General features: G+C 41.0%; 1 protein-coding gene across 1 annotated transcript; it reads left to right on the top strand.

The window, feature by feature from the left end:
- The first annotated feature begins 14,685 nt into the window (after positions 1-14,685).
- Positions 14,686-48,184, top strand: FDXR (ferredoxin reductase). Its single transcript, XM_053696637.1, has 12 exons — positions 14,686-14,817; positions 22,544-22,641; positions 22,756-22,851; positions 29,206-29,328; positions 29,396-29,509; positions 32,509-32,610; positions 32,721-32,828; positions 44,818-44,902; positions 45,401-45,600; positions 45,683-45,854; positions 45,944-46,117; positions 47,833-48,184. The coding sequence occupies exons 1-12, from the start codon at positions 14,742-14,744 to the stop codon at positions 47,961-47,963; spliced, it is 1,479 nt and encodes a 492-aa protein (XP_053552612.1). The 5' UTR covers positions 14,686-14,741; the 3' UTR covers positions 47,964-48,184.
- Positions 48,185-72,089: the final 23,905 nt, after the last annotated feature.

Raw genomic sequence — 72,089 nt, 5'->3', positions numbered from 1 at the left:
ACCGCCGCAACCATAATATATGTATTAACCCCTAAACCGCCGCTCCCAGACCCCGCCGCCACCTACATCATACCTATTAACCCCTATCCTGCCCCCCACTACACCGCCGCCACCTATATTCCAGTTATTTACCCCTATCCTGCGGATCCCTGACCCCGCCGCACATAAATAATTGTTTAACCCCTAAACCACCGCACCTGGAGCCCACCACCACCTATATTAAAGTTATTAACCCCTATCCTGCCCCCACTACACCGCCGCAATCTACATTAAACTCATTAACCCCTAAACTGCCGTCCCCAGACCCCGCCGCCACCTATATTAAACTTATTAACCCCTAAACCTAAGTCTAACACTAACACCCCCCTAACTTTAATATTATTTTAATAAATCTAAATAAAACTTACTATTATTAACTAAATTATTCCTATTGAAAACTAAATACTTACCTGTAAAATAAACCCTAAGATAGCTACAATATAACTAATAATTATATTGTAGCTATTTTAGGATTTATATTTATTTTACAGGCAACTTTGTATTTATTTTAACTAGGTACAATAGTTATTAAATAGTTATTAACTATTTAATAGCTACCTAGTTAAAATACTTACAAAATTACCTGTAAAATAAATCCTAACCTAAGTTACAATTAAACCTAACACTACACTATCATTTTAATAAATTAAATAAATTACCTACAATGACCTAAAATTAAATACCATTAAATAAACTAAACTATAGTACAAAAGAAACAAACACTAAATTACAGAAAATAAAAAAATATTACAAGAAGTTTAAACTAATTACACCTAATCTAAGCCCCCTAATAAAATAATAAAGCCCCCCAAAATAAAAAAATGCCCTACCCTATTCTAAATTACCAAGTAACCAGCTCTTTTACCAGCCCTTAAAAGGGCTTTTTGCAGGGCATTGCCCCAAAGTAATCAGCTCTTTTACCTGTAAAAAAAAATACAACCCCTCCCAACATTAAAACCCACCACCCACATACCCCTACTCTAACCCACCCAAATCCCCTTAAATAAACCTAACACTAACCCCCTGAAGATCATCCTACCTTGAGCCGTGTTCACCCAGCCAGGCCGAAGTCTTCATCCGATGGGGCAGAAGAGGACATCCAGACCGGCAGAAGTCTTCATCCTATCCGGGCAGAAGAGGACATCCGGACCGGCAGACATCTTCATCCAAGCGGCATCTTCTATCTTCATCCATCCGACGAGGAGCGGCTCCATCTTCAAGACCTCCGGCGCGGAGCATCCTTCCTGGCCGACGGACTAACGACGAATGCCTGGTCCTTTAAATGATGTCATCCAAGATGGCGTCCCTCGAATTCCGATTGGCTGATAGGATTCTATCAGCCAATCGGAATTAAGGTAGGAAAAATCTGATTGGCTGATGCAATCAGCCAAACGGATTGAACGTCGGCCAGGAAGGATGCTCCGCGCCGGAGGTCTTGAAGATGGAGCCGCTCCTTGTCGGATGGATGAAGATAGAAGATGCCGCTTGGATGAAGATGTCTGCCGGTCCGGATGTCCTCTTCTGCCCGGATAGGGTGAAGACTTCTGCCGGTCTGGATGTTCTCTTCTGCCCCATCGGATGAAGACTTCGGCCCGACTGGGTGAACACGGCTCAAGGTAGGATGATCTTCAGGGGGTTAGTGTTAGGTTTATTTAAGGGGGGTTTGGGTGGGTTAGAGTAGGGGTATGTAGGTGGTGGGTTTTAATGTTGGGGGCAATGCCCAGCAAAAAGCCCTTTTAAGGGCTGGTAAAAGAGCTGGTTACTTGGTAATTTAGAATAGGGTAGGGCATTTTTTATTTTGGGGGGCTTTATTATTTTATTAGGGGGCTTAGATTAGGTGTAATTAGTTTAAACTTCTTGTAATTCTTTTTTATTTTCTGTAATTTAGTGGGGGGGTTTTGTATTATAGTTTAGTTTATTTAATTTAATTGTAGGTAATTGTAGGTAATTTATTTAATTAATTTAATGATAGTGTAGTGTTAGGTTTAATTGTAACTTAGGTTAGGATTTATTTTACAGGTAATTTTGTAATTATTTTAACTAGGTAGCTATTAAATAGTTAATAACTATTTACTAGCTATTGTACCTAGTTAAAATAAATACAAAGTTGCCTGTAAAATAAAAATAAATCCTAAAATAGCTACAATATAATTATTAGTTATATTGTAGCTATATTAGGTTTTATTTTATAGGTAAGTATTTAGTTTTAAATAGGAATAATTTAGTTAATAATAGTAATTTTTATTTAGATTTATTAAAATAATATTTAAGTTGGGGGGGGTTAGGGTTAGTGTTAGACTTAGGTTTAGGGGTTAATAATTTTAATATAGGTGGCAGCGGTATAGGGGGGCAGGATAGGGGTTAATAAGTTTAATATAGGTGGTGGCGGTATAGGGGGGGCAGGATAGGGGTTAATAAGTTTAATAAGGTGGCGGCGGGGTCCGGGAGTGGCGGTTTAGGGGTTAAACAATTTATTTAGTTGTGGCGGGGTCCGGGATCCGCAGGATAGGGGTTAATTAGTTTATGTAGGTGGCGGCGGTATAGGGGGTGGCAGATTAGGGGTTAATATGTATAAAGTAGGTGGCGGCGTAGTCCGGGAGCGGCGGGTTAGGGGGTAATAAATTTATTTAGTTGCGGCGGTGTAGGGGGGGCAGATTAGGGGTGTTTAGACTCGGGGTACATGTTAGGGTGTTAGGTGCAGACGTTTCCCATAGGAATCAATGGGATATATGGCGCAGCAGCGAAAGCTTTCGCTATGGTCAGACTCCCATTGATTCCTATGGGATCCGCCGCCTCCAGGGCGGTGGATTGAAATCCAGGTACGCTGGCCCGGAATAGAGACGAGCGTACCTGCTAGTAGTTTGATAACTACCAAAATAATCAGATTGTGCCGAACTTGCGTTCAGCCATCTGTAGTGACGTAAGCATCGATCTGTGTTTGACTGAGTCCGGCGGATCAAAGTTTACGTCACTAGATTTTACTTTTGCCGGGCAGTAGGGGTTGATAACTAAGGCGAATCAGCCTCGCCACAAATACGCATGCGAAATTCCAGCATATTTGCGGTTGACGGCTTGATAACTAGAGGCCATTGCCTGCTTATTTTTACTTCCAAAATGTAGAACCTTGCATTTTCCCATATTAAATCTTATTTTTCATTTACCTGCACATACTTCTAATTTTTGCAGATCCCTTTGTAATGAAAGTTCATCCTGCTCTGACCTAATGACCTTACTTAACTTAGTATCATCTGCAAAAATAGAGATATGGCTATTTAATCCTTGCTCCAAGTCATTTATAAAAATATTAAAAAGAACAGGGCCCGGTACTGATCCCTGGGGGACTCCACTGATTACCTTTGTCCAATCTGAGTATGATTAATTTACTAAAACTCGTTGTTCCCTATCTTTTATCCAGTTATTTATCCATGAGCTAACATTTTCAGCTATTCCCAGTCCCTTAATTTTGTGCATTAATCTCTCATGTGGAACTGTATCAAATGCCTTTGCAAAATCTAAGTAGATCACATCAACTGATTCCCCTTTATCTATATTTTTACTTACTTCCTCGTAGAATCTAATTAGATTAGTTTGACATGATCTATTTCTCCTAAAACCATGCTGACTAGAACTCCTAATCTTGTTTACACGAATATGCTCATCAATACACTGTGTGCAGAATTATTAGGCAAATGAGTATTTTGACCACATCATCCTCTTTATGCATGTTGTCTTACTCCAAGCTGTATAGGCTCGAAAGCCTACTACCAATTAAGCATATTAGGTGATGTGCATCTCTGTAATGAGAAGGGGTGTGGTCTAATGACATCAACACCCTATATCAGGTGTGCATAATTATTAGGCAACTTCCTTTCCTTTGGCAAAATGGGTCAAAAGAAGGACTTGACAGGCTCAGAAAAGTCAAAAATAGTGAGATATCTTGCAGAGGGATGCAGCACTCTTAAAATTGCAAAGCTTCTGAAGCGTGATCATCGAACAATCAAGCGTTTCATTCAAAATAGTCAACAGGGTCGCAAGAAGCGTGTGGAAAAACCAAGGCGCAAAATAACTGCCCATGAACTGAGAAAAGTCAAGCGTGCAGCTGCCAAGATGCCACTTGCCACCAGTTTGGCCATATTTCAGAGCTGCAACATCACTGGAGTGCCCAAAAGCACAAGGTGTGCAATACTCAGAGACATGGCCAAGGTAAGAAAGGCTGAAAGACGACCACCACTGAACAAGACACACAAGCTGAAACGTCAAGACTGGGCCAAGAAATATCTCAAGACTGATTTTTCTAAGGTTTTATGGACTGATGAAATGAGAGTGAGTCTTGATGGGCCAGATGGATGGGCCCGTGGCTGGATTGGTAAAGGACAGAGAGCTCCAGTCCGACTCAGACGCCAGCAAGGTGGAGGTGGAGTACTGGTTTGGGCTGGTATCATCAAAGATGAGCTTGTGGGGCCTTTTCGGGTTGAGGATGGAGTCAAGCTCAACTCCCAGTCCTACTGCCAGTTTCTGGAAGGCACCTTCTTCAAGCAGTGGTACAGGAAGAAGTCTGCATCCTTCAAGAAAAACATGATTTTCATGCAGGACAATGCTCCATCACACGCGTCCAAGTACTCCACAGCGTGGCTGGCAAGAAAGGGTATAAAAGAAGAAAATCTAATGACATGGCCTCCTTGTTCACCTGATCTGAACCCCATTGAGAACCTGTGGTCCATCATCAAATGTAAGATTTACACGGAGGGAAAACAGTACACCTCTCTGAACAGTGTCTGGGAGGCTGTGGTTGCTGCTGCACGCAATGTTGATGGTGAACAGATCAAAACACTGACAGAATCCATGGATGGCAGGCTTTTGAGTGTCCTTGCAAAGAAAGGTGGCTATATTGGTCACTGATTTGTTTTTGTTTTGTTTTTGAATGTCAGAAATGTATATTTGTGAATGTTGAGATGTTATATTGGTTTCACTGGTAAAAATAAATAATTGAAATGGGTATATATTTGTTTTTTGTTAAGTTGCCTAATAATTATGCACAGTAATAGTCACCTGCACACACAGATATCCCCCTAAAATAGTTATAACTAAAAACAAACTAAAAACTACTTCCAAAACTATTCAGCTTTGATATTAATTAGTTTTTTGGGTTCATTGAGAACATGGTTGTTGTTCAATAATAAAATTAATCCTCAAAAATACAATTTGCATAATAATTCTGCACTCCCTGTATAATCCCTTATAATCCCTTCAAATATCTTCCCCACTATTGATGTCAGACTAACTGGTCTATAGCTTCCTGGATCATCCCTGCTTCCCTTTTTGAAGAGTGGGACCACATCAGCTTTACGCCAATCCTGGGGTACCATGCCTGAGGATAATGAATCTTGAAAAATTAAGAGTAGAGGTTTGTCTATAACAGTGCTAAATTCCCTTAACACCCTTGGGTGTATTTCATCTGGGCCTGGAGTTTTATTTACCTTAATATTATCCATTTTTTTGCTGATATCCTCTAAACATAACCCAGTTGATGGTATGGACTGGCATGTTCTATTTTGTTCCAAAGTATCATCCAATGGTTCCTCTCTTGTGTATACTGAAGAAAAAAACTGGTTTAGTACCTCAGCCTTCTCCCTGTCATTATTTATCATGCTACCCTCCACGCATTTTAATCTACCTATATTGTCCTTCTTAGATTTTTTGCTATTTATGTACTTAAAGAACCTTTTAGGGTTAGACTTAGAATCCTTTGCAATTAATTTTTTATTTTCAATTTTGGCTAATTTGATTGCTTTTTTGCATGCTTTGTCACATTCCTTATAAATATGGAATGTTGAGTCTGTACTATTTTCTTTGAATAATTTAAATGCCCTACGTTTTTTTCTAATTTCTCTTAACACGTTTATATTTAGCCACATTGTCTTTGATTTTTTATTTTTATTTTTATAACCATATGGTATTTGTTGATATGTATATTTATTTAACAAAGTTTTAAATATTATCCATTTATCTTCTGTATTTTTATTAGAGAATAGATTGTCCCAATTTATATTATTTAATGATTTCCTTAAATCGTTGAATTTTGTTTTCTTAAAGTTAAAAGTCTTAGTTAAACCTTTAAGACACTGAATATGAAAAGAGATTTCAAATGTGACCATGTTATAATTACTGTTACCCAAATGTTCTACTGCATTCAAATATCCTGTATCTTTTATTTAAATTCTAATAAAGAGACTGAGAAATACTACTATATAGCCATTAAACCATTGCTAAAACAACAAATCTAATTGCCTAAGACTTGTGTACAGTACTGTGTGTTTATGTAATATATATATATATATGGACTTGAAATTTGACTTTTTCCTATCTTTAACATTGAGTGGACTACTAACTTTTTCCCTCTGGTCTAGTAACTTTTAACCCATGATTAGTAAATAGGGTTGCCAGGTGTCTGGTATCTGACCGGACAGTCCGTTTTTTTCACCAGCTGTCCGTTAAAATCTGAAGAAAAAAAACGGACACTTTTTTTTATTGAGTAGACATTGCAGTTCCAAAAGCTGCCGCTAGGTGTCACTCATAGCAGAAGAGATGCTAGTTAGGTGAAGAACCCGAGTTCTGATTGCACTTTACACTGCCAGCCACTTGATCAGGTTGTGTAGCTCAGGTTGTGTAGATCAGGTTGTGTAGCAGAGAGGGGCTGTGTGAACAGCATGTAAAATATGTACATGGAGCAGCAAATTATCACTTTGATTTTTGTTAATTTTATATGGAAAAAAATAGAATCATATACAGGGGAACCATTCCAACATTACTGTAAAGGATGTTTAACAGTATGTCTAGCTGCATCTATGCTATTTGGTTCTAGTGACATAATCACATTAAGAAACTGCATCCCAGAACTAGTTTTAATTCTCAGTCCTTTCCTTTACAACTTTTAGAAGAATGCTGGGGAATTACATGAGTGTGAATAAAGTGTATTTAAAGAGACATACTTTAATTTTAGACTTTACAGTTCAAATGAATGGACTGTGAGTTAGCTGCAACTGACTGAACAGTGCAATATGATTTTTAATACATGGGTTAATAAAGTATTGCAAGACTCTTTAGGAGTACACTGCTATCAATCCTCTAAACAATAATCATCTTAAATGATCTAGTAAAAAGCTGCCAGCCTTCTATTTTCCATCAAACAATATATAAAGATATAAATTAAAGGGACAGTAAAGTAATAATTAGACATGATTTAGACAGAACATACAATTTTACACATCTTTACACTTTACTTTTATTTAATTTTCTTCCTTCTATTGTTATACTTTGCTGAAAGGTTTATCTAGGTAAGCTCAGGAGTAGCAAACAACCTAGGTTCTAGCTGCTGATTGGTGGCTGCATATATATATATATATATATATATATATATATATATATATATATATATATATATATATATAATGATTGTCATTGGCTCACCCATGTGTTCAGTCAGCAACCAGTAGTGCATTGCTGCTACTTCAACAAATGATACCAAGAGAATGAAGTAAATTAGATAATAGAAGCAAACTGGAAAGCTATTTAAAAGTGTATGTTCTACCTAAATCATGAAAGAAAAATTTTGTGTTTCATGTCCCTTTAAAAGCCATGTTCTAAAAGAAAAGTTAGCAGCTGCAAGTCACTGCTTTTTATCCCAGTGTTCTGTACACTTGATCACTCTATATAACAAATCCAAAGCCATAAAGGGAAATGTGTGTTGTATTTTTTTTAAAAAAAGGATATTCAGTTAAATGGTTACTCTCCTTGAAATGTGTAAACCTTTGGAATGTTCTTTTTTTATTTAATTTGACAGCTTTTCATGTAATTGAACTATTTTGCTTTCTCAATGACCCAGAGAGGCGGAAGGGTATCCTTCGGAATCTAGAACTCTCACCCCACAACATTCTACACAGTGATTATAATCTCTGTAGAAGCTCATTTATGTCTGTCAATAGTTGGTCACAGAAAAATATTTCGGTTAGAAGTGAGGGGCAATGGAGGGGGTCAAATAATTTCTGTTTGCATGTGTTCATGTCAGTCACAGGTAAAATTATGTATTTGTTACTGGTAGCCAAGGTGTAGAATGACTGCTCACTTTTGAAGAGCTATAGATGGCGGGATTAATAATAATAAAAAAAAAATTGGGGGGGTGTGCCCAGTCATTGTCAGAGTGTCCGGTATTTTTGTGGAAGACAGCTGGCAACCCTATTAGTAAACCATAGTGATATTTTCCAACCCTATATATGCTATGTTTAATTATTTTCCCTTGTAATTCACAGTTAATCAAACTAAAGGTTGGAAGATATATATGGCTCTAAGATTATAATTTGCTGAAAACCCTGTGGTTCAGGGTTCAAATCCAAGTATTCATTTGTAGTAGTCATTATTTTGATTTTAGATTTATGATTAAATTAAAATACCCTTTTAAACCCTTTAAGTTTTGTATGATTTTCTATATTTATTTTTATAATATTTTTTATGATTTTTTTTTGTTACTTCCAGTAATAATAATATATTGTGGAAATATTGTACAAATCATATCTATTATAAAGTGTGATAAATATCTGATGTACTGTATATAAGGACATGTACCTTCACACAGAACTCTCAGATACAAACCTGTGGAATACTGAAGGGCTATTTTGGGTTATTCTCTCTCTTCTCTCTCTCTTAAATTCACTTCTGTCTCTCTGCTCTCTTAAATTCACTTCTCTCTCTCTTCTATCTCTTAAATTCACTTCTCCCTCTCTTCTCTCTCTTAAATTCACTTCTCTCTCCTAAATTCACTTCTCTCTCTCTCTTAAATTCACTTCTCTCTCTCTTCTCTCTCTTAAATTCACTTCTCCCTCTCTTCTCTCTCTTAAATTCACTTCTCTCTCTTAAATTCACTTCTCTCTCTCTCTTAAATTCACTTCTCTCTCTTAAATTCACTTCTCTCTCTCTCTTAATTCACTTCTCTCTCTTAAATTCACTTCTCTCTCTCTCTTAAATTTACTTCTCTCTCTTAAATTCACTTCTCTCTCTTAAATTCACTTCTCTCTCTTAAATTCACTTCTCTCTCTTAAATTCACTTCTCTCTCTTAAATTCACTTCTCTCTATTAAATTCACTTCTCTCTCTTAAATTCACTTCTCTCTCTTTAATTCACTTCTCTCTCTTAAATTCACTTCTCTCTCTTAAATTCACTTCTCTCTCTCTCTCTTAAATTCACTTCTCTCTCTTAAATTCACTTCTCTCTCTTAAATTCCCTTCTCTCTCTTAAATTCACTTCTCTCTCTTAAATTCACTTCTCTCTCTCTTAAATTCACTTCTCTCTCTCTTAAATTCACTTCTCTCTATTAAATTCACTTCTCTCTCTTAAATTCACTTCTCTCTATTAAATTCACTTCTCTCTCTTAAATTCACTTCTCTCTTTTTTAAATTAACTTCTATTTTCAAATGTGCTTTGTTCTCTTGGTATCCATTGTTGAAAAGAATACACACATATCCTACACTAGTGGGAGCTAGTTGCTGATTGGTGCCTTTACAAATTTGTCTCTTGTGTTGAAAATAGAAGCAAATTGAAAAGTTGTTTAAAACTGTATGTTCTATTCAAATCGTTAATTTCTTTTTAGTTTCCTGTCCCTTTAATGCCCATGTTTTTGGATGGGATATCTAACAAGCTCATAGAGTTGTGCTGGTCAGGTTAGGGTTGCCACCTTCAATACAGAAAAATAAGGGACCCCTCGGGGTCACGATGACCACATGGCCGATGACGTGCCAGTGGTGGTAAATCACAACTTAAAACATATTTTCATAAAAATATTAAGATTGATACATGGACATTATAAAAAGATATCTGCTATTGAAACCAGTGTGAATAGATGCACTCTCTCTCTATTACAACTCAAGTGGTCATATTAATTGTAGTTACAAGTCAATAAAAATATATTCAAATAAACAAACCAAATTGAGTTAAAAATTATATATAGTTCCAAATAATAGTTTACCATTCAAAATCAAGAGATTTAAGTAGTCCCATGAATCTCAGACTACTCCGACCAGATAATGGAATACTGATCTTTAAATTTAAACAAACCATAGGGGTGCCACATAGCATTACTCTGTATGTACTGATGTAAAAAACTCACAAATTGATGGTGCACTATGAGGAAAGTGTTAAATGTGCAAGAGTCCCCAGATCTTCAACGTGAGTGCACACCAGCCGAACCAGGATGACCATCCAGCTAAAAATTTAAAGCAAATCACTTAAAATGTTAAATAAATACAATTTTAGGTATGAGGACCCTGAATCTAATTTGATATATAGTTTGAGTACAGAGATAGCCACATGCATTATTACTATTACTTTTACCATTATTACAATTAAATTATACACATGCTATTTCAATTTATAATATCAGTGAGCCTCAAAAATCAATTTATCATGATGATAGGATATTGTGTGTGAGTGTGGGGGGCAAAATATGTATTTTATTTGGTTAGAAAATATGCTACTCTGGCCAGTACCTATATTAGCATAGATTTGTTTTGGTGTTTGTTTTGCTACCTGCCTACCTACCCCCCAATTGTCCCGATTTTCGCGGGACAGTCCTGATTTTAGGGGTCTGTCCCGCTGTCCCGGGTTTGATAGCCATCTGTCCCGCATTTCCCCATGCATTTAAACAGATTTTTTTTTTTTTTAATTCTATTGGGCACATACTCAGAAGCAGCTGGCTTGATTTATTGTGGAAAAGTAATGGTGTGTGGGTTAAGCAGGAGTAGGAAGGCTGTATACCCTCTGACCTCAGGTAATGATGACCTCTAACCCCTGGTAGTGATGACGTCTACCCCTGGTGATAATACAGCATGCATTCAGTTTTATACGTTTAGCAGTGCTAACACCAGGGTAATGAACAGTGGCAACCTCAGACTGCCAGCTAATGTGCTTGCCAACCCCAGGACCCCATACAATGAATTACAGATAACCATATATGATGTAGTGTGTATGTGTGTCTATCTGTATATATAAGTGTGTATGTGTGTGTATCTGCATGTATAAGTTTATGCTATGTAGTGTGTGTGTGTGTATCTGCATGTATAAGTGTATGCTGTGTAGTGTGTGTGTGTGTGTGCGCGTATCTGCATGTATATGTGTATGCTATGTAGTGTGTGTGTGTGCGTATCTGCATGTATAAGTGTATGCTATGTAGTGTGTGTGTGTATCTGTATGTGTAAGTGTATGCTATGTAGTGTTTGTGTGTATCTGCATGTATAAGTGTATGCTATGTAATGTTTGTGTGTATCTGCATGTATAAGTGTAAGCTATATAGTGTGTATCTGTATGTGTAAGTGTATACTATGTAGTGTGTGTGCATGTATCTGCATTTATAAGTGTATGCTATGTAGTGTGTGTGTATCTGTATGTATAAGTGTAAGCTATGTAGTGTGTGTTTGTATCTGCATGTGTAATTGTATGCTATGTAGTGTGTGTGTATCTTCATGTGTAAGTGTATGCTATGTAGTGTGTGTGTGTATCTGCATGTGTAAGTGTATGCTATGTAGTGTGTGTGTGTGTATCTGCATGTGTAAGTGTATGCTATGTAGTGTGTGTGTATCTGTATGTGTAAGCTATATAGTGTGTGTGTGTATCTGTATGTGTAAGTGTATGCTATGTAGTGTGTGTGTATCTGCATGTATAAGTGTAAGCTATATAGTGTGTGTATCTGTATGTGTAAGTGTATACTATGTAGTGTGTGTGCGCGCGTATCTGCATGTATAAGTGTATGCTATGTAGTGTGTGTGTGTGTATAAGTGTAAGCTATGTAGTGTGTGTGTGTGTATCTGCATGTGTAAGTGTATGCTATGTAGTGTGTGTGTATCTGTATGTGTAAGTGTATGCTATGTAGTGTGTGTATCTGCATGTGTAAGTGTATGCTATGTAGTGTGTGTATCTGCATGTGTAAGTGTATGCTATGTAGTGTGTGTCTGTATCTGTATGTTTAAGTGTGTATCTGCATGTATAAGTGTAAGCTATATAGTGTGTGTGTGTATCTCTATGTGTAAGTGTATGCTATGTAGTGTGTGTGTATCTGCATGTATAAGTGTAAGCTATATAGTGTGTGTGTATCTCTATGTGTAAGTGTATGCTATGTAGTGTGTGTGTATCTGCATGTATAAGTGTAAGCTATATAGTGTGTGTATCTGTATGTGTAAGTGTATACTATGTAGTGTGTGTGTGTATCTGCATGTGTAAGTGTATGCTATGTAGTGTGTGTGTATCTGCATGTGTATGCTATGTAGTGTGTGTGTGTATCTGTATGTTTAAGTGTGTATCTGCATGTATAAGTGTAAGCTATATAGTGTGTGTATCTGTATGCGTAAGTGTATGCTATGTAGTGTGTGTGTGTATCTGTATGTATAAGTGTAAGCTATGTAGTGTGTATCTGTATGTATAAGTGTAAGCTATGTAGTGTGTATCTGTATGTATAAGTGTAAGCTATGTAGTGCATGTGTATCTGCCTATATAAGTGTATGATATGTAGTGTGTGTCTGCATGTGTAAGTGTATGCAATGTAGTGTGTATGTATCTGCTTGTGTAAGTGTATGCAATGTAGTGTGTGTGTGTGTGTATCTACATGTGTAAGTGTAGGCTATGTAGTGTGTTACTGTGCATTTTTGCTAACTTTAAAGGCCAGAATCTAGAATATTAATGAGGAAAACAGAGAGCAGTTTTAAAGAATCTATTATTAAATGTCCGATTAAGATAAAAATATTTAGCACTGTCTCTCTCTGCAAAGGTTAATTAAATACAGAGCTCACATAGCTATACCAGTGGTTTGAGCTTGTGTTTGATTTGCTGCCTAAGAGTATTAAAAGATATGATTTTATTTAGAATTTTATTTATATTACTTTGGTCTAATGATTTTTTAGGCCCCGCCCCCGCTCCTACCCACCACATTTCAATTTTTTGCCGTGGGGGGGGGGTCCCTCTTTTGAATTTTGAAATGGTGGGAGGTACCCTCCACATTTCTAATGGGATATTTCATTCCATATTATCAAGAAGCTGAGAAACTGAAACAGACATCTTTCTATGTATTTTTAACCCCTTCGATAATTGTAAGCACTGAAATCAAATAAGCCATCCATGGAAGCCAAATGGGTTAAATATTTCTATATGGAAGTGGCACCTCCTCCTCCTCCTCCTCTCTCGGCAAGCTATACATAAACACAGAAAAACACATTGGCATTTTGCATGGGCTTTGTAACAAGATTAGCAGGTTACAGAACAGACATTTAAAAAAGTTTTACTGAAAGACAACACTAAGCACGCTCTCTTCCAAGCTATCAAGCAAACGGAGTCTGAAACAAGCCAAATCAGGGAAAATAGGATCCTTGTGCGCTGCTTCAAGCAGCTGCTGTAAGCTCTTAAACTTTGTGACAGTCCTCTCTGACAATCAAAGCTGATATTATAGCACAGGTTGATTGACACCCCCTGCTAGCGGCCAATTGGCAGCGAATCTGCAGGGGGCAGTATTGCACTGCAGTTCACAAGAACTGCTGGTGCAATGATAAATGCCGACAACGTATTCTATTGGCATTTATCGATGTGCAGCGGACATGATACGCTACATCGTATCATGTCCACTCGCACATTAATAAATTGACCCAACTGACCAGGTGCAAATCCTCCCTCTTGTCTTCTCCCTTCTACTCTCTCTGATTCCCACACCGACACTACCAAACCCCGTCCACCAATCACTCCACGCCCACCACCTCTGCACCGCTTGTCACCGGGTTAGGGTTGCCACCCAGCCGGTATTTTACCGACACGACCAGTATTTTTAAGGTTCATGTCAATGTAGAAAATAAAGAATAAATATTGAAAGAAAGCCCCTGTCAAATTGAAACTTCTGTGTGTGATGAATACAAGTTATAAACAAATGAGCATTTAAAAACAGTCCTATCAGCTTTAGTTTTTGAGTTATGCTGTTTAATTATTTATGCAAATTTATGTTAATTAGCAAGGCCGGTATTTTCTTCCAAGAAAGGTGGCAACCCTACACCGGGTCCTCTGGACCCTACCAACATGGCCACGGTAGCTGGCTGCCAACCAGTAGAAAATAAAGGACAAAACCCGTCCCGTATTGATTCAAAATGGGACGCGCTATTTTATTCTGAAATACGGGACGATTCAGTATTTTAAGGGACGGGTGTCAAACCCTACGTCAGGTGTCTACATACTTTGGTATGTGTAGCTGGGTTAGGCTTGAGATGTCAGCAGGGTGCATTTCCAGTTCTGAGAATTAGAAAATTCACAATTTTCAGGGCTAAATAACATGAAAAATAAGTGCTTTGCAAGCTGTTTTAATGCACATAACGAAACGTTTTACATGTTTGCTGTCTATTTTACTCATCACTTTAGTATCTTCTGAGCCTCATTTACACATAAGGCACGCTTTTTGGGTAAAGTCCTGGACAGGAGTAGGACTTTATCTCTCTGTACCAAAAATGTAAAGGCAAGTTGTGACGTAATCACACAGCGCCATGCCTACATTCCTCGCAGAAATCTGGTTACCATAGTAACATGACGCGGTCTGGGGTCAGAGTGCTGCATGTGCCTGCTGAGGAGGGGCATGAGCTGGGCGGTACTTTCACTTCAGTCCCCGGCTCAGGCCGGAGATTTCACTAAGTAGTATGGCTCTGTGCAGCGGCTGGATGTGGGGGCTCAGCCGCCGTGTGATGCTTTTTGGGAGCCGACCGATCACTGCCAGTAAGTCGGATAAAGTGGTACACTGAGAGTTAGGCTCGTTAAGTAACTACGGTGCACAGGAATTGCAGAATGTGTAGAGGAATAATATTGTTCGTGAGCTGACAGGAGAGATACAAGTGAGATAATCTGCGGGGCTGACAGGACAGTTACTTCTCTGCATAAGATGATAGGTGAAGTATACTGCAAGGACTGCTAGAATGGTTACAAGTGGGATACTTTCCATGGCGTGACATAAGGTTTACAGGAGTGATGTTCTGCATTAGGTAATAGGAGTGTTTATAGAGTAATGCACTGCATGAAGTCAAATGAGGTTAAAGGAGTAAGTCCATGGAGGGATAGGGGGTTACAGGTGTAGTGCTTTGTATGGAATGACAATTGGGATGCAGGGATGATACTCATCTTGTAATGACAGAAGTGGTACAGCAGTGTTACTCTGCAGTAACCTGTGGTTTAGATGAGTGATGCTCTGCATGGATTCACAGGAGTAAATCTGTGCCTGGAGTGATTGGTGAGTTACAAGTGTACTACTTTGCATGGAGTGACTCAGCATGGGGTGAAAGGTGAGTTACAAGAGTGATACTGTGCACATTGGAGTTACAGAGTAATACTCTGCTTGGAGTGACAGGTGAGTTACAGAGTGATACTGTGCATGGAGTTACAGAGTAATACTCTGCTTGGAGTGACAGGTGAGTTACGGGAGTGATACTGTGCATGGAGTTACAGAGTAATACTCTGCTTGGAGTGACAGGTGAGTTACGGGAGTGATACTGTGCATGGAGTTACAGAGTAATACTCTGCTTGGAGTGACAGGTGAGTTACGGGAGTGATACTGTGCATGGAGTTACAGAGTAATACTCTGCTTGGAGTGACAGGTGAGTTACGGGAGTGATACTGTGCATGGAGTTACAGAGTAATACTCTGCTTGGAGTGACAGGTGAGTTACAGGAGTGATACTGTGCATGGAGTGACAGGAGCGGTATCTGCATGGAGTGACAGGTGGGTTACATGAGTGATAATCTGCATAAAGTGACAGGAGCAATACACTGCATGTGGTAACAGGTGAGTAACAGGAGTGATACTGTGCATGGAGTGACAGATGAGTGAGTGACAGGTAAGTCGCATGGAGTGACAGGAGTGATATCTGCATGGAGTGACAGGTGGGTTATATGAGTGATACTCTGCATGCAGTGACAGGTGGGTTACATGAGTGATACTTTGCATAGAGTGACAGGTGGGTTACGGGAGTAATACTCTGCATGCAGTCACAGGTGGGTTACTGGAGTGATACTCAGCATAGAGTGGCAGGTGGGTTACGGGAGTGATATTCTGCATAGAGGACAGGTGGGTTACGGGAGTAATACTCTGCATGGAGTGACTGATAAGTTACAGAAGTGATACTCTGCATAGAGTGACAGGTGGGTTACGGGAGTGATATTCTGCATAGAGTGACAGATGAGTTATAGGCGTAATACTCTGCATGGAGTGACAGGAGCGATACAGAGTGTTACTCTGAAGTAACTTGTGGGTTAGATAAGTGATACTCTTGTCACAGGAGTAATATTCTGTCTGAAGTGACAGGAGCGATACTCTGCATGGAGTGACCGGTGAGTTACAGGAGTGATACTCTGCATGGAGTGACAGATGAGTTACAGGTGTAATACTCTGTATGGAGTGACAGAAGCGATACTCTGCATGGAGTGACAGGCGGGTTACATGAGTGATACTTTACATAGAGTGACAGGTGGGTTACGGGAGTAATACTCTGCTTAGAGTGACAGGTGGGCTACAGGTGTGAGACTGCATGGAGTGACGGGGGTTACATGAGTGATACTCTGCATGGAGTGACAGGCAGATTACATGAGTGATACTCTGCATAGAGAGACAGGCGGGTTACATGAGTGATACTTTGCATAGAGTGACAGGCGGGTTACATGAGTGATACTCTGCATAGAGTGACAGATGGGCTACATGAGTGATACTCTGCATAAAGTGACAGGTGGGTTACGGGAGTGATACACTGCATGGAGTGACAGGTGTGTTACATGAGTGATACTCTGCATAGAGTGACAGGCAGGTTACATGAGTGATACTCTGCATAGAGTGATAGGTGTGTTATATGAGTGATACTCTGCATGCAGTGACAGGTGGGTTACGGGAGTAATACTCTGCATGCAGTCACAGGTGGGTTACTGGAGTGATACTCAGCATAGAGTGATATTCTGCATAGAGGGCAGGTGGGTTACGGGAGTAATACTCTGCATGGAGTGACTGATAAGTTACAGAAGTGATACTCTGCATAGAGTGACAGATGGGTTACGGGAGTGATACTCTGCATGGAGTGACAGATAAGTTACAGGAGTGATATTCTGCATAGAGTGACAGATGAGTTATAGGCGTAATACTCTGCATGGAGTGACTGGAGCGATACAGAGTGTTACTCTGCAGTAACCTGTGGGTTAGATAAGTGATACTCTTGTCACAGGAGTAATACTCTGCCTGAAGTGACAGGAGCGATACTCTGCATGGAGTGACAGATGAGTTACAGGTGTAATACTCTGTATGGAGTGACAGAAGCGATACTCTGCATGGAGTGACAGGCGGGTTACATGAGTGATACTTTACATAGAGTGACAGGTGGGTTACGGGAGTAATACTCTGCTTAGAGTGACAGGTGGGCTACAGGTGTGAGACTGCATGGAGTGACGGGGGTTACGGGAGTGATACTCTGCATGGAGTGACACGTGGGTTATGGGAGTGATACTCTGCATAGAGTGACAGGTGGGTTACATGAGTGATACTCTGCATGGAGTGACAGGCAGATTACATGAGTGATACTCTGCATAGAGAGACAGGCGGGTTACATGAGTGATACTCTGCAAAGAGTGACAGATAGGCTACATGAGTGATACTCTGCATAAAGTGATAAAGGTTAAAGGAGTAAGTCCATGGAGGGATAGGGGAGTTACAGGTGTAGTGCTTTGTATGGAATGACAATTAAGATGCAGGGATGATACTCATCTTGTAATGACAGAAGTGGTACAGCAGTGTTACTCTGCAGTAACCTGTGGTTTAGATGAGTGATACTCTCCATGGATTCACAGGAGTAAATCTGTGCCTGGAGTGATTGGTGAGTTACAAGTGTACTACTTTGCATGGAGTGACTCAGCATGGGGTGACAGGTGAGTTACAAGAGTGATACTGTGCACATTGGAGTTACAGAGTAATACTCTGCTTGGAGTGACAGGTGAGTTACAGAGTGATACTGTGCATGGAGTTACAGAGTAATACTCTGCTTGGAGTGACAGGTGAGTTACGGGAGTGATACTGTGCATGGAGTTACAGAGTAATACTCTGCTTGGAGTGACAGGTGAGTTACAGGAGTGATACTGTGCATGGAGTTACAGAGTAATACTCTGCTTGGAGTGACAGGTGAGTTACAGGAGTGATACTGTGCATGGAGTGACAGGAGCGGTATCTGCATGGAGTGACAGGTGGGTTACATGAGTGACAGGAGCAATACACTGCATGTGGTAACAGGTGAGTTACAGGAGTGATACTGTGCATGGAGTGACAGATGAGTGAGTGACAGGTGAGTCGCATGGAGTGACAGGAGTGATATCTGCATGGAGTGACAGGTGGGTTATATCAGTGATACTCTGCATGCAGTGACAGGTGGGTTACATGAGTGATACTTTGCATAGAGTGACATGTGGGTTACGGGAGTAATACTCTGCATGCAGTCACAGGTGGGTTACTGGAGTGATACTCAGCATAGAGTGGCAGGTGGGTTACGGGAGTGATATTCTGCATAGAGGACAGGTGGGTTACGGGAGTAATACTCTGCATGGAGTGACTGATAAGTTACAGAAGTGATACTCTGCATAGAGTGACAGGTGGGTTACGGGAGTGATACTCTGCATGGAGTGACAGATAAGTTACAGGAGTGATATTCTGCATAGAGTGACAGATGAGTTATAGGCGTAATACTCTGCATGGAGTGACAGGAGCGATACAGAGTGTTACTCTGCAGTAACCTGTGGGTTAGATAAGTGATACTCTTGTCACAGGAGTAATACTCTGCCTGAAGTGACAGGAGCGATACTCTGCATGGAGTGACCGGTGAGTTACAGGAGTGATACTCTGCATGGAGTGACAGATGAGTTACAGGTGTAATACTCTGTATGGAGTGACAGAAGCGATAGGCGGGTTACATGAGTGATACTTTACATAGAGTGACCGGTGGGTTACGGGAGTAATACTCTGCTTAGAGTGACAGGTGGGCTACAGGTGTGAGACTGCATGGAGTGACGGGGGTTACGGGAGTGATACTCTGCATGGAGTGACAGGTGGGTTACGGGAGTGATACTCTGAGTAGAGTGACACTTGGGTTATGGGAGTGATACTCTGCATGGAGTGACAGGTGGGTTACATGAGTGATACTCTGCATGGAGTGACAGGCAGATTACATGAGTGATACTCTGTATAGAGTGACAGGCTGGTTACATGAGTGATACTCTGCATAGAGTGACAGGCGGGTTACATGAGTGATACTCTGCATAGAGTGACAGGCGAGTTACATGAGTGATACTCTGCATAGAGTGACAGGCGGGTTACATGAGTGATACTCTGCATAGAGTGACAGATGGGCTACATGAGTGATACTCTGCATAAAGTGACAGGTGGGTTACGGGAGTGATACACTGCATGGAGTGACAGGCGGGTTACATGACTGATACTCTGCATAGAGTGACAGGCAGGTTACATGAGTGATACTCTGCATAGAGTGACAGGTGTGTTACATGAGTGATACTCTGCATAGAGTGACAGGCAGGTTACATGAGTGATACTCTGCATAGAGTGACAGGCAGGTTACATGAGTGATACTCTGCATAGAGTGATAGGTGTGTTATATGAGTGATACTCTGCATGCAGTGACAGGTGGGTTACATGAGTGATACTTTGCATAGAGTGACAGGTGGGTTACGGGAGTAATACTCTGCATGCAGTCACAGGTGGGTTACTGGAGTGATAGTCAGCATAGAGTGATATTCTGCATAGAGGGCAGGTGGGTTATGGGAGTAATACTCTGCATGGAGTGACTGATAAGTTACAGAAGTGATACTCTGCATAGAGTGACAGGTGGGTTACGGGAGTGATACTCTGCATGGAGTGACAGATGAGTTATAGGCGTAATACTCTGCATGGAGTGACAGGAGCAATACAGAGTGTTACTCTGCAGTAACCTGTGGGTTAGATAAGTGATACTCTTGTCACAGGAGTAATACTCTGCCTGAAGTGACAGGAGCGATACTCTGCATGGAGTGACCGGTGAGTTACAGGAGTGATACTCTGCATGGAGTGACAGATGAGTTACAGGTGTAATACTCTGTATGGAGTGACAGAAGCGATACTCTGCATGGAGTGACAGGTGGGTTACGGGAGTAATACTCTGCTTAGAGTGACAGGTGGGCTACAGGTGTGAGACTGCATGGAGTGACGGGGGTTACGGGAGTGATACTCTGCATGGAGTGACAGGGGTTATGGGAGTGATACTCTGCATGGAGTGACGGGGGTTACGGGAGTGATACTCTGCATGGAGTGACAGGTGGGTTACGGGAGTGATACTCTGCATGGAGTGACAGGTGGGTTACATGAGTGATACTCTGCATGGAGTGACAGGCAGATTACATGAGTGATACTCTGCATAGAGTGACAGATGGGCTACATGAGTGATACTCTGCATAAAGTGACAGGTGGGTTACGGGAGTGATACACTGCATGGAGTGACAGGCGGGTTACATGAGTGATACTCTGCATAGAGTGACAGGCAGGTTACATGAGTGATACTCTGCATAGAGTGACAGGTGTGTTACATGAGTGATACTCTGCATAGAGTGACAGGCAGGTTACATGAGTGATACTCTGCATAGAGTGACAGGCAGGTTACATGAGTGATACTCTAGATAGAGTGACAGGTGGGTTACGAGGTGATACTCTGCATTGAGTGACAGATGAGTTACAGGCGTAATACTCTGCATGGAGTGAGAGGAACTATACTCTGCATGGAGTGACAGGAGTGATACTCTGCACAGAGTGTTAGGTGGGTTATAGGAGTGATTCTCTGTATGGAGTGACAGGTAGGTTACATGATTGATACTCTGCATGCAGTGACAGGTGGGTTAGAGCAGTGATACTCTGCATGGAGTGACAGGAGTAATACTCTGCATGGAGTGACAGGAACTATACTCTGCATGGAGTGACAGGAGCGATACTCTGCACGGAGTGTTAGGTGGTTTATAGGAGTGATTCTCTGTATGGAATGATAGTCGGGTTACAGCAGTGATACTCTGCATGCAGTGATAGATGTGTGACATGATTGATGCTCTGCATAGAGTGACAGTCGGGTTACAGCAGTGATGCTCTGCATGGAGATCAGTTTGGTTACGGGAGTTTATACTCTACATGGAGTTAATGTGGGTTATGGGAGTGATACTCTGCCTAGAGTGACAAGCGGGTTACAGTGGTGATACTCTGCATGCAGTGATAGGCGGGTTACAGGAGTGATACTCTGCATGCAGTGACAGGTGGGTTACAGGAGCGATACTCTGCATAGAGTGGTGGGTCACGGGAGTAATACTCGGCATAGAGTGACAGATGTATTACATGAGTGATACTCTGCATAGAGTGACTGGCGGGTTACTGGAGTGATACTCTGCATGGAGTTCAGGTGGGTTACGGTAGTTTATACTCTGCATTGAGTGACGGGGGGATTATGGGAGTGATACTCTGCATAGAGTGAAGGCGGGTTACAGTAGTGATATTCTGCATGGAGTTCAGGTGGGTTATGGGAGTGATGTTCTGCATGTACTGACAAAATGGTTACAGAAGTGATCACAAGAGAGGAGTTATAAAATACTTACAAGAGCAATACTCTGTGTGGTGTGACAAGCTTTAGAGGAGCAGCACTCTGTGTGGGTGACAAGCTAGGAGACGCAATACTCTGCAAGAACATACAAGAGTGTTAGAAGAAACATACTCTGCGTGGACTAAAATCTCAGAGGAGTGATACTCTGCACCTACTGTCAGAAGTATTAGGTATGATACCATGCATAATGTTAGAGAAGGTTTAGAACAGGGATTGTCTTCCTATGTGACAATAACATTAGAGGAGTGATAGTCTGCAGATATGTTAACAGAGGATTAGGTGAATGGTACGGTGTAGATCAAACAGAAATGGTTAAAAGTGTGATGCTGTGCAGGGATGGAGGGGGCGGAAATGTTTTGCATAGTTTGTAGAGGTGACAAATGGTTATGGGGTTGATGGTCTGTATAGATATGATAGGAGACACTATGGGAGCAATACTCTGCATGGATTGTTGGGTTATAGAAGGTGATATTAGAGGAGATGGTTCAGGTAAAATGCGTAGGCTCCTGTTTGATTGAACAGTTACCCTCTAAGTTTAGGTTACGACCAGTGTTCCCTCAATGGCAAGTTATGGGAGCGGCCCAGCAGTGAAATAGTTAATTAGAGCAATTAGCAAACACTACGCAATTCAGACTTGAAGGTGGGGTTCCTTTATTAACTGTTTCACTGCTAGGCCGCTCACAAAACTGACCTTGGAGGTATAACATCAGGTTACGACTGTTTCCCCCTCTGCCTGTTATTTGATGTAGCAGCCCAGGTGCGTTACTAACACCATCATCTCACATCCCTCTGTACATGCAGGACTGTGCAGGCCCCTCTCTTCCTCCCCCCATGGCCCCCATATCTGCATTGTGGGCAGCGGCCCAGCCGGATTCTACACTGCCCAACACCTGCTAAAGGTGAGTGTATGCGGTAGCTATACCTGATGGTAGGAGCTGCAGCCATTTGTGTGGCTCTGTAATAGTTCACACCCAAGGCCTCGCACATAAACCTGTCTCACTTTGTCCCCTTAGCATCACCCTCAGGCTCGTGTAGATATTTATGAAAAGCTTCCTGTTCCCTTCGGATTGGTGCGGTTTGGTGTGGCACCTGATCACCCAGAAGTAAAGGTGAGTATGGGAATCACACATAGACATCATGCACAGCCGTTGTATCAAAGAAATCTTTGCTAATAGCAATGGTACTGTGTATGGGTTGAGCTGTCTGTCACACTGATCTGATTCCTTGTTAGTGTTGGTATCAGGGTAAAGGTTACAGCGTTTGAAGCAGATATGAAAGGCTGAGCCGTGCTGATAACAGCAGAGTCCTTGAACACTGCAGATAAAACGTCCTCGTAGATAAGGGTTAGAGCAAGGACTTGCAGAATAGTGGCCGTCCCAGGACCCCCCACAAAGCACATCTGTCAGGCACAAAAACTGAAGGTCGATACTATCTGCATTCATGCTCAAGGGACAGTCTGCTTGATTTTGTTTTATTGTTTCAAAAGATAGATAACTCCTTTACTATCCATCCGCCAGCTTTGCATAACCAGTATTGTTATATTTATATACTTTATAACGTCAAAACCTCTAAATCTCTGCCTGTTTAGTTTTTCACAGCCAGACAGTGCTAGTTCACATGTGCCATATAGAAAACATTGTGCGCACTTCCGCCGAGTTATGCAGGAAGCAGCACTATGTAGCTAAAATGCAAGTTTGTAAAAAGCACTGAGATAAGGGGGCAGTCTGCAGAGGCTTAGATGCAAAGGTAATCACATAGGTAAAAAGTGTATTAATATAACAGTGCTGGTTGTGCGAAACTGGGGAATGGTTAGTAAAGGATTATCTAGCTTTTTAAACAATAAACATTTTCAAGTAAACTGTCCCTTTAGGTCACTTTACAGAAGTAAATCATGATGAGACGATGGCCTGTGTGTTACTGCCAGTGAGAAAACACGAATTAAACAACTTGCTAGGAATCCATAGTACTTGTGGGGATATTAAAGTGAAGGTAAACTTTGGTGAATGAAAGCCTGTTTTTTAAAAATACTATTAAAAACAGGGGCTCTTTCATTCATCAAAGTTTACAAAGCAGCCGTTTTGATTCAAAACTTACCTTTTTTTCTTTTCACAGCCAGAGCAGCTTCCCCCTCCTGGAAATCCACTCTTCACACGTCAGCAATGACTAATCCGGCTTCCTCCAATCATGGCATGGCTTCAGGCAATGACTACCCTGGGGGAAAGCCGTGATTGGAGGAAGCCGGATTAGTCATTGCTGACGTGTGAAGAGAGGATTTCCAGGAGGGGGAAGTTGCTCTGGCTGTGAAAAGAAAAAAAGGTAAGTTTTTAATCAAAACGGCTTTTAATAGTATTTTTAAAAAACGGGCTTTCATTCACCAAAGTTGACCTTCACTTTAAAGAATAAATAAATTATAGCTATAAATATGGCTGTAGTCCAATAAGTAGTAATAATTATGCAGATTTATCAGCAGAAAAGGAATCTTGATAGTGATTTGTGCTTCTGACCTAAATGGGATATGAATGTCAAAATTATGCTTTTTTGTTTAGATAGAGCGTGCCGTTTTAAGGCATTTTTCAGGATTTAGATAGAATGTGCTGTTTTAGGAGACTATTCATGGTTTACATAGAGCGTGCCGTTTTAGGAGACTATTCATGGTTTACATAGAGCGTGCCGTTTTAGGAGACTATTCATGGTTTACATAGATTGTGCCGTTTTAAGAGACTGTTCATGGTTTACATAGAGCGTGCCGTTTTAGGAGACTATTCATGGTTTACATAGAGCGTGCCGTTTTAGGAGACTATTCATGGTTTACATAGAGCGTTCCGTTTTAGGAGACTATTCATGGTTTACATACAGCGTGCCGTTTTAGGAGACTATTCATGGTTTACATACAGCGTGCCGTTTTAGGAGACTATTCATGGTTTACATAGATTGTGCCGTTTTAAGAGACTGTTCATGGTTTACATAGAGCGTGCCGTTTTAGGAGACTATTCATGGTTTACATAGAGCGTGCCGTTTTAAGAGACTATTCATGGTTTACATAGAGCGTGCCGTTTTAAGAGACTATTCATGGTTTACATACAGCGTGCCATTTTAAGAGACTATTCATGGTTTACATAGAGCGTGCCGTTTTAGGAGACTATTCATGGTTTACATAGAGCGTGCCGTTTTAGGAGACTATTCATGGTTTACATACAGCGTGCCGTTTTAGGAGACTATTCATGGTTTACATACAGCGTGCCGTTTTAGGAGACTATTCATGGTTTACATACAGCGTGCCGTTTTAGGAGACTATTCATGGTTTACATACAGCGTGCCGTTTTAGGAGACTATTCATGGTTTACATAGAGCGTGCCGTTTTAGGAGACTATTCATGGTTTACATACAGCGTGCCGTTTTAGGAGACTATTCATGGTTTACATAGAGCGTTCCGTTTTAGGAGACTATTCATGGTTTACATACAGCGTGCCGTTTTAGGAGACTATTCATGGTTTACATACAGCGTGCCGTTTTAAGAGACTATTCATGGTTTACATAGAGCGTGCCGTTTTAAGAGACTATTCATGGTTTACATAGAGCGTGCCGTTTTAAGACACTTTTCAGGATTTAGATAGAACGTGCCGTTTTAAGACACTTTTCAGGGTTTAGATGTATTGTTTCCTCTTTTGGCTGGGTTGTGACATAGAGAGCAGTCCCACACACTCTCTACATAGACTTTCTAAGGGCTGGACTTCAAGAGAGTCCTGTCCCATTATTCATCCCAGTGGGATCACTTTAAGGGACTTTTCTTGGTTTTAGTTAGAGCGTACCATTTTAAGGGACTTTTTTTTTACTTCTGATATCAAATTTACTTTGTTCTGTTCATATCTGTTGGTGAAAAATACGTCTGTAGGCTCTGGGGCAACTGTGCACCACTGGGAACTAGCTGGTGATTGATGCCTACACACACATGCCTCTTGTCATTGGCTCACTAGATGTGCTCAGCTAGCTCCCAGTAGTGCATTGCTGCTCTGTGTTTAACCCCTTTTTATGTCTCTTAAAATAACACCTTTTTATTAAGAACATTTAAAATGATTTATTCAGCAAAACCAAAATTGGGCCAAAAACACATTACAAAATAGCTGACAAAATAATGCCATTCATATTTATCTTTCCTATTTTTTCCCCAGGATGTACGTTTCCCATTTAATAAAGAATAATTTTATTTTATGCACTGGTTAAATAGTGTAGTAATGAAACCTATTGCTTTTCACTATTCATTATTTATTTTGCCTCCTTTTCCTGTAATTTAACTCAGAAAATTGTGAATGTTATTATTCTACAGAGGTGAAGAAATTATACTGCAAAACAATTCATTTTGCTAACAAAATGACAAGGGATAGCTAAGTTTACCTCACTAACAAATCTGGATTTGGCCCCTCCTAATAAGGCAAGTGGGGAGGGTTTGGCTTTAAGAAAACAATTACAGCAAACATAGTGTTAATGTACTCAGAACATTTTCAAACTCAGCTGATATGTTATTGCAAGACGACCTTTAATCAGAAACTTGCATCTTGGGTAATAATGAAATAGCATTAAATAGTAAATTAGCTACTTTTAGCTACAGAATAAGAAGTATTCAGCCAGGAACGAACCATGGCTCAGTAGCCTTTTTTCGCCCAATTGTGCTTTTCACAGAGAACTATCGTGAAGTATATCAGTCTGATCCTATCTATAAACGACAGTTCCGCCCCAAAATACCAGGCAATCCTCCTCTGAACAAGGGACATGGCAACCCCAGATGATTGTTTCAGCATGGAGTCTATGTCTCGTTTCCCCATCAATAATCTTAATCTCTGTGTTCTGGTGAGGTGACCTAAACCGTCTTGTCAGTATGGCGAGATCCCTCAAATAATTTTATATAGGCAGCCAGGGAGCTGTTTATCTACTGTATATATACTTCTGGATGTGAAGGACACACACATTGCTATATAATGCTACAAACAATTCCCCCAAAGATTTTGTGCGATTTCTCTTCATGCAGGTGAGTTTTTAATCATCAGGACCCCTGGGGAGACTTTCTCAAGGGTCATAATAAATGTATATACTGAAAGGAGGGTGATATGGGACCCCAGATCAATGTGCCAAGAGTGAAATGGCTACACCTCACTGATGAGGCCCAAAGAAGGCCGAAACAATCTAAGTTTCAAAATGTATTTCAGTGTTTTTTTTTTTTTTTTTTTTTAATAGGTGATCCTGTGCTAGCCAATAAGCCGTACAGTCCCAGGGCTTTAATGTACACTTCATGGTAGTTTAACTTTACATTTAAAAAGGAAAAAAAAAAAAAAAACAACAACATTTTTTTGCATGTTTAACTGTTGCTCTTTCAGATCCACAATAGAAAGTGTTTGTGTACCTTTTCCTTTTTAATATAAAGGTTATTCAACAAAAAGGAGATCTTTAATTATTCATAGTAGCCATAATATTTATTTATTTTCTTGGGATTTAGGTAATCTTTTCTCACTTGGGTTCAAACAAATATGTACCTACAGCACTTACAAAGCAGTGTACAATATGGGTTAATACTTCCCTCTAGATATCAGAACCGCAGCCGTTCCACAGTGCTTGGTTTGTAAAGCACTTTATGCACTTTTACTGCTCTTGACAAAGATGGCTGGGTCCGTTGAAGCGCGTTGAGCTAAAATAAAATAGTTTTTTTTATCAGAAAACCTGTGGAATAGTTTTTTTCTTTGGGATAGAGCCGGTCATTCGTAATATATACTGTGAGTATATACACACCTTTATAAGGTGCCTCTATTTGATATTTCAGCACAATCCTTCTACTCTGAAATAGGAATACACCTCAGCACCCCTACTGATGAAAATCGAGGAGGAATAAGAAGTGTGATTAACAAAGTGAACCTGCGCCTCCATCTAGCACACCCAATGTACCTACAGCACTACATCTTATTTAGATTAGTGCAGGAACACACCTCTGATCCATTGTGAACATTTTACATGGGCTAATAAGTAATACCCACTGAAGCATAGTTATTTGTTTTTGAGTGCACATTTTTTTAACCCTTAAAAAAAACCTAACCCTAACCCCCGACGATCCAGGTAAAAGAGCTGATTTCTTTGGGGCAGTGCCCCGCAAAACACCCTTTTAAGGGCCATTGGCAGTTTAGTGTAGGCTAGGGTGCTTTTTTTATAGGACTATTAGATTAGGAGTAATATGCTTTTATTTTTGATCATTTCGTTTTTTATTTTTTGTAATTGAGTGTTTATTTTTTTTTGTAAATTAGTCAATTGTATTTTATTAATTTAATTTATTTCATTTTATTGTAATGTTAATTTTTAGTGTAAGGCAGGTTAGGTTTTATTTTACAGGTAACTTTTTATTTATTTTAACTAGGTAGTTAGCAAAATAGTTAATAACTATTAACTAACTAGTCTACCTAGTTAAAATAAATACAAACTTACCTGTGAAATAAAAATAAAACCTAAGCTAGCTACAATATAACTATTAGTTATATTGTAGCTAGCTTAGGTTTTGTTTTTTACAGGTAAGTATGTGTTTAGTTTTAAATAGGAATAATTTAGTTAATAATTGTAAGGTTTATTTATATTTATTATATATTTAAGTTAGGAGGTGTTAGGGTTAGGGTTACGTTAGGATTAGGGGTTAATATATTTATGTAGAGTTATTGATGTGGGAGGTCAGAGGTTTAGGGGTTAATAATTTATTTTTAGTATATTTCGTTGTGGGGGGCTTGCGGTTTAGTGGTTAATAGGTTTATTATAGCGGCGGTGTGGGCGGACGGCAGATTAGGGGTTAGTAATTTTATTTTAGTGTTTGCGATGCGGGAGGGTGGCGGTTTAGGGGTTAATAGGTTTATTATAGTGGCGACAATGTCGGGGAGCGGCAGATTAGGGGTTAATAAATTTATTTTAGTGCCGGCGATGCAGGAGGGCCTCGGTTTAGGGGTTAATAGGTAGTTTATGGGTGTTTAGTGTACTTTGTAACACTTTAGTTATGAGTTTTATGGTACAGCTTTGTAACGTAAAACTCATAACTACTTTAGCGTTCATTAGACTTTAGATGGCGGTACGGATCTTGTGGTTATAGAGTGTACCACTCAGATTTTGGCCTCCCAGGCAAACTCGTAATACCGGCGCTATGGAAGTCCCATTGAAAAAGGACTTTTTTAAAAGGGTGGTACTGACGTTGCGTGAAGGCCAAAAAGGTGTGCGGTACACCTACACCTATAAGACTTGTAATAGCGGTGTTCGGGGAAAAAGCAGGGTTATGAAGAATAATGATGCTTTTTCACTCGTAACACAAAACTTCTAATCTAGCTGTTAGATTGTAGCTGGCATTTACTCATTTCCATATGTTTGTTTTAGTTCCCTAAGAGAGTTTCTATCTTTAGTTTTTTTCCTTTATCTTCTTACACCATTGCTCTATGTTCATCTCTGTACAGAATGTGATAAATACCTTCACACAAACCGCCCTTTCTGACCGATGTACGTTCCTGGGAAATGTGATGGTCGGGAGGGATGTGACCGTGGAGGAGCTTCAGGATGCTTATCACGCTGTGGTGCTGGTAAGTGCTTCTAGCCGGGTGGGGAACGTTGCTTCCTACCGTCACTAACAGTACCTCTTCCCTGCAGAGCTATGGTGCTGAGGACAAACGTGACCTGGGGATACCTGGGGAGGATTTACCTGGCGTCTACTCTGCTAGAGACTTTGTGGGCTGGTACAACGGGCTCCCGTACAACAGACACGTGAGTGCAGGGTTAAAATATCTCAAGGATTATCCGTATATATCTGAAGTGCTATTACAATATAAATCATATTCTGGAATTGTAGTTTGGCACTTGATGGGAAAAACTGGAATAGAGGGGATAATAGCTCATTTAAAAGGATGTGATACTCAGATTGAAATTCACATCAATGCATTTCAGTTTTGCATATAAGTATCTGCAGTAGTTTTTGCTTCTAGTAAATGTTATCGCTATTTCAATGAGACCGTGGTGGCGTGTTCATCAGCAATCATGCAAATTAAGCCACTGTCACGCAGTATATGCTCTCTGAGCAGATGTGGTGTGTGAATACAGGTGCATGAGGCATATGCACATATGCTCAATTTAGCACAAAAGCTATCTCTGAAACACTGTAATATTTTATTAAAATCATTTTCATTAAAACGTGTTTTACAAAAATGCTTCTATTTAGAACTAATATGCGTTTATGTGCATTTAAATTTTCAATTTTATGTACATTGAAAGGAGCACAAAGAAAATCAGATTTCAGCAATAAATAAAAAGGTGCAAAGGTAAAGCTAGACTTCTGTGTGACCAAAGGGCACGTTTGTAAAAGCTGTAGCCATGACAAAGCCTGTATATATGTGTATATATTCAGTTACTTCTGTATTTATAAGGACAAGTAAGTACACATGATAAACATTTAGTTATTTAGCATTCATTAGTTTAACAAAAATATGATACATAAAAATAATATATATATATATATATATATATATATATATACACATATATACACATACAGGTAGCCCTCAGTTTACGCCGGGGTTAGGTTCCAGAAGGAATGGTTGTAAATCGAAACCGTTGTAAATTAAAACCCAGTTTATAATGTAAGCCAATTGGAAGTGAGGGAGATAGGTTCCATGCCCCTCTCAAAATTGTCATAAGTAACACCTAATACATTATTTTTAAAGCTTTGAAATGAAGACTTTAAATGCGAAACAGCATTATTAACCTAATAAAATAATCACACAACACAGACTTCACTTGCATTTTTCTGCAAACAGTTCTTTCTATGCATTCCAATCTGGACTAATTAAATCTGCTCGATAGCTCAGGTCTGGTTAAACTGATTAATTTCAGCTTGCTTGGATTTGCTGCAACACAAGCGGACAGCTCCACCTACTGGCTATTTTAATAAATGCACTGCTTTTCAATGCTTTTCCATAGACCTGGAAAAAAGGTTGTTATTCCAAATTTAATAACATACAAATAAAAACAAAGGTCTAATATTGACCCTGAGAAACGCGTTGTTTTCTGTTTTTAAATATACAGGGTCAATATTAGACCTTTGTTTCTATTTGTATGTTATTAAATTTGGAATTTTCATCTACACCTGAGAGTCTGAGCTTTCTTCCCCCATTGAGAATACCCGGGAGCACGTTTCTCACATTGGCACAGTGAGCTGGGACACTGCAAGTTCCCAGTCTGCCTTACTCAGCACAATTGGGTGCTGCTATACTTGTGAGTATTATACTTGCACCTTCTTATAAAACACAGTGTTGCTATACTTGTGAGTATTATACTTGCACCTTCTTATAAAACACAGTGTTGCTATACTTGTGAGTATTATACTTGCACCTTCTTATAAAACACAGTGTTGCTATACTTGTGAGTATATACTTGCACCTTCTTATAAAACACAGTGTTGCTACTTTATCACACTAAGTGGCGCCCCTGTCTTGTGATTTCTCTCACAGAATATGTCTGCATATCTTTTCTTTACACTCTCTTTTCTCTTTAAAATCTCTTTACTCTTTATTTTTTTCTCCACTCTTTCTTAACACTATCTTTTTCTCCACTTTCACTTTTCCTCTCAGTTCCTGTTTACCCTCTCAGAAGTAACAGTCTAAGCACTAATGGGGTCTCTATAGCCCTAGAGGAATAACAGATCCTTGCCCTTTTTTGATGGATATATAATATCCCTTTATATAATTTTTGTAGACACTCACTAACTTTCACTCACCACTGTTACATTTTGAACCCTGTATGTCACTCCCCTCTTTGAATATTTGCATGACATAATCAATGACATTGCTGGTGACTTTACAATTGACATCAGTGATCACATCATCAGTGACATCCCTAATGACATCATCTATTATATATTGTATAATCTGCACCATCTTAGACCACTCTCCCTTGCATAAGCCCCTGGTAACCTTTTGATTTCCCCCAAGTCCCTTATATGCCGGCACCTTCTCATCCTCCCATCTCACACACAATTTCCACCTCACCATCTCGCCTCTATTTCCCCCATACACCGTTTTTGACCTCTTACTCACTCTAAATCATCTTATTAGCAACCTTTCCATTACACTCTGCTCACCCTCTAAATCCAACTAACCAGGGCCGGCTCAAAATATTGTGCTGTCTGCCCCCCCCCCCCGTAGTAACAGTACGGATTAACATATCAATCTGCTAGCCTGGCTGCTTACCTTACTAAGCCTACCTACCTGCATGCAACCAATGCTTATACAATTGTGCAATAAGTGGGAATGAAGTTAGGGAAGGGATGCACTTTCCCACCTTGAATGTCGCCCCTGACTGGTTCTGTGTCTTTGTGCATGATGACGTTATGCTGTCGGGAGCCTATGACTTTCCCCCACGAAGACAGAGGACTGGAGTCACTGCGATGCTGCTCCTTGTCAAATGCTGCCTGGGTCAGTTGGACTCGCTTGGTCTCATGGTTGAGCCACCCTCACAGATCAGCTTCTGTTCATCCCTTTAGCCCTTCCTCGTCAAACAAAATCTCTCTTTTTCTTTCTTTCTCAAACAAGAACTGTATGGTGATAATTTTTAACCCCTTGGATGCCAAACAGGATTTACATTTTTAAACATTTCCACAGACGTTCATTCTAGTTGTTACTTCCAGATAGTGAATATCTAGCTGGGATATATCTATCTAGGCCATAGATATTGTCTGCTCTAGAAAAAATTATACTCTCTCCTTGCCACAGATGTCTCCAGACCTGAGTAGTGACACAGCCGTCATCTTGGGACAAGGAAATGTGGCTCTTGACATTGCTCGGATCCTGCTGTCTCCGCTAGAGCTTCTGAGGGTGAGATATACTGTTACATTGTGATTTCTTACCCACCACCCTGTAATCTTCCTTGTCTGTGCTGCACATTGCTTGTTTTTCATTTTCTTCCTGATGTTTGTCACCCTTAGAAGACAGATGTCACCCAGGTTGCTTTAGATGCGCTGACACAGAGCCGCATCCGGAGAGTTTGGCTGATTGGCCGCCGAGGACCCCAGCAAGTGGCATTTACCATAAAAGTAAGTTTGTTATCAGTTATTTGTAGAGCGCCAACTAATTCTGCAGCGCTTGTTACTGGCCTGAGAGTACAGGTGCACTCTGGTATTGCTTTTCATTATTTAAGTAACATAAAATTGCAATAAGAAAATGTTTTTAATGCTTTAGAGGATTTTCTTATTTTTACCACTGCCTGCCTGTCCCTGTATGACATAAAGCCAGCTCCATAGCAGCAAGGCACTGACATTCCTGCTCTAAACATGATTAGTGGCTATACAATATGCTGTTTGTGGTTCGCTCACCGGCCAGTGTTCAGGACAGGCAGTTCATTGCTGATTCAGAGATGACTTCAACTTTGTGTTTAACCCATTTAAGGTGATTTAAACACATAGGCAAAGACAAGCAATAGTGCAATAAGAAGGCTCAAAAGCATTTTAGTATTGCATTTTATGTGCCTTTAATTCTCTGTGTCACCTGTGCATTTTAGTTTATAGTATTAATGCAACACAGTAAAATAGCAAATGTTTGATCCATGTTTTGTAAAGAAAAAGTGAACTGACAGTAAAAAAAAAAGCCTTTGTAAAAACACCTGTTTTCTTGTATTGCCTAAGGCACTAATGATATCTCCATTCTACAGATATTAATGATCTGTAGCAGCTCTACAAATCTGAGTAGGGCACTGTAATTATGTGCTGCTCTGCACATATGGGCTGATGGGAATAATCATAATTACAAAAATGTGTTGGGGTACTTTGTATTATTTCTGGAGTTAATGGGCAGTGTGGCATATGTATTCTTGTCTTGCATGTGTACTTTTCATAGTGCCAGGTAATAATACTCTGTATGCTGGCAAAGCTGATTAAATCGTATCACAGTGCCAGGTAATAATAATGTGCATGCTGGCAGAACTGGGTAAATAGGGTCATAGTGCTAAGTAATAATAATGTGCATGCTGGCAGAACTGGGTAAATAGGGTCATAGTGCTAAGTAATAATAATGTGCATGCTGGCAGAACTGGGTAAATAGGGTTATAGTGCTAAGTAATAATAATAATGTGCATGCTGGCAGAACTGGGTAAATAGGGTCATAGTGCTAAGTAATATTAATGTGCATGCTGGCAGAACTGGGTAAATAGGGTCATAGTGCTAAGTAATAATAATGTGCATGCTGGCAGAACTGGGTAAATAGGGTCATAGTGCTAAGTAATAATAATGTGCATGCTGGCAGAGCTGGGTAAATAGGGTCATAGTGCTAAGTAATAATAATGTGCATGCTGGCAGAGCTGGTTAAATCGTATCACCGTGCCAGGTAATACTCTGCATGCTGGCAGAGCTGGTTAAATTGTCACATAGTGCCAGGTAATAATACTGTGCATGCTGGTATAGCTGGGTAAATCAGGTCACAGTGCCAGATAATAATACTCTGCATGCTGGCAGAGCTGGTGGTTACATTGTCTCATAGTGCCAGGTAATAATACTCTGCATGCTGACAGAGCTGGCTAAATAGGGTCATAGTGCCAGGTAATAATACTCTGCATGCTGACAGAGCTGGCTAAATAGGGTCATAGTGCCAGGTAATAATACTCTGCATGCTGGCAGAACTGGTTACATTGTCTCAAAGTGCCAGGTAATAATACTCTGCATGCTGGCAGAACTGGTTAAGTTGTCTCACAGTGCCAGGTAATAATACTCGGTATGCTGACAGAACTGGGTAAATAGGGTTATTGTACCAGGTAATAATACTCTGCATGCTGGCAGAACTGGGTAAATCGGGTCATAGTGCCAACACTTCCAGGTAATAATACTGTGCATGCTGGCAGAACTGGGTAAATAGGGCCACAGAGCCAGGTAATAATACTCTGCATGCTGACAGAACTGGGTAAATAGGGTCATAGTGCCAAGTAATAATACTCTGCATGCTGGTAGAGCTGGTTTAATTGTCTCATAGTGCCAGGTAATAATACTATGCATGCTGGTAGAGCTGGGTAAATCAGGTCATAGTTCCAGGTAATAATACTCTACATGCTGGTAGAGCTGGTTTAATTGTCTCATAGTGCCAGGTAATAATACTCTACATGCTGGTAGAGCTGGTTTAATTGTCTCATAGTGCCAGGTAATAATACTCTGCGTGCTGGTAGAGGTGGGTAAATCAGGTCGTAGTTCCAGGTAATAATACTCTGCATGCTGGTAGAGCTGGTTTAATTGTCTCATAGTGCCAGGTAATAATACTCTGCGTGCTGGTAGAGGTGGGTAAATCAGGTCGTAGTGTCAGGTAATAATACTCTGCATGCTGGCAGAACTGGATAAATCCGGTCATAGTGCCAGGTAATAATACTCTGCATACTGGCAGAACTGGGTAAATCAGGTCATAGTGCCAGGTAATAATACTCTGCATGCTGGCAGAACTGGGTAAATCCGGTCATAGTACCAGGTAACAATATTGACATGAGTGTTTCATGTGCAGGTTAAAAGACATGAAACACATTTCTTTCCTATGGCATGGAGAGTCCACAACGTCATTCCAATTACTAGTGGGATATTCAACTCCTGGCCAGCAGGAGGAGGCAAAGAGCACCCCAGCAAAGCTGTTAAGTGTAACTTCCCTTACCCATAATCCCCAGTCAATCTCTTTGCCTATATCAATGTAGGATGTGTGAAGACGGTGTCTGAAGATATTTAATCCTTTAATGGGTACTTTTCCCTGCAAGCAAGGATTGGGCCTATGCTGTGCACGTCAATCTCTTTAGTAAGAGTAGTGGTGGCTTTTAGCAGTTAGAAGGCGGCGAGGTGGTCTTTACTTTACTTCTAACACTTTTGCTACCCCTTTACAGAAAGCCAGGATTGGTTACTCTGTTCTTTCTTTTACTACAGGTCCCTGACAGGGAGTAGAGTACCGGTCACACCTTAGTAGCTTTTATCTGCCCTGCAGCTGGATCCACAGGTAAGTGCCCTTTGCCAATGCCTTCTAGGTACTGAAGGTCAGCACTTCTGAGGTTATCCCTCAAGTGGATATATTCTGGGACATAGTTATCCTTATATGTTAAGGGTACAATTTGCGCAACATTATTGGCGCTTTTTGTGTAAAAAGATTATATAAGATTTTACCCGCACAGTGAGAATTTTAAAGGGTTAATGGAGAGTTCGCTTGGCTCAAGGGACCTAAGGGATTTTTACTTCCTCCTTATATCGTAGAGCTTATTAGTGGGATAAGCAGAATATAGTTTATGAGGAAAAAAATTATGAGCATACTCAAAAGATTTTATTATTTAGAACCGTTTGTGTTTTGCGCGCTTTTACTAGTGGCGCAGTTTCACTTTTGCTTGCCGCTCACATTATGTCCGCATTTCCGTAATTACGGAGCAGAGCTTACTGTGTCTCTCTGTGTCGGCTTGCGGCTTTTCTCGCGATCCTCTGCTTAAAGAGGGTTGAGCTGTATGTTAAGTGATTATAGTCTGCTAAAAAATTGGAGATTTATTGTTTTTTTTGGGTTAAAATTATTATCATTCTCTGCATTATATTTTGTCCTTTTTTTTTTTTTTTTTTAGTGGGATCTGATTCTGTAGCTATGGACTCAGAACAGGATCAATCTAATTCCATGGATAACTGTTTACTTTGTTTAGAGGCCCAAATTGTCCTTCCTATGCAATTCTGTCCCTCATGTTTATCTAAAAATTTAAAATTTAAAGACAAGTTACTCCCTTCTGAGCCAAGTGTCTCTCAGAATAATGCTGTGCATGACAGGCCTCAGCTTTCTCCTCAAACATCCCAAGCATTAATTGTTTCTCATACTATGCCTTCTGTGTCCTCTCAACCTCCTGGGGGTGTTTATTTACCTGGGGATTTCGCCGCTCAGATTACTTCTGCAGTATCTGCGGCTTTGTCTGCTTTCCCTACTTCAGGGAAGTGTAAGAGGAAATCTAATCATTTGTCTGCCTTTAAATCTGGGTTGGTCAACCTTTCACAGATGTCTTAGGAGGAGGATACTTCAGAAGCTTCTGAAGGTGAAATCTCAGACTCTGAGACTATGGGAGAAAAATCTTTTGAATCTGAAGAAGTTAATTTCAGATTTAAGCTTGAACATCTCCGGTTACTACTGAAGGAGGTTCTAGCTACTTTAGATGACTCTGAACCTTCAGTTGCTGTCAACCCTAAAAAGTCTTCTAAGCTTAACTGAGTTTATGATAAGCCATGGGTTCCTTTTTCCTCTTCCCCTGTTTTTAAAAAGATGTTTCCTGTTGCTGACTCCATTCATGACTCATGGCGCATTGTGCCTAATGTAGAAGGAGCTATCTCCACTCTAGCTAAGAGAACTACCATTCATATAGAGGATAGTTAGGATTCAATGGATAAGAAGCTGGAGGCTTACTTAAAGAATATGTACACCCATCAAGGATTACAGTGGCAACCTACGGTAAGTATTGCCACTGTTGGGGGATCTTATTGGTGCGATGCCCTGTCTGATCTGATCTCAGAGGAGACTACGATTGAGGAGATCCAAGATAGGATCAATGCTCTTAAATTAGCCAATACCTTTATCTGCGATGCGAACATGCAGGTAATTAGACTGGGAGCTAAAATGTCTAGCTTCACTGTCTTAGCTCGTAGAGCTCTGTGGTTAAAATCTTGGTCCGCTGATGTATCTTCAAAGACCAAGCTTTTGGCTTTACCTTATAAAGGTAAAACTCTATTCGGTCCTGGTCTGGCAGAAATCATTTCAGAGATTATGGATGGAAAGGGATCTTTCCTACCTCAGGACAAGAAGAATAGACCTAAGACCTTTCGCAACTTTAAGGGACAGAAGTCTGCCTCTTCTTCCAAACCAGACCAATCCAAGTCCTCTTGGAAGTCCAGCCAGCCTTGGAATAAGGGAAAACAAAACAAATAACCTTCCACTGACTCTAAATCAGCATGAAGGATCCGCCCCGGTCCTATTTTGGATCAGGTTGGGGGCAGACTTTCCTTGAGTTGCCAGGCTTGGATACGCGATGTCCCAGATCCGTGGGCTGTGGACATAGTAACCCAGGGTTACAAAATAGGATTCAAGTCTTGCCCTCCAAGGGGCAGATTTCTCCTATCAAGAGTATCCTCAAACCAGGTAAAGAGGGAGGTCTTCTTAATTTGCGTAGAGGACCTTTCCTCCCTGGGAGGTTTTTCACCAGTCCCTCTAGAGAAACAGGGTCTAGGATTCTATTCAAATCTATTTGTGGTTCCCAAAAAAGAGAGAACTTTCAGTTCAATCCTAGACTTAAAAGTGCCTCAACAAATGTCTCAGGGTCCCGTCCTTCAAGATGGAAACTATTCGTTCCATTCTTCCTTTGGTTCAGGAAGGTCAGTTCATGACGACTATAGACCTGAAGGACACATATTTATATGTTTCCATTCACAGGGATCATCACCAGTTTCTAAGGTTTGCCTTTCTGGGCAAGCATCTCCAATTTGTTGCTCTTCCGTTTGGTCTTGCCACGGCTCCCAAAATATTCACAAAGGTTCTACTCTATTGGCTGTGATCAGATCCCAGGGAATTGCTGTGGCGTCTTATCTAGATGACATATTGGTTCAAGCGTCATCTTTTCTACTAGCAAAATCTCATACAGAGATGTTGTTGTCTTTTTTATGTTCCCACGGGTGGAAAGTGAATCTGGAAAAGTTCTATAGTTCCAGCTACAAGAGTGCGTTTCCTAGGGACAAGCATAGATTCCCTGTCCATGAAGATGTTTCTGACGGATTTCATAAAATCAAAACTTCTTGCTTCTTGACATTCTCTCCAGTCTGCTATTAGTCCATCAGTGGCTCAATGCATAGAGGTGATTGGTCTGATGGTGGCTTCCATGTACATCATTCCTTTTGCTTGGTTCCATCTGAGACCTCTGCAACTATGCATGCTCAGTCAGTGGAACGGAGAACATTCTCCGGGATAGATCTGGATCCCCTAACAATAGATTCTCTCTCGTGGTAGATTTCTCAGGAAATCCTGGCTCGGGGCACTTGCTTCCTGAGACCCTCCTGGGTGATTGTGACTACGGATACCAGCCTATTAGGCTGGGGAGCAGTTTGGCGCTCTCTAAAAGCTCAGGGCTTGTGAACTCGGGAGGAGTCTTCTCTCCCCATAAACATTTTGGAGTTGAGAGCAATCTTCAATACCTTGGTAGCTTGGCCTAAATTATCTTTAGTCCTGTTTATCAGATTCCAATCGGACTTCAACTCAGTGGCTTACATCAACCACCAGGGAGGAACTCTGAGTTCCTTGGCTATGAAGGAGGTGACTCGCATTCTGCAGTGGGCAAAAGCTCACGATTGTCTCCTATCTGCCTTCCACATTCCAGGAGTGGACAACTGGGATGCAGATTTTCTGAGCAGATATTTTCATCCTGGGGAGTGGGCTCTCCATCCGTAAGTGTTCTCTCAGATAACCCTCAGGTAGGGGGTTCCAGAGTTGGATCTGATGGCCTCCCGACAAAACGCCAAGGTTCCAAAGTACGGCTCAAGGTCAAGAGATCCTCAAGCCGCTCTGATAGATGCTGTAGCGGTTCCTTGGATCTTCTCTCTGGCATATCTGTTTCCTCCATTTGCTTGCCTTCCATGTGTCATTGCTCGTATCAAACAGGAGAGAGCATTGGTAATTCTAATAGCTCCTGTATGGCCTAGCAGGATCTGGTTCGCGGATCTTGTAAGGATGTCATCTCTACCTCCTTGGAGGTTACCTCTAATGAAGAACCTTCTAATTCAGGGTCCATTCCTTCATCCAAACCTGGATTCTCTGAAGCTGACTGCTTGGAGATTGAAAGCCTAGTTCTGTCTAGATGTGGTTTTTCTGATGTGGTCATTGATACTATGCTTCAGGCTCGCAAACCTGTTATTCGATTTACCATAAGGTATGGCGTAAATATCTTTATTGGTGCGAATCTAAGGGTTTCTCCTGGAGCCGGGTGAGGATTCCCCGTATTTTATCTTTTCTTTAGGATGGCCTGGAGAAAGGTTGGTCAGTCAGTACTCTGAAGGGTCAGATTTCTGCACTGTCTATACTTTTGCACAAATGTTTGTCAGATTTACCAGATGTTCAAGTTTTTGTTCAGGTCCTGGTCAGAATCAGGCCTGTGTTTAAACCTGTTGCTTCTTCTTGGAGCCTTAACCTAGTTCTTAAAGATTTGCAGCACGCTCCGTTTGAGCCGATGCATGTTGTTGATATAAAATTGTTATCTTGGAAGGTTTGGTTTCTCCTTGCTATTTCTTTCGCTCGCAGAGTTTCTGAGCTTTCAGCTCTGCAGTGTGATTCTCCATACCTTTTTTTTCATGCAGATAAGGCATCCTTCATACTAAATTAGGGTTTCTCCCTAAGGTGGTGTTGGATCCAAACATTAATCAAGAAATAATTGTTTCTTCTTTTTGTCCTAATCCTTCTTCTCATAGGGAATGTCTTTTGCATAACTTTGATTTTGTGCACGCTCTAAAATGTTACCAACAAACTACTAAATGTAGTGTATGCTTACCTGATAAATGTCTTTCCTGATATGGAGAATGGAGAATCCACGACCCCGCCCTCTTTTTTTAATTATATTTCGGCAGTTTTTTGGGGTAAACCTCAGGCAACTTTACACCCTTGTGTTTCTTATTTTTCCTTTTGCCTAATGACTGGGGATTATGGGTAAGAGAAGTTACACTTAACAGCTTTGCTAGGGTGCTCTTTGCCTCCTCCTGCTGGCCAGGAGTTGAATATCCCACTACAAATGTGAGTGTTAAAGGCGCCTGCTGATATAGTGCAATAACGTGCAAAAGGAGAGTTTACTAAAAAGTGATAATCTAGGAAAATATAATAAAACTATAAGGTCTACAATCAAAGACGCAACAGCAGTTCTTACCTACAACAGCAGTGTGAGTGATATAATTAAATTAAACAATATTGCTAGTGATATAACGGACCAAGTGACTAAAGATCAAAACATACTAACTAGTATGGTGTAGATGACAAATAACATGTCATAAGATAAAAAAGACAGGTTATAGCAAAATAGAAACTGTTACAACAATCAAAATATAAAATAAATAATCTTTAGGTATATTGAAAAGAAAGAAGAAGGCGCCACAATAGTGCACAATCAGTGGTGTTGATAGATCACACGCACAAAATGGGTACTACTTACTAGAAGTAAAGCACTTGAGAAGTGCCACAGGTGCAGTCTGGACTCTTAAAAGCTGCCCAGAAAGCTATCCTCTCGCTGCTTCAGTGAGGCTTATAATAAAGGGTCCAATGCCGAGCAGCTGTGAACTGTTAACTGGGTAACGGTGTAAGATTGCTCTGGTTACCACCCGTATAGCCTGACATTGGATCCTGAATTACAAGCCTCACTGAAGCAGCGAAAAGGATAGCTTTCTGGGCAGCTGCACCTGTGGCACTTCTCAAGTGCTTTACTTCTAGTAAGTAGTACCCGTTTTGTGCGTGTGATCTATCAACACCACTGATTGTGCACTATTGTGGCGCCGCCTTCTTTCTTTTCAATATACCTACTGAATATCCCACTAGTAATTGGAATGATGTCGTGGACTCTTCATGCCTGGAAAGAAAGAAATTTTTCAGGTAAGCATACATTTTTGTCAGAGCATATAATTTTAAATAACTTTCCAATGTATTTCTATTATCTTATTAGTTTTGTTCTCTTTGTATTCTTTGTTGAAAAGTATATCCAGGTAGGCTCGCAAATTGCTGATTGGTAGCCACACATTTATGCCTCTTGTCATTAGCTTTCAGCTAGCTCCCAGTAGTGCAGTACTGCTGCTTCAAAAAAGGATACCAAGATAACAAAGCAAATTACATGATGGAAGATAATTGGAAAGTTATATAAAATTGTAAAATCTATCTGAATCATTTTCTTTAGTGCATTAAAAACAGGACCTTCTGTGTTTCCTGTATTAAATTCAATACATTGATTGTTGTAGCCAGTGTTAGCTGCACTGACGTCACCCGACTGTTTCTCTGGAATGTTGTGGAATTTCCATAGCTTCTTTTGCTTGTACATTTAAAAAAAAAAAAGTAGCTGTTTTTTAGCCAGAACAATGTTTTAAACCCATACAATTTTTTATCAGCTTTCTAATTTACTTCTATTATCAATTTTTCTTTGTTCTCTTGCTATCTTTATTTGAAAAAGCAGAAATAAAAGCAATGGAACCGGCCCATTTTAGGTTGAGAACCTGTGTTGCGCTTGCTGATTGGATGACTAAATGCAGGCACCAACCAGCAAGTTACTGGGTACTGAACAAAAAATAGGCCGGCTCCAAAGCTTTAATTCCTGCCTTTTCAATAAAAGATAGCAAGAGAACGAAGAGAAATTGATAATAGGAGTAAATTAGATAGTTGCTTAAAATTGCATGTAATCGTGAGAGAAAAAAATTGGGTTTCTATCCCTTTAACCCCTTTTCTGCCTGGTGGTTAAAGAAGATTGACGCACAAACTAATTTCCATATCTTCGGAGAACCCCCCCCCACACACACACACACACACACACACACACACCCACACACACACACCCACACACACACACACACACACTCCGATCACCGCAAAACAAACTGATTGTTACAAACATCTCAAAACTAAGAGATTTATTACAAGTACCTAATTCAGAGTATTGTGTGATTATTTAAAAGCCAAAACCTGGCAGTAACCTGAGATCAGTTGAGGACAAAGGCAAGACGCTTATTAATTAAATTACAGAGTAATAATATTATCATGTATTTGTAAATCTTCAACACATACCATAGTGCAGGAATATCTAAAGGACAACTAAGACAAGTGTACAGATTGTGAATACGGCTACTAATAAAATGGTGTAGGAGGTCTTACTACCATTTACTAGTACGTTAAGTTGGATCGGTCTCCTGTAGGTTATTAATCACTCTGTTGTGTTGTCCCAGAGTTAGTAACAATAACTGTCTTTAAATCAATTCCATTTATTTGCGCTTGAGGTGTCTCACAAGTCTCACTCTTTTATAACTGTTAATTAGCCGCTCATCACTCCCTTTACTTTATAATTTTCAGCCCTGCGGCCAGTATAACATTTTACACAACTACTGAATGTACCTAATTTATAATACAGTGTATGTAATTCAAATTTATCACTAAATTAATTTGTTAAATGATGCAATTAATTATGTGTTTTAGATGGCTTAAAGGAAAATAAAAACGGTTCATTGTTGTAACAAAAAAAGCACTAAGCAGTGGGTTATATTTAATGGAAATAATTAGCAAAATGTATTATTCATTATTTTAATAAGCCTTTACCTGTTTTGTTTTTTTTAAATACTTAAATGCGTGCAGTCCATTACTTCCTCTCACAGCCCGACAAGAAGGCTGTGGTCTCTATAGAAAGGCAACCATACAATAGCTCCAATCAGTTTATTGCCCATAATCGGTAGAGGACTTCTGCTGCAAAAAAGAATAGAACTTAGGTATTGTAATGTCTGATCGCTTATCTAACTGTAGGCAGTGGTTACACTGAGAATTTCTAAGTGTTCATTTTGCAAGAAAACAAGTACTCACTCAAACAGCACAGGACTACTGTCAGGTGCACGCCAACACAAGGGTGCTGTATACCCTTATCAAGCAAAAGTCCACAAACTGCATCACCAAAACGCAGGTTAAAAGAGGTTTATTAATATAAGACATGGGTCAAACAAAGTGACGTTTCGGGCCATACATCATGTCACTTTGTTTGACCCAGGTGTTATGACAATAAACATCTTTTAACCTGCTTTTTGGTGCTGCCGTTTGTAGACTTCTGCTTGATAAGGGTATACAGCAAGAAAACAAGTAAGTTATTTGCTTTTTTTTGCATAATCTATTTATTTTTATGTTTACTTTAAGGTATTTTTTTTTTGCTAAAGAAGCACTGTTTTATATCCCTTTAAATAACATGTATAACTGCCCCCACCTGGCTACTTCATAAGGCCATAATGGCATAATTTTCTGTGGAGAACATCGCACTGATACATTACTTCCTAAAAATTGGCTATTTCTGCAATATAATATAAATACATTATACCTATTTTCTTTGTTTTCTGTTATTTTTAAGATGTGATTTATAATATTTTTCTACAACTTGGTGTCGCTCCCTAAGGGCCCAGGGCCAGGGACTGATGCAATAACATTTTTCATATAAGAATAATATATTTTGTTTGGCATTGCTAATTTTGTAAAGGTTATTCTTTCATCTTACAAATTATTTTAATTCTTTTTATTCTGCAGTAATATGCCCTATTATATTCATAAATGAATCGTTTGTAGTATAAAATACACATTTCTACTCAGCCCAAGTTGACTTTGACCTATGCCGTATCATCTCCAGACTGCTTCACACTGGCACTTGTGCATATATTGTTTTTCTTGGTAAACTATGTTTATAAAATTCTTTGAAATCCATTCTCTATATTTTCCATTGCATAATCCAAATACAGTTATTCTTGTATTCTCTTTTATTAGAAAAAAAGGTTTGTAGATTGTATAAGGACACTTGTTGCATTATTATGACGTAGCATATATTTGCTGATCACTGATTGATCACAGCAATAATTTGGTATCTTCTGGTTGCATATTTGCATGTTTTAATTTATTATTGTTTCACTATTGTCAACAAATTGCATTTTCACTTATAATTTATGGCTGGCATTATCTTGGCCTCATTATACTTTGGGGCACCAGCAAAAGAGCTTTGTAACACTGATCCTGAGAGCTATGATATGTGCATCCTCTTCCTATATCATTATACATTATTCATACTTTGTGGGAGCTTTTATTAAGTGCTTGTTGATCGTAGTCAGGGTAGGTAACTGCTGCTCATCTGGATCTTGTGCTCAGGAGCAGTTATGAAGGCTGCCAGGGTAGGTGATCTGCTCACCTGGTTCCTATGCTAAAGAGCAGTTCTGAGGTCAACGAGGGTAGGTAGCCTGTGCTAGAGAGAAAGCAGTGGTGAGGGCAACCAGGGTAGGTGGCTCCTTCTCACCATGGTCCTCTGCTGTATCTCAGGAACTGCGAGAGATGCTTCATCTACCTGGGACTCGTCCACTGCTTGAGCCTTCCGATTACCAGGGCCTGGAAGATGCCATTAAAGGTAAGTTGTAGGGACAAATTTTTATTGAACTTCTTTTAATATCTCATTCCTTCATTGTCTCCTCCCATTGGTAATTTATTTTCTACACCTTCTGCTGGTGACTTATTTCTCTGTCCCACACTGTAATCCTCCATGTTGCCTCTTATGTGACTTATTCATTTTTGATACTTGGCCCCTAGTTCATGCATCAGCAGACTCTGTCTCAACTTGGAGTTGCCTTCAAGTTGATCCTTTTCTGAGTCATCCTCCTATGCTTTCTGTCTTTACCCACAAGCAGCACTTCACTCTGTCTCTTCTGTTAAGCAATCTTCATAAGTCGGTCCTTTCATTACGTTCTTCTCTTGGTCTTCCATTTCAGATTGTTGTCTATTTCCTTGTTCGCATTTGAGGTGACTTTCCTTCAATTTTCCTTCTAAAGCTCCTTTTCTCTTGTCCTCTTTCACTCAATAAAACTGACCCTTGTGTCTTTCTCTTTCCTCTTGATGCTTTTGTCTACAGACTTACCTCGCCCTAGGAAACGTCTCAGTGAGCTACTTTTGAAGTCTGCATTGGGGAAGCCGGGTGAGAAAGAAGCTGCCCTTTGGTCCAAAGCCGAGAAAGAGTGGGGGTTGCGCTTCCTTAGGAGCCCGGAAGCGATTCTGCCCAGTGAGGATGGAAAAAGGGCAGCTGGTATTCGTCTGTCCATCACACGATTAGAGGTGTGATATCTTCTAGTTATGGAAGTGATTTCACGGACTCTCTACCTGATATGTTTTTACCACCTTTTGTGATGTCCCACAGGGTACAGGTGAAAAGGCACTGGCTGTTCCCACAGGACAGGTGGAGGAAGTGCCCTGCGGACTGATTTTTAGCAGCATAGGATACAAGAGCCTCCCCATCTCCCCATCAGTGCCCTTCTTAACCAAACAAGGGATTATCCCAAACTCTAATGGCAGAGTCCAAGGAGTTCCAGGTGAGGACACTCCCCTCCCCCCACACACACACAACACACATACCTTCTTTTTTCCTTTTTTGAAGTGCTTACATAATGTTGTCACTCAGGACTGTACTGCAGCGGCTGGGTGAAGAGAGGCCCTACAGGCGTAATCACAACGACAATGACAGATAGCTTTGAAACAGCACAAGCCATGCTGGAGGATCTGAAATCAGGAGCCATCAGCTGTTCTCAGCCCCGACCAGGATCTACAACCATTAAGGAATCGCTGCTTCTAAGGGGTTAGACTTGTTTTCTTGGCTATGGAACTGTCTTTTCTGCAGTTTTCATTCAGTCACTTGTACAAAGAAAAAGAGAGATGTGTGTATGCGCTAAACAGCTCTGGGGATGATGAATATTCTATAAATATATATTAGTATATTTAGAGATATGATTTATGAAGGTATATATTATGAAAACACTTTGTGTGGCATAAAAATATAGTGTAGGTGTTAGAGTCTACCTGTGCGACTGGTTTAAATCAAATATCCAAGCAACTAAAATGAATCAAATATCAAAGCAATATGTATATCAAAATAAAATTTATTTATCTTAATTAAAATAACAATGAAATATTGTCTACTGATACTGTGATAATATGACCGGTCATATATAGTAACAAACTCTATGCTAAAACATAAAAAATAAGCTAAAAATAGCTGACTATTTGTGCAGCTCGGTTTAAAATTATATTGGGATAGTAGCCCTATATGAAATAGCTCTATTTAATACAAAAAGAGAACCTAGATAATCCACCTTAAGTAAATCAACCTTTAAGCAAATCCACCTTAAGGAATCAACAATTTATCAATTAACTTATGACCAATCACAGATGAACTACACATTTATAAAGGATCTCAGAACCAGCTTAAACCATCTTGATAAAGCCATTCTATATGGTGAAACGCGTTGATGGACCTAGAAGAACAACTACAAAGTGAAAATATATAATTATCTACAAGGATTGCAAAGGATTCGTTGGGATTATTTGATCCACTTCTAATACTCTGCGCAGAGTTTTTTTCATCGAGACCGGACCTACATTCGACACGCATCCAGCGTTCCTGACGTCACCAGCTGGAGTGATCCGCACCGGACACCTGTGCCATACCTTGACGGAGGATTCAGCTCGACTAAAGAGCAGGTAGGCACCATAGAGGTGTAGCGGTCCTGCAGCGTGGTTGTCAGTGGGTTATTCCTAAAAGAAGGTATCAACTTATTTTCACAGAAACTGCCAATTACGGAACTATCAATATCTCCATACGGGACTTTTAACACCTGTTTACTCCTATAACGGAGCCATAATAATACTTCATCCCTAGGTAGAAAGTTTGATATCTACCTCTTTCCCAAACGGAACTTTCACTGTTATATAAGCCAAGATTCCATAGGTGGATTTACTCTTTCATATAGGGCTACTATCCCAATATAATTTTAAACCGAGCTGCACAAATAGTCAGCTATTTTTAGCTTATTTTTTATGTTTTAGCATAGAGTTTGTTACTATATATGACCGGTCATATTATCACAGTATCAGTAGACAATATTTCATTGTTATTTTAATTAAGATAAATAAATTTTATTTTGATATACATATTGCTTTGATATTTGATTCATTTTAGTTGCTTGGATATTTGATTTAAACCAGTCGCACAGGTAGACTCTAACACCTACACTATATTTTTATGCCACACAGTGTTTTCATAATATATACCTTCATAAATCATATCTCTAAATATACTAATATATATTTATAGAATATTCATCATCCCCAGAGCTGTTTAGCGCATACACACATCTCTCTTTTTCTTTGTACCAGTTCTTGCATTATCTGCTTTATGGGAGCAGATTAGTGTGTATTGCAAGGGGCAGATTTGCGCACCATATACCCACCACTTTTTCAGTTCATTCAGTCACTTGACTTTGTGTCTTTAAACATTTTTCTGTTGTTATTTAGGTATACAGCTAGTTTCATTCTCGGACTGGGAAAAAATAGATGCAATTGAGACTGCAAAAGGCCTGGAGGTTGGTAAACCTCGCGAGAAGATACTAGATCCTGATGAGATGTTGGGATTGGTCAGCTCTTGATTTACGGGTTCTGTAGCAACTGCAAGAAGAAAAGGGTTCACACAAAGGCTACTGTGGTGCATGTTACATGTAACTGCACCTAAATCTGGAAGTCGGGGTAATCACGGAGTGTCTTAGACCATGAGCTGCACTGTGACTGTTTTTTTTATTTTTTATTATTATTTGTCCAAAACTTTATTTGTAAAATATTTTTAGCACAGTTAGTAAAATTCAAATTTTTAGTTTTTGTGGTATTTGTGTCTGTGTGCATGCAAATGGGCATGCACGATTTAACCAGTTTGCTGCTAGTAACATACACAAAACAATGTTTTAAGGTATTATGAGCCATCATCACACAGTAAGCAGTTATTTTGAGACAGTAACCTATAAACATGGCACTGTACAATGGTAATTTGCAGAACCTCTTCATCATATTATACAGATAGAAAACCCTTTATCCAAACTGCATAGGACCGGAAAAGGTTTTGATTTTGGAATATTTGTGTCTGTAAAATGGGACAGTTTAGAGATGGGATGGAACCAAATGTAAACAACAATATCTTATGTCATTTAGGCAATATTTACATGTCATAATCAAGCTTATCCATGCAACCTAAAGGTTGTTTTATATCATTTCATTAGATTTGTATACATAGTAACGTCAAAAAGATAGCACAGTACTGTAATCAGTCAGGTAATGTTTGTTGTTTTAAATAAATATAAACTATAATTTGCATTTGCATTTTAGAACACCGAAAACAAGCCAAAAGACACATTTTTAAAACAAACACTAATTAAAGCGACACGAAACCCGATTTTTTTCTCTCATGATTTAGAAAGAGCATGCACTTTTAAACAAGTTTCTAATTTACTTCCGTTATCTATCTTGCGTCATTCTCTTGATATCCATTGCTGAAAAGCATATCTAGATAGGCTCAGTAGCTGCTGATTGGTGGCTGCACATAGATGCCTCATGTGATTGGCTCACCAATGTGCATTGCTATTTCTTCAGCAAATGATATCTAAAGAATGAAGCAAATTAGATAATAGAAGTAAATTGGAATGTTGTTTAAAATTGTATTCTCTATCTGAATCATTAAAGAAAACTTTTGGGTTTAGTGTGCCTTTAAGAACTTTTGATTTTGGAATATGTAGCTGTATTATGTTCTGGTGCAAGTGTATGAATATAAAATATATATGATGCCATTATGCAAATTACGGTGTTAGTATAGGGCTGTATAAAATACAATACAAGATGAACAGGAGATAAAACACCTTCTTAAAGAGTTTATTGGAGCCCTGAGGCAATAAAGTATAACTAATAGACATCTTCTGGGTAAGGAGTGGCATAAAGAACAGGTGAAGGATGGAATTAATAATGAGTGTGAGAACTGCTGGTCAGACAAGATCCACAGAAATCCCTCATGTGAAACTAATTGTTGTGGCTACTTTATTTGTAGTGCACTAATGTAAGTGCATAGAAAAGCGCAGACACATGCATATGCATCACTGCCTTGAGAGCTTCCAAGCTACAGGAACTTTTGAGGGTAGATTATTTGTGGATGTGAATTGCAACTTTGAGCAGGATCCTTGTGATTAGATTAATTCCGGGACACAGTATGTCCACGTCAGGTCAGTTAGTCTTGTTGGGACTATAAAGGACCTCCAATTAGACTGATTATTAGAGAGTGTGTACAGCTAAGGAAATGGGGGGGCTGAAGAAAGGAAGTAGGTTAGATAAAAAGACTATGATGGAGAAGGAGGGGTATAGTAGGGGGTATAGCTGCAATATTTATAGACCAAACTAAAGACATGGAGAATACTGACTATAGGGACATAAATTACTTTTATATGAAACGTATATATCTCAGCAAGTGAGCCCAGCATTGCACGAAATATTGAATATTGTACACAAGCTTACATAAGGATCAAAGCAATCACTGTGTAGTAGGTAGCTGGTACAGGTGTTGTGCACCTTTAAATTACAGAATTTGAGCTCCAGTTTCTGTGGTGGGAAATGAGATGCACAGGTTCTGTAGCAAAATCAATATATTTTATTGTATACTGCATTCTTGTTTCATTTTTGTTAATTAGATTTTCTCTTGTTAAGTGTATCCAGTCCACGGATCATCCATTACTTGTGGGATATTCTCCTTCCCAACAGGAAGTTGCAAGAGGATCACCCACAGCAGAGCTGTTATATAGCTCCTCCCCTAACTGCCATATCCAGTCATTCTCTTGCAACCCTCAACATAGAAGGAGGTAGTAAGAGGAAAGAAAATGCTGCTGATACCGGATTAATGTAAGTTAAGCCTAAATACAGTGATTTAATAACGACTAGTAACAGGCTTACTGTGAGAGCTATAGACTCTTATAATTATGCAATATAAAACGTTTGCTAGCATGTTTAATCGTTTTTATATATGCTTTGGTGATATAACTTATTGGGGCTTAGTGTTTTCCACATGGCTGGCTTGATTTTTGCCTAGAAACAGTTTCCCGAGGCTTTCCACTGTAGTAGTAAGAGTGGGAGGGGCCTATTTTAGTGCTTTGTTGCGCACTTAAAATTACAGACAGAGACATCCAGCTTCCCTCAGCAGTTCCCTGCATGGTATAGGACATCTCTGAAGGGCTCAAAAGGCTTTAAAAGTCGTTTATTGAGGAAGGTAAAGCCACAGTTGAGCTGTGTCAGTTTATTGTGACTATCAAAAAACTTTGTTTTTCATTTATCAATCCGTTTTTTGCATTAAGGGGTTAATCATCCATTTGCAAGTGGGTGCAATACTCTGCTAACTTGTTACATACACTGTAAAAATTTTGTTAGTTTAACTGCCTTTTTTCACTGTTATTTCAAATTTTGGCAAAATTTGTTTCTCTTAAAGGCACAGTAACGTTTTTTATATTTGCTTGTTAACTTGATTTAAAGTGTTTTCCAAGCTTGCTAGTCTCATTGCTAGTCTGTATAAACATGTCTGACATAGAGGAACCTCTTTGTGCATTATGTTTAAAAGCCATGGTGGAACCCCATAGGAGAATGTGTACTAAATGTATTGATTTCACTTTAAATAATAAAGATCAGCCTTCATCTTTAAAAGAAATATCACCAGAAGATTCTGACGAGGGGGAAGTTATGCCGACTAACTCTCCCCACGTGTCAGATCCTTTGACTCCCGCTCAAGGGACTCACGCTAGAATGGCGCCAAGTACATCAAAGACGCCCATAGCGATTACTTTACAAGACATGGCGGCGATCATGGATAATACCCTGTCAGCGGTATTAGCCAGACTGCCTGAATATAGAGGCAAGCGCGATAGCTCTGGGGTTAGGCGTAATACAGAGCGCGCAGATGTTTTAAGGTCCATGTCTTATACTGCGTCACAATATGCAGAAGCTGAGGAAGGAGAGCTTCAGTCTGTGGGTGACGTCTCTGACTCAGGGAAACCTGATTCAGATATGTCTACTTTTAAATTTAAGCTTGAGAACCTCCGGGTGTTGCTTGGAGAGGTTTTAGCTGCTCTGAATGACTGTGACACAATTGCAGTGCCAGAGAAATTGTGTAGACTGGATAAATACTATGCAGTGCCAGTGTGTACTGACGTTTTTCCTATACCTAAAAGGTTTACAGAAATTATTAATAAGGAGTGGGACAGACCTGGTGTGCCGTTTTCCCCCCCTCCCTAAGACCACGGGGCATATCAGTGGCCCCTTATCTAGGCGACATCCTGATACAGGCGTCAAATTTCCAAATTGCCAAATCTCATACGCACATAGTATTGGCATTTCTGAGGTCGCATGGGTGGAAAGTGAACGAGGAAAAGAGTTCTCTATCACCCCTCAGGAACTCTGATAGGTTCTGTAGAAATGAAAATTTACCTGACGGAGTCCAGGTTATCAAAGCGTCTAAATTCCTGCCGTGTTCTTCATTCCATTCCGCGCCCGTCAGTGGCTCAGTGCATGTAAGTGATCGGCTTAATGGTAGCGGCGATGTACATAGTGCCATTTGCGTGCCTACATCTCAGACCGCTGCAATTATGCATGCTAAGTCAGAGGAATGGGGATTACACAGATTTGTCCCCTTTACTAAATCTGGATCAAGAGACCAGAGATTCTCTTCTCTGGTGGCTATCTCGGGTCATCTGTCCAAGGGTATGACCTTTCACAGGCCAGATTGGATAATTGTAACAACAGATGCCAGCCTTCTAGGTTGGGGTGCAGTCTGGAATTCCCTGAAGGCTCAGGGATCGTGGACTCAGGAGGAGAAACTCCTCCCAATAAATATTCTGGAGTTAAGAGCAATATTCAATGCTCTTCTAGCTTGGCCTCAGTTAGCAACACTGAGGTTCATCAGATTTCAGTCGGACAACATCACCACTGTGGCTTACATCAATCATCAAGAGGGGACCAGAAGCTCCCTAGCGATGTTAGAAGTATCCAAGATAATTCGCTGGGCGGAGACTCACTCCTGCCACCTATCAGCGATTCATATTCCAGGTGTAGAGAACTGGGAGGCAGATTTTCTAAGTCGTCAGACTTTTCATCCGGGGGAGTGGGAACTCCATCTGGAGGTGTTTGCTCAATTGGTTCATTGTTGGGGCAAACCAGAACTGGATCTCATGGCGTCTCGCCAGAACGCCAAGCTTCCTTGTTACGGATCCAAGTCCAAGGACCCAGAAGCAACGCTGATAGATGCTCTAGCAAAACAGAATGAGAAGCAGTCTGCCAGGAACGAACAGCAGCATCAATAGCTTGTTCTATGGCTCGGTTGCCACCTGGTAGTAGCTTCTTTCTGCCCAATTGTGCTTTTCACAGAGGAAAACTTTCCTGTAGTATATCAGTCTGATCCCGCCTACATGGTCAGTCCAGCACCGAAATACCAGGCAATTCTCCTCTGAACAAGGAACATGACAACCCCAGACGATCGTTTCGGCCTCCTTTGGGCCTCGTCAGTGAGGTGCAGCCATATCCCTCTAAGCATATTGGGCAAGGAGTCCACGTCTGGTTTCCCCCATCACCCTTAGGGAGACTATCCCCAGGGTCATATTTACATATGCAAAACAGAATGAGAAGCAGTCTGCCAGGAACGAACAGCAGCATCAATAGCTTGTTCTATGGCCCGGTTGCCACCTGGTAGTAGCTTCTTTCTGCCCAATTGTGCTTTTCACAGAGGAAAACTTTCCTGTAGTATATCAGTCTGATCCCGCCTACATGGTCAGTCCAGCACCGAAATACCAGGCAATTCTCCTCTGAACAAGGAACATGACAACCCCAGACGATCGTTTCGGCCTCCTTTGGGCCTCCACAGTGAGGTGCAGCCATATCCCTCTAAATCGCCATAGAACAAGCCACTGAGCTGTTGTTCGTTCCTGGTAGAGCGCTTCTCTCTTTGTATGCAAATTATTATGACCCTGGGGAAGTCTCCCTATGGGTGATGGGGGAAACCAGACGTGGACTCCTTGCCCAGTGTGCTTAGAGGAATGTGGCTGCACCTCACTGACGAGGCCCATAGAAGGCCGAAACGATCGTCTGGGGTTGTCATGTTCCTTGTTCAGAGGAGAATTGCCTGGTATTTCGGGGCTGGACTGACTTTACTTGGCGGGATCAGACTGATATACTTCAGGAAAGTTTTCTTCTGTGAAAAGCACACTGGTCTAAAAGAGGCTGCTTCCGGGTGGTAAATCGCCATAGAACAAGCCACTGAGCTGTTGTTCGTTCCTGGTAGAGCGCTTCTCTCTTTGTATGCAAATTATTATGACCCTGGGGAAGTCTCCCTATGGGTGATGGGGGAAACCAGACGTGGACTCCTTGCCCAGTGTGCTTAGAGGAATGTGGCTGCACCTCACTGACGAGGCCCATAGAAGGCCGAAAGATCGTCTGGGGTTGTAATGTTCCTTGTTCAGAGGAGAATTGCCTGGTATTTCGGGGCTGGACTGACCTTACTTGGCGGGATCAGACTGATATACTTCAGGAAAGTTTTCTTCTGTGAAAAGCACACTGGTCTAAAAGAGGCTGCTTCCGGGTGGTAAATCGCCATAGAACAAGCCACTGAGCTGTTGTTCGTTCCTGGTAGAGCGCTTCTCTCTTTGTATGCAAATTATTATGACCCTGGGGAAGTCTCCCTATGGGTGATGGGGGAAACCAGACGTGGACTCCTTGCCCAGTGTGCTTAGAGGAATGTGGCTGCACCTCACTGACGAGGCCCATAGAAGGCCGAAACGATCGTCTGGGGTTGTCATGTTCCTTGTTCAGAGGAGAATTGCCTGGTATTTCGGGGCTGGACTGACCTTACTTGGCGGGATCAGACTGATATACTTCAGGAAAGTTTTCTTCTGTGAAAAGCACACTGGTCTAAAAGAGGCTGCTTCCGGGTGGTAAATCGCCATAGAACAAGCCACTGAGCTGTTGTTCGTTCCTGGTAGAGCGCTTCTCTCTTTGTATGCAAATTATTATGACCCTGGGGAAGTCTCCCTATGGGTGATGGGGGAAACCAGACGTGGACTCCTTGCCCAGTGTGCTTAGAGGAATGTGGCTGCACCTCACTGACGAGGCCCATAGAAGGCCGAAACGATCGTCTGGGGTTGTCATGTTCCTTGTTCAGAGGAGAATTGCCTGGTATTTCGGGGCTGGACTGACCTTACTTGGCGGGATCAGACTGATATACTTCAGGAAAGTTTTCTTCTGTGAAAAGCACACTGGTCTAAAAGAGGCTGCTTCCGGGTGGTAAATCGCCATAGAACAAGCCACTGAGCTGTTGTTCGTTCCTGGTAGAGCGCTTCTCTCTTTGTATGCAAATTATTATGACCCTGGGGAAGTCTCCCTATGGGTGATGGGGGAAACCAGACGTGGACTCCTTGCCCAGTGTGCTAAGAGGAATGTGGCTGCACCTCACTGACGAGGCCCATAGAAGGCCGAAACGATCGTCTGGGGTTGTCATGTTCCTTGTTCAGAGGAGAATTGCCTGGTATTTCGGGGCTGGACTGACCTTACTTGGCGGGATCAGACTGATATACTTCAGGAAAGTTTTCTTCTGTGAAAAGCACACTGGTCTAAAAGAGGCTGCTTCCGGGTGGTAAATTGCCATAGAACAAGCCACTGAGCTGTTGTTCGTTCCTGGTAGAGCGCTTCTCTCTTTGTATGCAAATTATTATGACCCTGGGGAAGTCTCCCTATGGGTGATGGGGGAAACCAGACGTGGACTCCTTGCCCAGTGTGCTTAGAGGAATGTGGCTGCACCTCACTGACGAGGCCCATAGAAGGCCGAAACGATCGTCTGGGGTTGTCATGTTCCTTGTTCAGAGGAGAATTGCCTGGTATTTCGGGGCTGGACTGACCTTACTTGGCGGGATCAGAGTGATATACTTCAGGAAAGTTTTCTTCTGTGAAAAGCACACTGGTCTAAAAGAGGCTGCTTCCGGGTGGTAAATCGCCATAGAACAAGCCACTGAGCTGTTGTTCGTTCCTGGTAGAGCGCTTCTCTCTTTGTATGCAAATTATTATGACCCTGGGGAAGTCTCCCTATGGGTGATGGGGGAAACCAGACGTGGACTCCTTGCCCAGTGTGCTTAGAGGAATGTGGCTGCACCTCACTGACGAGGCCCATAGAAGGCCGAAACGATCGTCTGGGGTTGTCATGTTCCTTGTTCAGAGGAGAATTGCCTGGTATTTCGGGGCTGGACTGACCTTACTTGGCGGGATCAGACTGATATACTTCAGGAAAGTTTTCTTCTGTGAAAAGCACACTGGTCTAAAAGAGGCTGCTTCCGGGTGGTAAATCACCATAGAACAAGCCACTGAGCTGTTGTTCGTTCCTGGTAGAGCGCTTCTCTCTTTGTATGCAAATTATTATGACCCTGGGGAAGTCTCCCTATGGGTGATGGGGGAAACCAGACGTGGACTCCTTGCCCAGTGTGCTTAGAGGAATGTGGCTGCACCTCACTGACGAGGCCCATAGAAGGCCGAAACGATCATCTGGGGTTGTCATGTTCCTTGTTCAGAGGAGAATTGCCTGGTATTTCGGGGCTGGACTGACCTTACTTGGCGGGATCAGACAGATATACTTCAGGAAAGTTTTCTTCTGTGAAAAGCACACTGGTCTAAAAGAGGCTGCTTCCGGGTGGTAAATCGCCATAGAACAAGCCACTGAGCTGTTGTTCGTTCCTGGTAGAGCGCTTCTCTCTTTGTATGCAAATTATTATGACCCTGGGGAAGTCTCCCTATGGGTGATGGGGGAAACCAGACGTGGACTCCTTGCCCAGTGTGCTTAGAGGAATGTGGCTGCACCTCACTGACGAGGCCCATAGAAGGCCGAAACGATCGTCTGGGGTTGTCATGTTCCTTGTTCAGAGGAGAATTGCCTGGTATTTCGGGGCTGGACTGACCTTACTTGGCGGGATCAGACTGATATACTTCAGGAAAGTTTTCTTCTGTGAAAAGCATACTGGTCTAAAAGAGGCTGCTTCCGGGTGGTAAATCGCCATAGAACAAGCCACTGAGCTGTTGTTCGTTCCTGGTAGAGCGCTTCTCTCTTTGTATGCAAGATAGATGCTCTAGCAGCGCCTTGGTTCTTCATCCTGGCTTATGTGTTTCCACCGTTTCCTCTGCTCCCTCGACTGATTGCCAGAATCAAACAGGAGAGAGCATCGGTGATCTTGATAGCGCCTGCGTGGCCACGCAGGATCTGGTATGCAGACCTAGTGGACATGTCATCCTTTCCACCTTGGACTCTGCCTTTGAGACAGGACCTTATAATACAAGGTCCTTTCAATCATCCAAATCGAATTTCTCTGAGGCTGACTGCATGGAGATTGAACGCTTGATTTTATCAAAGCGTGGCTTCTCAGAGTCAGTCATTGATACCTTAATACAGGCAGGAAAGCCTGTCACCAGGAAAATCTACCATAAGATATGGCGCAAATATCTTTATTGGTGTGAATCCAAGAATTACTCATGGGGTAAGGTTAGGATTCCTAGGATATTGTCTTTTCTCCAAGAGGGTTTGGAAAAAGGACTATCAGCTAGTTCTTTAAAGGGACAGATTTCTGCTCTGTCTATTCTTTTGCACAAGCGTCTGGCAGAGGTTCCAGACGTTCAGGCATTTTGTCACGCTTTGGTTAGAATTAAGCCTGTGTTTAAACCTGTTGCTCCCCCATGGAGCTTAAACTTGGTTCTTAAAGTTCTTCAAGGAGTTCCGTTTGAACCCCTTCATTCCATTGATATCAAACTTTTATCTTGGAAAGTTCTGTTTTTGATGGCTATTTCCTCGGCTCGTAGAGTCTCTGAGTTATCGGCCTTACAATGTGATTCTCCTTATCTGATTTTCCATACAGATGAAGTAGTTCTGCGTACAAAACCTGGGTTTTTACCTAAGGTAGTTTCTAACAAGAATATCAATCAAGAGATTGTTGTTCCATCATTGTGTCCTAATCCTTCTTCAAAGAAGGAACGTCTGTTACATAATCTAGACGTAGTCCGTGCTTTAAAGTTTTACTTACAAGCGACTAAGGAGTTTCGTCAAACATCTTCCCTGTTTGTCATTTACTCTGGACAGAGGAGAGGTCAAAAGGCTTCGGCAACCTCTCTTTCTTTTTGGCTTCGGAGCATAATACGCTTAGCCTACGAGACTGCTGGACAGCAGCCCCCTGAAAGAATTACAGCTCATTCTACTAGAGCTGTGGCTTCCACCTGGGCCTTTAAAAATGAGGCTTCTGTTGAACAGATTTGTAAAGCGGCGACTTGGTCTTCGCTTCATACCTTTTCAAAATTTTACAAATTTGATACTTTTGCTTCTTCGGAGGCTATTTTTGGGACAAAGGTTTTACAGGCAGTGGTCCCTTCCGTTTAAGTACCTGCTTTGTCCCTCCCATCATCCGTGTACTTTAGCTTTGGTATTGGTATCCCACAAGTAATGGATGATCCGTGGACTGGATACACTTAACAAGAGAAAACATAATTTCTGCTTACCTGATAAATTTATTTCTCTTGTAGTGTATCCAGTCCACGGCCCGCCCTGTCCTTTTAAGGCAGGTCTAAATTTTAATTAAACTACAGTCACCACTGCACCCTATGGTTTTTCCTTTCTCGGCTAGTTTCGGTCGAATGACTGGATATGGCAGTTAGGGGAGGAGCTATATAACAGCTCTGCTGTGGGTGATCCTCTTGCAACTTCCTGTTGGGAAGGAGAATATCCCACAAGTAATGGATGATCTGTGGACTGGATACACTACAAGAGAAATAAATTTATCAGGTAAGCATAAATTATGTTTTTCCTAGGGAATCCAATTTTGAGTTTAATGTCCCTTTTAATGCATAAGAAATGAGGATGTTTAATTAAGCGTAATTTAAAAAACTTGCCAATGCACTTTATTTTGCCTGCTTTTCCTGAGAATATTTCAAAATATATTAGAGAGCTTTTTTTGTTGGAAAAATGGATGTTTCTCTGCTAAAAAAACACATTTTTCTTTTGTACCTCTCAGCCAATGAGCAGCACCTATTAATTTCACTTTTAATGTATTAATTTATTTTACTTAAAGGGACACTAAACCCAAAACATTTCTTTAATGATTCAGATAGTGCATGCAATTTTAAGCAACTTTATAATTTACTCCTATTATCAATTTTTTTTGGTTGAGAACCTGGGTTATGTTTGCTTATTGGTGGGTAAATGTAAGCCTCCAGTAAGCAAGTACTATCCATGGTGCTGAACCTAAAATGGGCTGGCTGCTAAGATTTACATTCCTGCTTTTAAAATAAAGATAGCAAGAGAACGAAGATAAATTGATAATAGGAGTAAATTAGAAAGTTGCTTAAAATTGCATGCTCTTTCTGAATCATGAAAGAAAAAAAATTGTGTTCAGTGTCCCTTTAAAGGGACATTGTACACTAGATTTTTCTTTGCATACATGTTTTGTAGATGAACCATTTATATAGCCAATCTGGGAGTGTTTTTGTAACAATCTATAGTTTTCCCTTTTTTTTTTTTTAATAACATTGTGCTAATTTTCAGACTCCTAACCAAACCCTACAGTATCAGATGTATGCGTGTGTTTACAGACTCCTGCTGGTTCCTGTTTGTTATCTGTTATTCATATGCAGGGAAGGGGTCTGCTCTTCTTATTTTCCCAGCCCCTTTCCCTGGGTGTCCCCGCCCAACCTCATCAACAGTACTAAACTGGGAGCGTCTAAGTAAGTTTTTAAAAGGTTTTATACTGAATGTTTATATCAGTATCTGTGCATATTATTCTTTATAGTAGTGTCTATTACATGCAGTTAGATAAACATTGATGTATACTGTCCCTTTAAAGCAGAGTTTCCCAAACCCAGTCCTCAGGACCCTTAACGGCCAGAGTTTCATTAAATCTTAACTAGAGCACAGGTGAAATAATCAGCTGATGGGTGAGAGCAGGTTAGTAACCATGGTTACTGATCAGCTGATTATTTCACCTGTGCTCTAGTTAAGATATCATGAAACTCTGGCCTGTTTAGGGTCCTGAGGACTGGAGTTGGTGAAACACTGCTTTAAAGGATCCCACATTTTTTCATTCCTGATTCAATAAGAGGATACAATTTTAAACAGCTTTCCAATTTACTTCTATTTTTAAAATTGCTGCGTTCTCTTAGTATTTTTGTTGTTGAAGGAGCAGCAATGCACTACTGGGAGCTAGCTGAGCACATTGGGTGAGCCAATAACAAGAGGCATATATATACAGCCACCAATCGGCCGCTAGCTCTTAGTAATGCATTGCTGCGCTTGGGCCTACCCAGGTATGCTTTCAACAAAGAATACTGGGAGAGTGAAGCACATTGGAGAATATAGTTACATTTTAAAAGTTGTTTAAAGTTCCATGCCCTGTCTGAATCTTGAAAGAAACAAGATATTTTTTACTTTTTAGGCATGAGCTTCTACTTTGGGCAGAATTTATTATGTTTGCAGGAGGACAGTTTCGCAAGTTGAGAACCTGGCTGCCTGCAATCCCCACTTGCGATGCTCTATCATGTGGTGAAATTTAGCATTGCACATGCGCTCAATTGGTTGTGCAAGAGCTGTGTGTGTCTATTACCCCGAACAAGTGAGTTTCAGGGTGATTGATTTTGCCACATCTGAGGTGACAGACAGGCAAAACAGCCTGCTCCACAGTCTCAAAAAGCTGTGAATGCGGCTTAATAAATCTACCCTTATGTGTATATATATATGAGTCTGTAATTGTCTGATGACTCTCCTTTCAACAGTACCCTTTATGACTGTTTGCTATCAGCAGGAGCTGAGCCAGTACCACGTAGGGGTAAAAGTTGCTGCTTTTCCATAGCAGTGAGTCATCCATCCTCCTTTTTTGGGGACAGGTTTTTATGTACAGCGACACTGTAATGACCATTGCTGAGGGCACACAGAGGGGCTAGAAATTAAACAGGTGGAGCCTGGGAGGTGTTTTGCTAGACTTGCATTCAGATCCTTCAGATGGCCGCTCATGGCATTTGGCTCTTTTTGGAGCTGGATTTATTCTTGTGAAAGTTCAATGTAACAAATGGTAAACTGATAGCCACACAAAAAGAGCCTTATGGGTCAATTTATTCCTGTGAGAGTGAATGTTTCCAAACAGGGAACCTGTTCACCTGTGATCACCACTGCATTGCTGGTGGAAGTTATGATTGTGCAAGAACACTTTTGTGTAATCCTCTCCATTCTCTTGCACAACCTATCGTGTGAGAGTAGGGGTTGTTAATCACACTAGTTGGATCAGTCCAATATATTTTTAATCTACCATTTCAGAAGTGGTGGAGAGGTTAGGAAGCTCTCTTAGGACTGCTGTCTCTTACCTTCCTGTTTCAGACTCGCATACGTTCTCAAAAGCTTTATCCGCCTTAATCTTAGTGCTATGAATCCCTAATATTCTATAAAAATCTACTACATTTCATATGTCACAATAGCAAGAAGGTCCTTTGCTAATGACACAATGATAGTGCTATAAATTGTGAACACATACTCCCACATTTTTTGCTAAGTATTGGAGTAAGTCATTTGGAAAATGAACTATAGAAAAGAGCTGTAAACCCATCCGGTAAGTTGCTGTATGAACTTTCAATGATGAAAATGAAAAGGGGCTCTGAAGTCAGGTGATTGCATCAGTGTCCAGAGTGGTCTAAAGACTCCAAGAAGCCCTGCATAGCAGGTGTTCTCCCGTTCATCTTTCGATGAATGATCCAGACTATACAGCAATTGACAGGATGCAGCAAAATCCTTTCCAGTCTCTCTAGGGGAATATACCTATCCTATTTGGGTTTTGATAGAGATTCTTTGTTGCTTTGTTCAGAACTGAAGTTTAATGCTAACAATCTATGCTTCATTTCATTAATAGTAATAGAGTTTGTGTTACCTCATCTTTTGTACGTTCTCACTAACCCTCTGTTCTTCCTTGGAGTAATCTTGGCTCTTATCTGTTCTAAATGCATTGCTATTGAGGGTTGGAGCTCTAGTTTCCTATGGTCTCTGTAATATTGAGCCAAGTCAGCTCCCTGGAAAGCTTTCGTAGCTGTCCACATCATGTAATCAAAAGAAACTCCAAGATTTCTGTAGTCCAAAGCTCTTAGAGCAACTGATCTGGAATGTGGCACCCTCCATAGAGATACCAAGAAAGAGAGATCTGCATAAGCTAGGCATTACCTGACCTTGGGCACATCGTAAGCTTCCAGAGGGGGACCTTGTCCAATGTCCATTATTCACAAAATCACTATCGGAGAGAGTGATGTGGACACCTTATGAATTTTTATATAAAATATTTAGTTATGGGTAGTGAAACCACTTGCCAGTATATTTTCATTATTTATTTTCTCTTGTAAGGTGTATCCAGTCCACAGATCATCCATTACTTGTGGGATATTCTCATTCCCAACAGGAAGTTGCAAGAGGACCCACAGCAAAGCTGTTATATAGCTCCTCCCCTAACTGCCATACCCAGTCATTCTCTTGCAACTCTCAACAAGCAAGGACGTTGTAGGAGAGAGTGGTTAAATATAGATATCTTTATTGGTGTGAATCCAAGGGTTACTCATGGAGTAAGGTCAGGATTGCTAGGATATTATTTTTTCTCCAAGAAGGTTTGGAAAAAGGATTGTCAGCTAGTTCCTTTAAGGGACAGATTTCTGCTCTGTCTATTCTTTTGCACAAGCGTCTGGCAGATGTTCCAGACGTTCAGGCATTTTGTCAGGCTTTAGTTAGAATCAAGCCTGTGTTTAAACCTGTTTCTCCACCATGGAGCTTAAACTTGGTTCTTAAGGTTCTTCAAGGAGTTCCGTTTGAACCTCTTCATTCCATAGATATCAAGCTTTTATCTTGGAAAGTCCTTTTTTTTTTTTTCGGCTCGTAGAGTCTCTGAGCTATCTGCCTTACAATGTGATTCTCCTTATCTGATTTTTCATACGGATAAGGTAGTCCTGCGTACCAAACCTGGGTTCTTACCTTAAGGTGGTATCTAACAAGAATATCAATCAAGAGATTGTTGTTCCATCCTTGTGTTACACAATCTGGACGTGGTCCGTGCTTTAAAGTTTTACTTACAAGCTACTAAAGATTTTTGTCAAACATCTGCTTTGTTTGTTGTCTACTCTGGACAGAGGAGAGGTCAAAAGGCTTCGGCAACCTCTTTTTCTTTTTGACTAAGAAGCTTAATCCGCTTAGCCTATGAGACTGCTGGACAGCAGCCTCCTGAAAGGATTACAGCTCATTCCACTAGAGCTGTGGCTTCCACTTGGGCCTTTAAAAATGAGGCTTCTTTTGATCAGATTTGCAAGGCGACGACTTGGTCTTCGCTTCATATTTTTTCAAAATTTTACAAATTTGATACTTTTGCTTCTTCGGAGGCTATATTTGGGGGAGAGGTTTTACGGGCAGTGGTTCCTTCCATTTAAGTTCCTGCCTTGTCCCTCCCTTCATCCGTTTACTTTAGCTTTGGTATTAGTATCCCACAAGTAATGGATGATCCGTGGACTGGATACACCTTACAAGAGAAAACACAATTTATGCTTACCTGATAAATTTATTTTCTCCAACATTGGTGTGTCCGGTCCACGGCGTCATCCATTACTTGTGGGAAATATTCTCCCCCACAGGGAAAGGCAAGGAGAGCACACAGCAAGAGCTGTCCATATAGCTCCCCCTCTGGCTCCGCCCCCCAGTCATTCTCCTTGCTGCTCTGAACAAGTAGCATCTACCACGGGGCGGCCCAGCCCAAACCCGCTTGGAAGCCCATGCAAGGCTGGAACAAGGGTAAACAAACCAAGAAACCTGCTGCTGCTACCAAGACAGCATGAAGGGGTAGCCCCCGATCCGGGACCGGATCTGGTAGGGGGCAGACTATCTCTCTTTGCTCAGGCTTGGGCAAGAGATGTTCTGGATCCCTGGGCACTAGAGATAGTTTCCAAGGGATACCTGTTAGAATTCAAGGGACTTCCTCCAAAGGGAAGGTTCCACCTGTCTCGCTTATCTTCTGACCAGATAAAGAAACAGGCATTCTTACATTGTGTAAGAGACCTATCAAAGATGGGAGTGATAAACCCAGTCCCCTCCGGGGAACAAGGTCTAGGTTTTTACTCAAACCTGTTTGTGGTTCCCAAAAAGAGGGAACTTTCAGGCCAATTCTGGATTTAAAGATATTAAACGAGTTCCTCAGAGTTCCATCCTTCAAGATGGAAACCATTCGGACAATCTTACCGACAATCCAGCAGGGTCAATTTTTGACTACCGTGGATCTAAAGGATGCGTATCTGCATATCCCAATCCACAAATCTCATCATCAGTTCCTGAGGTTCGCCTTTCTGGACAAACATTACCAGTTTGTGGCTCTTCCATTCGGTTTAGCCACCGCTCCCAGAATTTTCACAAAGGTGCTAGGGTCCCTTCTAGCGGTCCTAAGGCCGAGGGGCATCGCTTTAGCACCTTATCTAGACGACATCCTAATCCAAGCGTCGTCCCTTTCCAAAGCGAGGGCTCATACAGACATTGTGTTGGCCTTTCTCAGATCTCACGGGTGGAAGGTGAACATAGAAAAAAGTTCACTGTCACCGTCCACAAGGGTTCATTTTCTGGGAACAATAATAGATTCTGTGGAAATGAAGATCTTTCTCACAGAAGTCAGAAAGGCAAAGCATCTAAAAGCTTGTCGAGTTCTTCATTCTATTCCTCAACCCTCCATAGCTCAATGCATGGAAGTAATAGGACTAATGGTCGCAGCAATGGATGTGGTTCCTTTTGCTCGAATTCATCTAAGACCATTACAGCTATGCATGCTCAATCAGTGGAATGGGGACTATACAGACTTGTCTCCCAAAATTCAAGTAGACCAGGTAACCAGGGACTCACTTCTCTGGTGGTTGACCCAGGATCACCTGTCTCAGGGAATGAGTTTCCGCAGACCGGAGTGGGTCATCGTCACGACCGACGCCAGCCTCTTGGGGTGGGGCGCGGTCTGGGACTCCCTGAAAGCTCAGGGCCTATGGTCGCGGGAAGAGTCGCTTCTCCCGATAAACATTTTGGAACTAAGAGCTATATTCAATGCGCTCCTGGCTTGGCCTCAACTAGCGGAAGCCAGGTTCATAAGATTTCAGTTGGACAACATAACGACTGTTGCGTACATCAATCATCAGGGGGGAACAAAGAGTTCCCTAGCGATGAAGGAAGTAACCAAGATAATCCAATGGGCAGATAATCACTCCTGCCATCTATCTGCTATTCACATCCCAGGAGTAGACAACTGGGAGGCGGACTATTTGAGTCGTCAGACTTTCCATCCGGGGGAGTAGGAACTCCATCCGGAGGTCTTTGCTCAGTTAACCCAATTATGGGGCATTCCAGACATGGATCTAATGGCGTCCCGTCAGAACTTCAAGATACCTTGCTACGGGTCCAGATCCAGGGATCCCAAGGCGACTCTAGTGGATGCATTAGTGGCGCCTTGGTCGTTCAACCTAGCATATGTGTTTCCACCGTTTCCTCTCCTTCCCAGGCTCATAGCCAGGATCAAACAGGAGAAGGCCTCGGTGATTCTGATAGCTCCTGTGTGGCCACGCAGGACTTGGTATGCAGACCTGGTGAATATGTCATCGGCTCCACCATGGAAGCTACCTTTGAGACAGGATCTTCTAGTACAAGGTCCATTCGAACATCCAAATCTAGTTTCTCTGCAGCTGACTGCTTGGAACTTGAACGCTTGATTTTATCCAAGCGTGGGTTTTCAAATTCTGTGATAGATACTCTGGTCCAAGCCAGAAAACCTGTGACTAGAAAGATTTACCATAAAATATGGAAAATATATATCTGTTGGTGTGAATCCAAAGGATTCTCCTGGAGTAAGATTAAAATTTCAAAGATTCTCTCCTTTCTCCAAGAAGGTTTGGATAAAGGGTTGTCAGCTAGTTCTCTAAAAGGACAGATTTCTGCATTATCCGTCTTGTTGCACAAATGACTGGCAGCTTTGCCAGATGTACAAGCTTTTTGTTCAGGCTTTGGTTAGAATCAAGCCTGTTTACAGACCCATGACTCCTCCTTGGAGTCTAAATTTAGTTCTTTCAGTTCTTCAAGGGGTTCCGTTTGAACCTTTACATTCCATAGATATTAAGTTATTATCTTGGAAAGTTCTGTTTTTGGTTGCCATTTCTTCTGCTAGAAGAGTTTCTGAATTATCTGCTTTGCAGTGTAATCCACCATATCTGGTTTTTCATTCAGATAAGGTTGTTTTGCGTACTAAGCCTGGTTTTCTTCCAAAAGTTGTTTCCAACAAGAACATCAACCAGGAAATAGTTGTTCCTTCTTTGTGTCCGAATCCAGTTTCAAAGAAGGAACGTTTATTACACAATTTAGATGTTGTTCGTGCTTTAAAGTTCTATTTAGAAGCAACAAAAGATTTTAGACAAACCTCATCTTTGTTTGTCGTTTACTCTGGTAAGAGGAGAGGTCAAAAAGCTACTGCTACCTCTCTTTCTGACTGAAAAGCATTATCCGCTTGGCTTATGAGACTGCCGGACGGCAGCCTCCTGACCGTATCACAGCTCACTCTACTAGGGCTGTGGCTTCCACATGGGCCTACAAGAACGAGGCTTCTGTTGACCAGATATGTAAGGCAGCGACTTGGTCTTCTCTGCACACTTTTGCCAAATTCTACAAATTTGATACTTTTGCTTCTTCGGAGGCTATTTTTGGGAGAAAGGTTTTGCAAGCCGTGGTGCCTTCCGTTTAGGTAACCTAATTTGCTCCCTCCCTTCATCCGTGTTCTAAAGCTTTGGTATTGGTTCCCACAAGTAATGGATGACGCCGTGGACCGGACACACCAATGTTGGAGAAAACAGAATTTATGCTTACCTGATAAATTACTTTCTCCAACGGTGTGTCCGGTCCACGGCCCGCCCTGGTTTTTTAATCAGGTTGAAAAAATTTTCTTTATACACTACAGTCACCACGGCACCCTATAGTTTTTCCTTTTTCTCCTAACCGTCGGTCGAATGACTGGGGGGCGGAGCCAGAGGGGGAGCTATATGGACAGCTCTTGCTGTGTGCTCTCCTTTCCTTTCCCTGTGGGGGAGAATATTTCCCACAAGTAATGGATGACGCCGTGGACCGGACACACCGTTGGAGAAAGTAATTTATCAGGTAAGCATAAATTCTGTTTCTCTTGTGGTGTATCCAGTCCACGGCCCGCCCTGTCATTTTAAGGCAGGTAATTTTTAAATTTAAACTACAGTAACCACTGCACCCTATGGTTCCTCCTTTCTCAGCTTGTTTTCGGTCGAATGACTGGATATGGCAGTTAGGGGAGGAGCTATATAACAGCTTTGCTGTGGGTCCTCTTGCAACTTCCTGTTGGGAATGAGAATATCCCACAAGTAATGGATGATCCGTGGACTGGATACCACCACACCACAAGAGAAATAAATTTATCAGGTAAGCATAAATTGTGTTTTTCTCCCTATACATGTAATTTAGCTCTAAAAATTGATTTAATTCTGAGAACTCAAAATGCACCCTGGGCACTTACCAAGGTCAACCTTGCTACAAATTGTTTCCTAATTGGCTTTAACTGATAACAACTGCAAATCAATAAAAAAAAATTATACTAGCAGTGTGACTTTTGCTAGCCTTGTTGTCTGCAGACTAAAACCCTGATTGGCCCCTTCTAATAAGGTGATTAGTGGGTATAGTTAGTCTATTGAAACTGAATTGCAGTAAAAAGGATGTTAATCTGTTTTTTAAAATGTTTGGCTGATATGTTATTCCATTGCAACACCACAGAAATGTCTTGTACTGACAAGATGTTTACTGTCCCTTTGACCTTGGAAACTTAATGCAAGTATTTGTCTTTTAATTGAAATCTCAAAATAAATTGACAAAGTAATTGCAGAAAAATTGCTGTTGACACTACAATTGGCAGAGACCTTAACAGATCATTTTAAAACTATTCCTTTTATAGTTTATCCTACTCACCAAGAAATGTATTAGATCTTTTTTAAGTCCTTTAGAGCAAAAATCACACTTAGTGCGTCACTAGGGTCTTTAGAAAGCCTAACACCTAAATATATGATGTTAAAGGACACACAGAAAAGGTCATTTTTGGTTTGTGAAGATGTCAGAACATCTCTTGGGAGGTGAAAAGGCAGCGCATTTTATTTAGAAACGTTACGCTAAGGGAGCCTATTGGCTCAGTAAATTGAGAATTATATTATCAGCAAATAGAACCAATTTGTAATATATATGTCACAGGCTTCTGGAGCTTTCCTATTTTTAGCAGCTAAAGGCTCCATTGCTGGGGTGAATATCAGTCGAGATGAAAGGGTCACCCTGCTTTGCTATGTACGGTTTTGCAGAGGGAAATCCGTTCCTCATTCTGCTAACAGTTGGATTTATATGTAAGTCCATAATGGGGGCAAAACACAATGTCTCAACTACAACAGGGAACTCTCAAGTATTCCCAGATTACCGCATCATAGGCTTTTTCTGCATTCAGTGACATGAGAAGTCTTGATATATGAGGGATCAAGAAAGGTTGGTATTTTTCATTGTATTCGGACACCCCCAATGTTCCTTTTATATACTGTACCTGGTCATATTAAATCAGAGAAGCCAAAAGGAGTGTGGGATTAAAGGGACACTGAACCCATTTCTCTTGTTAAGTGTATCCAGTCCACGGATCATCCATTACTTATGGGATATTAACTCCTCCCCAACAGGAAGTGCAAGAGGATTCACCCAGCAGAGCTGCTATATAGCTCCTCCCCTAACTGCCATTACCAGTCATTCTCTTGCACCCAACGAATAGATAGGATGTGTGAGAGGACTGTGGTGATTATACTTAGTTTCATACCTTCAATCAAAAGTTTGTTATTTTATAATAGCACCGGAGTGTGTTATTCCTTCTCTGGTAGAATTTGAAGAAGAATCTACCTGAGTTTTTCTATGATTTTAGCCGGAGTAGTTAAGATCATATTGCTGTTTCTCGGCCATCTGAGGAGAGGTAAACTTCAGATCAGGGGACAGCGGGCAGATTAATCTGCAAAGAGGTATGTAGCAGCTTATTATTTTCTGACAATGGAATTGATGAGAAAATTCTGCCATACCGATATAATGTAAACTCAGCCTTAAATGAAGTAGCAGCAACTGGTATCAGGCTGTCATGTATGTATATTTTACACTTCAGTATTCTGGGGAATGGCACTTCACTGGGATAATACTGTATGCATAAAACTTTAGCCTAATTTGCAGGGACTAGCAACAGGCTTTTTAATAACACTCAATTTATTAATGTTAAACGTTTTTTGCTGGCATGTAAAATCGTTTAATTTTCTGAGGTACTGGGTGAAAAAATGTTTTGGGCACTATTTTTTTCCACTTGGCAGTCGTTTTATTTAATTTATGACAGTTTACTGATCTCTCTCACTGTTATGTGTGAGGGGGAGGGGCCTTTTTTGGCGCTTTTGCTACGCATCAAAAAATTCAGTCAGAAGTTTATTGTCTTCCCTGCATGATCCGGTTCATCTCTACAGAACTCAGGGGTCTTCAAAACTTGTTTTGAGGGAGGTAATCACTCACAGCAGAGCTGTGAGATTGTAGTTGACTGTGATAAAAAAACGTTTATTTCTGTATTTTTTTTCTGCTATCAGGGTTAGTTATCCTTTGCTAATGGGAGCAATCCTTTGCTAAAATTGTGTTTTTTACAAAGATTTGATGCTATAACTTTTCAGTTTATTAATTTTCAACTGTCATAACGTTTTCTGTGCTTCTTATAGGCACAGTACGTTTTCATATTATAGTAAATTACTTGAAAAGTATTTCCAAGTTGCTAGTTTATTTGCTAGTGTGTTAAACATGTCTGATTCAGAGGAAGATATCTGTGCTATATGTGCTAAAGCCAAAGTGGAGCCCAATAGAAATTTATGTACTAACTGTATTGATGCTACTTTAAATAAAAGTCAATCTGTACAAATTGAACATATTTCACCAAACAACGAGGGGAGAGTTATGCCGACTAACTCGCCTCACGTGTCAGTACCTGCATCTCCCGCTCGGGAGGTGCGTGATATTGTAGCGCCGAGTACATCTGGGCGGCCATTACAAATCACATTACAGGATATGGCTACTGTTATGACTGAAGTTTTGGCTAAATTACCAGAACTAAGAGGTAAGCGTGATCACTCTGGGGTGAGAACAGAGTGCGCTGATAATATTAGGGCCATGTCAGACACTGCGTCACAATTTGCAGAACATGAGGACGGAGAGCTTCATTCTGCGGGTGACGGTTCTGATCCAAACAAACTGGATTCAGATATTTCAAATTTTAAATTTAAGCTGGAAAACCTCCGTGTATTACTAGGGGAGGTGTTAGCGGCTCTGAATGATTGTAACACAGTTGCAATACCAGAGAAAATGTGTAGGTTGGATAAATATTTTGCGGTACCGGCGAGTACTGACGTTTTTCCTATACCTAAGAGACTTACTGAAATTGTTACTAAGGAGTGGGATAGACCCGGTGTGCCGTTCTCACCCCCTCCGATATTTAGAAAGATGTTTCCAATAGACGCCACCACACGGGACTTATGGCAAACGGTCCCTAAGGTGGAGGGAGCAGTTTCTACTTTAGCTAAGCGTACCACTATCCCGGTGGAGGATAGCTGTGCCTTTTCAGATCCAATGGATAAAAAGTTAGAGGGTTACCTTAAGAAAATGTTTGTTCAACAAGGTTTTATATTGCAACCTCTTGCATGCATTGCGCCTGTCACGGCTGAAGCAGCATTTTGGTTTGAGTCTCTGGAAGAGACACTTGAATCAGCTCCATTAGATGAGATTACACACAAGCTTAAAGCCCTTAAGTTAGCTAACTCATTTATTTCAGATGCCGTAGTACATTTAACTAAACTTACGGCTAAGAATTCCGGATTCGCCATTCAGGCACGCAGAGCACTGTGGCTAAAATCCTGGTCAGCTGACGTTACTTCTAAATCTAAATTGCTTAATATACCTTTCAAAGGGCAGACCTTATTCGGGCCCGGGTTGAAAGAAATTATCGCTGACATTACAGGAGGTAAAGGCCATGCCCTGCCTCAAGACAGAGCCAAACCTAAGGCTAGACAGTCTAATTTTCATTCCTTTCGTAATTTCAAAGCAGGAGCAGCATCAACTTCCTCTGCACCAAAACAGGAAGGAGCTGTTGCTCGCTACAGACAAGGCTGGAGACCTAACCAGTCCTGGAACAAGGGCAAGCAGGCCAGGAAACCTGCTGCTGTCCCTAAGACAGCATGAATCGAGGGCCCCCGATCCGGGAACAGATCTAGTGGGGGGCAGACTTTCTCTCTTCGCCCAGGCTTGGGCAAGAGATGTCCAGGATCCCTGGGCGTTAGAGATCATATCTCAGGGATACCTTCTAGATTTCAAATTCTCTCCCCCAAGAGGGAGATTTCATCTGTCAAGGTTGTCAACAAACCAAATAAAGAAAGAGGCGTTTCTACGCTGCGTACAAGATCTTTTATTAATGGGAGTGATCCATCCGGTTCCGCGGTCGGAACAAGGACAAGGGTTTTACTCAAATCTGTTTGTGGTTCCCAAAAAAGAGGGAACTTTCAGGCCAATCTTGGATTTAAAGATCCTAAACAAATTCCTAAGAGTTCCATCGTTCAAAATGGAAACTATTCGGACAATTTTACCCATGATCCAAAAGGGTCAGTACATGACCACAGTGGATTTAAAGGATGCTTACCTTCACATACCGATTCACAAAGATCATTACCGGTATCTAAGGTTTGCCTTTCTAGACAGGCATTACCAGTTTGTAGCTCTTCCATTCGGATTGGCTACGGCTCCGAGAATCTTCACAAAGGTTCTGGGTGCTCTTCTGGCGGTACTAAGACCGCGAGGAATTGCGGTAGCTCCGTACCTAGACGACATTCTGATACAAGCTTCAAGCTTTCAAACTGCCAAGTCTCATACAGAGTTAGTACTGGCATTTCTAAGGTCGCATGGATGGAAGGTGAACGAAAAGAAGAGTTCTCTCTTTCCACTCAAAAGAGTTCCCTTCTTGGGGACTCTTATAGATTCTGTAGAAATGAAGATTTACCTGACAGAAGACAGGTTAACAAAGCTTCAAAATGCATGCCGTGTCCTTCATTCCATTCAACACCCGTCAGTAGCTCAATGCATGGAGGTGATCGGCTTAATGGTAGCAGCAATGGACATAGTACCCTTTGCACGCCTACATCTCAGACCGCTGCAATTGTGCATGCTAAGTCAGTGGAATGGGGATTACTCAGACTTGTCCCCTACTCTGAATCTGGATCAAGAGACCAGAAATTCTCTTCTATGGTGGCTTTCTCGGCCACATCTGTCCAGGGGGATGCCATTCAGCAGGCCGGACTGGACAATTGTAACAACAGACGCCAGCCTACTAGGTTGGGGCGCTGTCTGGAATTCTCTGAAGGCTCAGGGACAATGGAATCAGGAGGAGAGTCTCCTACCAATAAACATTCTGGAATTGAGAGCAGTTCTCAATGCCCTTCTGGCTTGGCCCCAGTTAACAACTCGGGGGTTCATCAGGTTTCAGTCGGACAACATCACGACTGTAGCTTACATCAACCATCAGGGAGGGACAAGAAGCTCCCTAGCAATGATGGAAGTATCAAAGATA

Source organism: Bombina bombina, chromosome 1 (assembly GCF_027579735.1).
Source record: "Bombina bombina isolate aBomBom1 chromosome 1, aBomBom1.pri, whole genome shotgun sequence".
Classification (NCBI taxonomy): Eukaryota; Metazoa; Chordata; class Amphibia; order Anura; family Bombinatoridae; genus Bombina; species Bombina bombina.
The sequence above is the reverse complement of the archived record's forward strand: the minus strand, read 5'-3'. Positions and strand labels throughout refer to the sequence as shown.

Bases quoted from the DNA above. Each gene is read 5' to 3' on its own strand.
- FDXR (XM_053696637.1), top strand. From the start codon at position 14,742: ATGGCTCTGTGCAGCGGCTGGATGTGGGGGCTCAGCCGCCGTGTGATG. The intron at 14,818-22,543 runs GTAAGTCGGATA...CTGTACATGCAG, and splicing joins GAGCCGACCGATCACTGCCA to GACTGTGCAGGCCCCTCTCT. The intron at 22,642-22,755 runs GTGAGTGTATGC...TTGTCCCCTTAG, and splicing joins CTGCCCAACACCTGCTAAAG to CATCACCCTCAGGCTCGTGT.